This window comes from Pagrus major, chromosome 7, assembly GCF_040436345.1.
Source record: "Pagrus major chromosome 7, Pma_NU_1.0".
Lineage (NCBI taxonomy): Eukaryota > Metazoa > Chordata > Actinopteri > Spariformes > Sparidae > Pagrus > Pagrus major.
The window spans coordinates 25,140,871-25,212,959 of NC_133221.1; the positions used below are offsets into that span (position 1 = coordinate 25,140,871).

The 72,089-nt window shown below is 41.1% G+C and overlaps 3 protein-coding genes across 3 annotated transcripts; 1 reads left to right on the top strand and 2 right to left on the bottom strand.

Moving 5' to 3' along the window:
* Positions 1-12,578: 12,578 nt before the first annotated feature.
* On the top strand, positions 12,579-19,119 carry arhgef19 (Rho guanine nucleotide exchange factor (GEF) 19). Its single transcript, XM_073470747.1, has 15 exons — positions 12,579-13,257; positions 13,351-13,842; positions 15,248-15,380; positions 15,465-15,544; positions 15,636-15,892; positions 15,983-16,143; positions 16,253-16,405; positions 16,710-16,839; positions 17,028-17,102; positions 17,200-17,289; positions 17,377-17,540; positions 18,294-18,452; positions 18,529-18,608; positions 18,693-18,797; positions 18,965-19,119. Exons 1-15 carry the CDS (start codon positions 12,579-12,581, stop codon positions 19,117-19,119), a joined length of 2,913 nt encoding a protein of 970 aa, XP_073326848.1.
* A 2,868-nt stretch (positions 19,120-21,987) lies between these two features.
* Positions 21,988-32,823, bottom strand: LOC141000087 (probable pleckstrin homology domain-containing family N member 1). Its single transcript, XM_073470716.1, has 12 exons — positions 32,623-32,823; positions 32,030-32,231; positions 29,572-29,707; positions 28,671-28,817; positions 28,300-28,386; positions 26,408-26,495; positions 26,187-26,323; positions 25,934-26,080; positions 24,988-25,074; positions 24,640-24,715; positions 24,110-24,186; positions 21,988-22,500 (listed from the first exon to the last, which is right to left on the bottom strand). The coding sequence occupies exons 2-12, from the start codon at positions 32,122-32,124 to the stop codon at positions 22,369-22,371; spliced, it is 1,209 nt and encodes a 402-aa protein (XP_073326817.1). The 5' UTR covers positions 32,125-32,231; positions 32,623-32,823; the 3' UTR covers positions 21,988-22,368.
* Positions 32,824-33,261: 438 nt separating this feature from the next.
* Positions 33,262-43,619, bottom strand: ttll10 (tubulin tyrosine ligase-like family, member 10). The gene is made up of 11 exons (XM_073470220.1): positions 43,220-43,619; positions 42,809-42,959; positions 42,447-42,565; positions 42,168-42,288; positions 39,867-39,952; positions 37,705-37,891; positions 37,176-37,347; positions 35,767-35,907; positions 34,299-34,415; positions 34,111-34,204; positions 33,262-33,920 (listed from the first exon to the last, which is right to left on the bottom strand). The coding sequence occupies exons 1-11, from the start codon at positions 43,617-43,619 to the stop codon at positions 33,262-33,264; spliced, it is 2,247 nt and encodes a 748-aa protein (XP_073326321.1).
* Between the last annotated feature and the right edge of the window lie 28,470 nt (positions 43,620-72,089).

The following is a 72,089-nucleotide window of genomic DNA, read 5'->3' on the forward strand; positions in this document are numbered from 1 at the left end:
ACTCAAACAACGTGTCACCTGAGGCTCCGGGTGAAGATAGATCCTCAGGTTGTTAGAGTTTACATGGATCTGTGTGTGTGCTCTTAAAATGTGTTTCCCAGAAGCAGCACACAGTGGTTTGAGTTTTATTTCACTCGTGAGGGATGAACATCACAATTTATAATATTTAATTCTGGTGAAGCTGCTCCCTTCTTCTTCTCGTGACCCACACCTTCCAGACTCCATCAGGCTGAGATGACGGCTGCCTTCACTGTCTGCCGTCCTGATGACTAAGGGTATTGTCATGTGTGTTGACTGCTTCTCCTGTGTGTCTGGATTGTCTGGACTGGAGGTACATATTTTGGCTGGAGCACAAATAGATAGCTGTGGGTGTTTTCTGGATTATCTGATTTACTACGGTATGTCTGACTCGAACGCACCACCTGCACGTTGGGCAGACGTATACCAGCACAAGGCATAAATCAGGACCTTGAACTGTTTTACTGCACTTTATTACAGGCTGGAGATCCCCTGTCTCATGTCAGACTTGTGATAACAATATTGTTTTTTGAGCAGCCGTCACATTGGGGGGGGGGGGAAGGAAGATTTAGGACTGATTTCCTTTAGCGCTGATTGAGTTTCGAGCCTATAAGCGCATTACTGTACATTTGATTTCCCTCTGCATGCCTGCTCATATCACACACGGATTTATAACTCACCACAGGGCCCCTCCCTCTTCCTACTTCCTCCCTCCCCCCCATATGTCTGGAGAGCACCTGCCCCATCACCTGCCACTCAGACAGTGGCTGTCTGAGCATGTGTGTGTGCGCTGTGTGGAAGAGATCCAGAATGCCACACCTCACCCTCCGTCTATACCTCCCTCACCCCCCTCCCCCCAGCTAACCTTGCATACAAATGCTACCTGTGCTCCTTTACATTCACACACTCAGGTGCTCACCAGAACATGACTGCCTTTGTTCTGACCCGTTCCTCTTAAAAGTAGGCTAAAATCATTAGGCATCTTTGACTGAAGGCAGCCTGCCCTTTAAACATCACGGACACTGATATTTTCAGGAGGCCCTGTCACTTTCCTAGCCTTTTTGGCTCGTGGCCTAAATAGCAGCGGCCTTAATAGCCCATAATAGCAGTCCTTGCTCCTGCACGTGTATAGCTGAGTTTCTTTGTTTGTCTCCTGCCTCGGTTTACTGGTCAATTTCAGAGGAATGAGCTCGCAGAGTCATCCAGGGAATGTGGAAAAGTGTCTGTGTGTGTCAGAGGGTCTCATCTGGGGTTTGAGGCGCCTCTAAAAGTTGGACGTGAACTTCAAACCAGGACTATAAAACGGACCACCTACTGAGTTAAAAACCAGTGCATTCACTTAATAATAATATAGTAATGTGACGGATTTGACTTGTAAGTAGAAAAGCTGCTTTTCTAAGACAACCGGAGATCTCCTTGAAAGCACAAACCATTCACTTTTTACGCAGCGGTGCACAGACGCTGTCATTTATTAGTTAATCTGTGTGTCAGAGAGTATTTGGCCCGTACATGAAGGTTAAAACTCGAGCCCAGAGGCGATGTGTGCTGAGCTGCTGCACACCTGTCTAGCACTGTAGCCCTCAGGTTATTCCACATTGTGACTTGGCCAATACGACACGGTGTGTGTTTCACATGCGAGATAATACGTTTCTGGCTTCTTCTCTTCTCTAGTTTGTTTTTGTGCCTCTCTGCTCCTCCAGAGAAGAAAAACACAAACCAGGTGTTGCTCTCAAGTACAACAGCAGCAGCTCTTATTTTCTTTTTTCAGCGTCTTCAAGGGCGTTTAGCTCGTTTTCAATCCCTCACGTTAATCCTGATGACACTGCTGGTATTCAGAGGCTGGTTTCGAATAGTTTATAGCCTTAGCTCTGGGCTGAAGTGGAACAGTTTCTGGACGGTCAGCTCGTTAAAAGGTGTGTTCCACTTTTACCCTATTATGTTTCAAAACAACAAGCAGCCCAGTGGACGGCTTGTCCATGCCTGTCCAGATAATAAAAGCAGAAGTAGGGTTGGGGAGGGGGGGTGTGAGGAGAAACTGCTGGTGCTCAGCTGGGGAAAAGTGGAGCAGAGCGCTCGAAAACAGAGATGAAGAGAGCACGAGTGAACGCAGGAGAAGATGAATGCAAGAGATGCATCAGCAATTTGTTGTAAAGTAGGTCAGCCTCTTGAGAGCTCAGTGGCAAAGGATCAGATTGGAATCAAAGAGCTCTGATTGACAGTTTGAGTACAGCAAACGCAGCCTCCTCCTTTCTATTGAATTTAAAATGAATAAAAAAAACAGCCTAAAGCAAAACTACAGCAGATATGTGAATGGCACACCTTCATTAATGTTACTCAGTTGCTACAAAGCTTCTAGTGTTGTTATGACTGGTCCATCAACAGACAATTCATCACCACTGACTTTGAGAAAGGATTAAAGGATGAGGCTTGGCATTTTTGGTTGACAAAGGACTTAAACATTTAAAGGATAAGGCTGGTGATATTTTATATTTTCTTTTTGTTGACAAGTCTCATGAAAAGACCAAAACCAGCAATGCGTTAGTCCATCTGATCATTTCTGCCTCAGTCATGTTGACAGATTGTCATCAGCAGTGGTGGTTGTAAAACCATGAACTCCCATGATCCCATTCTTCTTACATCTATTGTTTTGTTTTCAAATTGAGGGACCAAAGGCAAAAATTGGACACTGAGTTTAAAAACAGGTCAATTTATACTATCAAGAGATTTAATCATTCCCTAAAACAGCTGGGAACTGTAGTTTTTCGTAAACATTAAACAAAAAGGAGACTTTATTGGGAACTACTTTGAGCTGCAGAGTAATCAAAAATGTAACGTTCTAGGTAGTATTTACAGCAGCAGGATGGTGTTCAGTATGTTGGGTTTCACTGAAAATAAACTGCAGTATGTTTGTTTATTGTAATGAAGGAACATGTCTCCCAGTGCAAGTGTGGCTCTCACAGTTTTTTGACAACAATGGAGCTCTGTGGCTCAGAGGAATAAGATATATCCGACTTTGGATACACAGACAATATTTGTTATGATACATTCTTTGTGGTTTTGGTATTTTTGTGGCATTAATTGACCACAAGAAAAATACAGGAATTATCTAGCGTCATCCTTCAAAGCTGTTTATCAAACTAAAGTACTTAAATGTTCCAGCTCCTTAAATGTGAGGATTTGCTGCTTTACATCTGTTGTCAGATGTTGTCACAGTTTCATTGTAAATTAAATATGTTTGGATTTTGGACTGTTGGTTTGAAATAAAAGGAACTTTGCAAACTTCACCCTGGGATTTAGGGTATTGTGATGAGTATTTACTGACATTTAAAAGCACAATTTTTCTAATGCATAGACTAATGATTAAAGTAATTTTCTGGTAACAATTGTACTGAGGTATCAAAAGCACCAGTAAAAGTAAATTATACATATATTTACATGTATGACCAATTATCAGATCAAACATTCAGCATTTTTCCGATTTTTGGAATCAATGTTATTTATATCCGAGTGCCGATCAAATAAATTAATTTAAAAACGTGCTACTTTTGCTCTGATGCTAAAGGTAATCTGCAAAGTAACTGAGAAGTAACTAAAAAAATGTAATGAGTAAAAAGTATAATATTTAGCTGCAAAATGTAGTGGAGTGGAAGAATAAAGTAAGAGAAAATGATAAAGTCCAAGTGCTTGAAAATTGTACAATACTTAAATAAATGTACTTAGTTACTTTCCATCATTGGACATAACCAAAAGTTGCAATGTTAAAAGTGTAAGCATGGGGCATCACTTTTATTCCACAGTGAGATATCTGTTAATAGAGAAATTGTTGTTAATAGTTGCATGAAACATAAATGGACTGTTGAGTCATTTGTAAAATTCACTTTTTTACAATGGAGTCTGGTGGGTTTTTGAACATACTGTATGTGAGCTAACAGTGTCTTGTCTTTTCTCTAAGTTGGATTTCTAATGTGTTGAATTTACCTTTTTCATATGACCTGCCAACACATCCTACATCAGCACTCCTTTTCTTAGAGTCTCTGCTCACATGCAGATAACCATCGTCTGTCAGAAGCTACTGATTATGAGATTTTCTGGATTTACTGCGTGTTGGATCCTTGGCCCTCCATCCACTTGCTAGCTTTTGCGACTTATGACAAAGCACCATAATTAGACCGGGTTATTTCCATAAGTTTTTCAATAGCTCCTTTGTGTCTTCACTGTCCTGGCTGTGTGTCTCTTGTGTGTCAGCTTATGTGCCCGCAGTCGTTATGGTGGCAGAGTGAAGTGGGGGGGAAGGGGAGGTTAAAGGTCCAAAAGTCTTGGCGTTTACGTGTGAGATGGTCGCCATTTTTTCAGGCTTTTAAATGAGAGATTACTGTTTGTCTGCATCTGTTAGCAGGAATCCCGCTGGGTGAGACAAGGTCAGGGGAGGCCTCTCTTCGTCTTGTCGCTTTCAATCAAAGGCACATCTCAGACGCACACTCACATTCAGGAGTGTGTTGTAGCTTTGTGTGATTGTAAGGCAGGTTGTCAGTATTCATCTTCGCAGTGTCTCAGGAGGTCGTGGGTACGTTGCCTGAGGCTGTAGAGGAGGATTAAGAGGACCCACACCATGTGTAAACATTTGGGTAACCCCCCCATCCGCCTCTTCTGTAGCCTCTGGGGTGCTCACCTGTCTCAGTGGGTGGAGGCTGGAAGAGGAACGAATACCAAGAAACTCCCTGACCTGAATTCACTCAACCGTTCTCGCACCATTCAGTCGTCTGATCCACAACAAAAAAATGCAGCTTAGCACGTCACCTTGACATCTGGTGTGCTTTCTCTGATTGGAATTTGAGTCTCGCTGAGGAGTTTGTTTTGATTGGGAGGTTTAGATGAAGCACATTAAAATACCAAGAAGATCGTGCCTTTTGGCTTTCCATTCAGGTATTTTAAGTATATTTACCTTTGAAATGTACAATTTTAAATAGAATTCAACGTACTTGCATTGCAGGATACATGGGAGATAAATACAACTGTTTCATTTAAACCTGCCTGCCTCAAACAAGCCGAAGAACGTGTTGCATAATGTCTAAATGTTATCAACAAGTTCCCAGTTGCCCTTAGTTGTTTTTATGTCAACACTTCATAATTTGCATTTGAATAAATGAGTGGAAAATCTGCACACAGGCCTCCTACGTCGGAAATTTTGAAAGTTATTGTAGTTCCACCATAACTACACAGTCTGCTCCATCAGTCAGTAAACACAAGCCATGTTCAGTTATTCTGCGCCAAAAAGACACATCCTTTATGACATCACATTGTTCAAACTTTATAATTCCAGTTCAACAGTTTTTAAAAAGTGTTTGTTGTTGTTGACTCATCACTATCTCTCCGTTGATAGAAAATGCAACAAAGAGCAGTTTCGCCCAGGAGGGTGGTTTTCTGAGAAGTGACGCCGAATGATGTCATGTCTTGTCTCGGCAGACAGTGCCGGGCTCTTTAGTCTACTGCTTGGCAATTAGTGGTCTGATGTGACCGAGTTAAACTGCGATCTCACACACACACACGAGCTGGTCGCACCACACTGTGAGGACACTCCGGTCTGTCTGACCAAACACACCGGACCTACGCTCGGGGAAGAAGCTGTATGTGGGGGTGGGAACAGACGGTGTCCTCAAAGTCTGATCGGTGTTAGACGAAATATTGGTGGGTTCATCGCCCAAACCCTCAACACTCTGATACTAAACGTTCCTCAAGTATGTTTCTTAGTGACTTTATCTGTGACCAGTAGGTACATCAACAACACAGCAAGCTCACAGTAACGCCAATAAAATGTCTTAATGCATTTAGCCTGACATCCTGTTCAGATGGAGGGTTATTTTGTTGTATTTTAACCAATCACCAGCAAGTGACGCATCCTCTCTGTGTCACCAGTTGCTCAGAGCAGTACCCTTAACTTTTAGAAAATGAACAGATGTTATTTGTTTATGTTGTATGTTTTTTCTCACTCTCATTGGCTTTAATTTGGAAGTTATCTACTCTGTGTATCACCATGCAAATTACTGGAAAAATAACTGCCCTGGTAGACTTTATAGACTTCAGGTGTTACCTAGTTGAAGCAACATTCATGTTTGAGCAGCTGAATTGTAAGTAGGAAGGTAAATGTCTCGAAACTCAAACAGGTTTGGTGTTTTTTGTTCTGTATCACACAAGAGGATGGGAAGTGTCTTTTAAGAGCATCTCTGTCTTGGCAAAGCCTGACTTAATCTCACAAGCTTAGTTGTTAGTCTGGAAAACATCCACTGAGAATCGCTGTGTCCAGATCAGCAGAATTTCAGCAAGTTTGTTCCAGAGAGCTGGTCCAAAGTAACAAAAAGCACCCTCAGCAGATCTTTGATGTCTTTATGGAGGAGACATCATAGGTCAGTAGTGGTCAACCCTGCTACCAAGCAGGACCACAACGTTTTTCATTTTTCACTTTACTCATTTCACCTTTATTGTACCAGGAGGTCTCACTGAGATAATGATGCCCTTTAATTCATCAATGGATATACATGTGGTATAGTATCCCCTGCTATGAGGCTGCAGTAGAAACACTCATAGTCACAAATTGGCGGGATTAAACGTCGACTTCTCCTTTCTGACTTCCTCCCCTCATCTGTGGCACTGAGCCCAAAGCCCACTGCATCAGACTGTAGACATACACTTTTAAATGTTCTCATTTTTTTAAAAAAAGGCTCATAGTTTCTTAAAACAGCTGGGCACTGTAGTTTTCAGCTCATGTTATTGAAACTGGAGTAAGTGTCATTTTTGGGGACTATTTTCAGCTGCGGATTAATACACATTTGGTGCTCTAGTGAGAATTTACAGCAGCAGGGTGGTGTAAGGAGTGACTTAAAATGAACTACAGTGCCCAGGTTCTTAGTTGGATGAATTCATTGCTGGTTTGAGTAATTTTCATGGAATTTGTTGACAATAAGAAAAATACAGAAGACTTATTTTTTTAAAGCAGGCTGTTCTGGACCTGATGATGTGAAAGGTGTGCTTTGATTTTAGTCAGTGCTTTTTAAATTATTGGCATAATTTTGAGATTTAATTTTGTAGTTTAGCTTTGTTTTTGTTTGTTTGCTTTTGTGTGGATGTTTTTTTGTTGTTGTTTAAAAATCAGATGCAAACTTGTGGTGTCATCAAGGAAAGTTGGATCTTGATGTTTGAATGATATGTTGACATCTGACCCAAGACAAAGTAGCTGACTGTGTTTATGCTAGGGGAGCTCATCAGACATCGGACACTTTGTTTAATTATTTATTGAAAATATTAGCTGATATTAGCTGGTACAGATATATAATGATTATTTTCCTCTCTGAAACATTAAGCGTCTTCATCCTGCCTTGTTCAGGGAGTGTTACTATCACACTCCCTCACGTTAGAAAAGCAAACAGTGCAGAAACATATTTCTTCACCTTCATGAACCACAAACAGCTTCAGCAGTGAATCCATTTGTCTTAACGCCCTCATCTCCCTCGTGGCAAACATCAAACAAACTTTAATTATGCAATTACACAACATTTGGCTCTGTCATGAAGCTGAATCAGCGGCAGATTTATGCTCATATTCATGCGATACGATGCATTAAAGGATTATTCCAAGACCCTCAAGATGAGAAATATGACAATTAAAAATGCTGCGCGTACGGCTGCTGGCATTAAAGGCATGCCAGAGTGTCATTCATTAGCCGCTGTATGCAGACATGGCGTCTTAGAGCAGCCTAGTGAAATTACAGGGGGGAAACACTGGCAGCAAAGTCCATAACAGTCACAAATAACAGCCTGCTATGACAAGGGAAATTACACGTCTTTGGAATTGAAGTTTTAATAGCGTGATATAATTGTATCAGCGTGAGGAATGTGGGGACGTGTAATCGGATGCTTTGATAAATGTGGTGGCGAGGCTTATTGTCAGTTTTGGGGATCTTCGAGGTTTCGTGATCAAATAGGCAGATAGCTAATTTTCTGCAAAGATTATGTTGATTTATGACGACTTGGCTGTTGGCAGAGGATAACTGTATGTGAAGAGTCATTTATTGGGATAATAGTGAAAGATGAGACGATGAAATAGATTTTTTTCCTTCTTGACAATACACAGTAGACGAGGAAAATATTCATATTTAATCTCACGTGACAGACTGTACAAAGTAAGACAGAGGTAAGTAAAGTTAAGGTTAAAACAGCAGGATTACACTATAACCAGCCAGTAATCACATCCAGACACCAATAAGCTTGTGTCATTATGCAGCAGTGGTCTGGATGTGTTTATATGGCTCAGTGGCTGCACTATATGAGTGGATCAGTATAAGCAGTTCCCACACCCTCTCAGGTGTCCTGTGCTCAGGGCAGCCTGGCCCAGGCACACACATAAAGGCTGCCTTTGTCTGCAGCGGGGAACAGGTAACCATTTGTGCCTGCTCTACTGTGTGTATGTGCACTTGTGTTTGTGTGTGTGCAAGCATACATGCATGCAAACGTATGTGTGTGTGTGAGTGAAAGAGAGAAACAGAGAGAGATAGGATTGACCGGGCTGCCTGCCGTTGCCTCCAGAACAGGTGTGGCCCTTCAGCAGCCTCATATTCACAGCATGCAGCACATGTGCGCTCACTAAAGAGAAGGTAAACTATGATTTCCAGTCTGTGATTCTCTGAGCAAACAAACACCTGATAAACAAAGTTATACTTTCAGGAAAAGCATTCATTTATGCTTTTATCCTGTTAAGAGACACTATGAGACGGCTACGCTCACCTAAATTACAGGTGTACAGTTTAATGTGATACTACTTAATGTCTTGTAAAATATACGCATGTCATTAAGTTTAATTATCAGTGTGATAAATTACAGATAAAAATGTGTTAATGGAGTGCATCATATCTGAGAATTATCCAAGCGTCTACAGTGTGTGTGTGTGTGTGTGTGTGTGTGTGTGTGTGTGTGTGTGTGTGTGTGTGTGTGTGTGTGTGTGTGTGTGTGTGTGTGTGTGTGGTTGTAAACAAATAGAAGAGATGAAAAAGTTAACAATTAACATTCACACACTGTGATCTTCTCTGTGCCACCGAATAAAACACTACACACACCACTGTATGCTAACTGTGTTTTGAGAGTATGCAGCAGGAAAAATGACCAACTTGGCAGGAAGGATGCTTAACTCAATAATTCCAGCATGCGGACTGAAAATACAAGATTTTTAAAAGTGGTTTGGTGATAGTATTGTCCCACAGTGCGACACAAAGAAAACGGGGGAGAAATGAATGCATTGTTCATTTTCAGTCACTATTTGTTAAGTTTCAAGGCAAAGTCACAGTTTTTTTTGATGATTCTAACAAAATATAAAACCATTTTCATAATGGCGAAAAACTCCTGAGCCGGAATAGACGAGAGGTTAAAAGTGCTCAGAAAAATGGAAATCTAAAAAAATGATAATTCCAGGACAAGTGGGTAAGAACAGCTGCTAAGTGGACTTTGTGCTGAGACCATTTAATTGACTACTGTTTCCAAGGTCTAGAGACAACTTTCAATCCCAACCTCAAACTTTCAAACTAGTGTAGGCTACTGTATGTCACATTGGGGCACAATAGAGAGGCAAAGCCCCATGGGACCATATTTTGGAGAAAAAAAATTGAACAGTAGACAACAGGGAGAGAATATTTTTTAAGTAATAATAATGTAATTTTGCAACTCTTTGTTGTAAAGTTTCGTGGAAAACAGCTCAGTGAAATACATCATCTTGCTAGAATGTATTTGTCTCTTGCCATCAACTACTGTACATATTTAAGTAAGGTCAGGAAATTCTGAAATTAAATAAAGCACTGGGCTGAGACACAAGAGCACAAAAGTTTATAGCTTATGCCAAGAAAATTGTCTGGAGAGGCACCATAGAGCAACTTCGTTTGTCACAAGGAATAAAAGAACTAATTAGATTTTTTTTAAATGGAACTGCACTTAAAATGGTCGAGTGACGACTAAATGTGACACAGTAGGCTAGCATACTTTTGTGTGTGACTGTGTGTGTGTGTGTGTGTTGGTTTTGTGTCTGCACCCTCTGAACAAATAGAAAAAAACACAGCTAACAACTGACAACCTCAACTTTGAAACTAGTTATTGTGGCTATGCTAGCAAGGCTAACTGATGGGCAAAATGCTACAGTTGATAGCTTAATGCTTTACTTAAAGGTGCAATGTGTAATAAAGAGTTTCAAATATTAACTAAAATTGACAACAGAATCTCAAGAATTAATAGTTTTGATGTCTTTGTATTGTGTTGAAAAGATATCTATTGAAGTTAACATGCTAACCAGCTAGCCGCTAGCCAGTTTGTACCTCAAGAGGTGATAGTCAGATAGTACACAACAACAACACTTCCCTGGTGCTCCGAGCTCCCAGTCTGGGCAGAGTCAGCTAATACGATGCTAGCTACATGGTTAACTTAGCTTACTAGCTAATAGCAGCTACATTTAGCAGCAGTTAGCAGTTACTCTGTTGATATACTGTTCGGAGTATGAATTAGACAGGTGGCTAATCTTCCATATTGCACCTTTAAATACAAAGGTTTAAAACATAGGACCCGAGAGAACAATAAGGCCGACTAAAGCTGCTTTACACTTTTTAATTGCAGCAAAATAATAAAACTTATTTTGGTTATGAAGTGCTGCTTTTTACAGTTATTTGAAAATAGAAGAACAAAATGCTGTGAGCCTGTAACTGTGGAGAGATGAGACTAAATAAAAAATATGAAACCGAGGTAGCTCTTCATACCTCTGTGCATACATACCAGACTGTGCGTGTTGTACGTTAGCACGTGTGCAGTTCCTGTTACCTGGTGTTTAAGTGAGAAGTTGAGGATTACCTGTTCAGGAAGCAGACAGAGCTCCACAAGTGTTGTTTTAACAGGCTGTCAGGAGAGCTAACTTTATGACCCGCTGCTGCGTTTCAACAGACGCTCACTGTAAATATTCAATCAGAGAAGGGGCCTGCTAGCTAACACAGGCCGACAGGAAGGTACAGGGACAACCAGAGTGATTGATGAGTATGGATCTCAGGTGAAAGGTGAGAGTGCTGAAGATGTGCTCGCTTCCTCTGTCTGTGTGTCTGTAATGGTATCCTGTCTGAAGCTGGTGTGTGTGTCTGTGTGTGTGTGTGTGCGCGTGTGTGTGTGTCTAGAGATGTTAAGTACAGGGGCTGAGTGCTGTGTGTGGAGAGGTCTTTAATTAGAGCAGGAAGACACGGCTCAGGAGACACACTACACCAGACTTAAGTGTGTGTGAGCGTGTGTCCATGCAGGTACGTGTGTGTGTGTGTGTGTGTGTGTGTGAAGACCATGACTGTGAAGCATCATGCACGCGTCAGTAGTTTGAGCGTCCATCTCGCTAATTCCAGGAGTGTCTGCTCAGGGTGTGTAAACATCTTATACTGAATCCCAAAAATGTGTTTAAGCCATTTTAGAAAGTTATTTCTCCACTAACTCCAACAACTAAACGTGCACACACTGTCTGAATGGTTTATGAACGTTACACAACACTGCTTACTCTTCATTAAAACTGAATAAAGTGTGTAACAGTCGGTCGAGCCGGTGGAGTCCTAAGTGGCGACACTAAGCCAATTTGTAAACAGTGAGTTGTGTCCAGTCAAATGTATTTGGTTGCTGGATTAATGTTTTGTAGATGAACATACTAGTTTATTTTTCTGAGGAAACATTCCAGTTTTCCAGCGTTTGCTCCTCTGTTTCTGTTTCACATGACGCGTGATCGCAACCCATTTTTCTACATGCAGTTTAAAAAAAGACATTGATTATATTTATTTATTGTATTATTCACAAATAGTCATCATTTTCTTATTGCAGACCAGAAATTGTACCCATATCCTTCACTTAGATAGATGATGGTAGATTCAAGTGTATAAGTAAGTAAATACAAGTGACATTAAAAACATGTCCTCCACCTGCATAGGGCCACTCCATCTGGACTTTCTGGTCGGGTCAGAAAAGTTCATTCTATTTAAATGAGGGCGGCCCAGAGCCAGGCCCATGGGCCACAGTTGGCCCACCACAAGACTTGATTAGGCCAGCCAGATGTTTCTAGCAACAACAACAACAAAAAAACCCACACTTTATAACAATTATAATATAAATCCCTGTTCGTGCTGTTTTACCTTTTGTGAGATAAAAATGCTCCACGTTCCAGCATATACTGAAGTAGATGAGGAGATAAAAAAACATAACGTTTTTTTGTTTGTTTTTTACATAAAACAACACTGTTTTGCTGTGAAGCTCAAGAAATGTTTTGTGCACTAGGAAACTTCAGCCAACTTTCCATCAGCATGGGGGTTAGTAGCTTAGTAGATAATGAATTTTCATGTTTGGTTGAACTTATCCTTTAACAAGTCAATAAAGTATAAGTTAGAATCAAGTAATAAACATTAAAAAAATCAGGAGGAGTACCAGTGGCCTCAGAAAAGACTATGGAACAGACATTTTTAAAACATACTAAGTCGTTCTCTTCCCCCTCTTCTCTTGCAGCTCCCATGTGTTCGTTCAGCCATGCTCCCTGGGTATGGATTCTCACCTTTTCCTGATTTCCAACCGCACCTTCACGCTTTTCGCTGTCGAGGAGAGAGTCCCAGCATGTGGATCCCTGGCTCCGGAGAGTCCCAGGCTCTGAGCGAGGCCCAGGAGGACAGGCCTCTCCTCCACCCGTGCCACCACAAGCACATCGCTGTGTGCCAGCAGGAAACGTTGGCTTTTATTGAGCTACAACCACCAGTGACTCCTAAAATAAATAGTCTCGCCTCTCCGAGGCCAGACTCACAATGCACAACACACTCCGTGACCCTGAACGGTTTCAGACACACACTCAATGAACTGAATGACATGCAGAACGGCTGCCACAGGACAGATAGTGAGCATGACTCTCAGTTTGATTTGAATTCGCACACATCTGCTGGTGACGGTGAGCTTGAATCCCGTAATGGCATCAGGACTTCTTTGCAGGAGCAGACTGAAAAACCTCGTACTGTCACAACAGTGTGTCGACCCCTCCACGCAGCTCTTAGCCTCCCTCTGTCGCTCCCTCTGTCCTCTCTATACACAAACAGAGACTCCTGGGAATCACAGTTACCTTGCTCCCCATCCTCACCTGAAGGTCCTGGGTTTCAGAGCCCGGACTCATGCCAGCCTCAGAGGAGGACATCACAGGGATCAGTGAAAGAGAAGTCCATACGTGAGTGTGCAGCTTAGCTGACATAATGAATTAGGTTTCAGAGACTCTTACCATACTTCCTTTTAACCTAACAAAGCTATTTTTTGTTTCCAGGGCGAAAGATGCAGGTTTACTCCCCTGAAAGCCTGAGCGATGACTCTCTCAGTAGCCCCATCCTGGACGCAGACTACATCTTCCCAGGACCTTTCGCGTCTTTCCTGGAGGAGGACCTGAGTGGATTATCTTCCCTGGAGGCCGCTTCGACTTCTTCATCCACAGACGGTGTTACAGACCTCCCAAACCTCAGTCACGACGATATATTTGATCTACCTGCAGAACCGCTGCACATTATAGAAGACTCAGTACCAGGGCTGGGGGAGTACGGCGGGAGTGTAGAGACGTCAAGTGCCACAGGGGGGAGCTTTTTGTCACGCAGCCGCCAAGGGGACCAAGAGCGGCGGCGCTTCTCAGCCTCAGAACTCATATCCAGACTGCAGCTGTCGCAGAGGAAGAACTCCTTCACCTTGAAGCTGGGGAAGTCTCTGTCTGCACGGGTCGCCTCCCGGGACAGACAGAGCTCCAACAGCCTCAGCCCCAACCCAGACTGTGAGTAGACAACAGAACCAACATCATGGTGGCATCTGATGGAAAGGTAGTCCAGAAACACTAACCCCAGACAATGAAAAGCAGAATAAAGGTCCATTACAAAACAATCGGCTTCCTGACCTTTTTAGAGTGAGGTCAACTTATAAAATGTACAGTGTAGAAGAACCACGGGGGCCACTAAAAACACACACAAAAGGCACTCTGTAGAGCTGGCGTTTGGTTTTGTCCATTCTGGGCTGCTGTACATTTTAAAAGTTGACTTTACTTTGAATAGAGTAAATATGAAAGGTTCCTTCTAAGGTATTATTCACTGATGAAAACACATCATGAATATTATATTATATAAATTATGAATGTTTATTCAAACTTCTGTCAATACATCCCCCTAAATCCTGCATACTGGACCTTTAACAGCTTCAGTGCTCAGTGCAATGGATGCTTCAAATCTCTGAACTCTCTGGGAATAAACACTATTCCTTCAAAAGATATATCCTCACCCCAATAATGGGCCATACAGTATATAACATAACTGCAAGATCCATGGTTGTGACAGGAAACCTTTGCTACGTGTCATACTCTGCTCTCTCCTCATGCTTTTCTACACTGTCGCCTCTCAAATTAAAGGCTAATGATGTGGACGATGGTCATTTTTTTCCACTATTATAATTGATCGTTTGAACGGACCTACTGTATGCAACTAATATATTTGCTGTATGATATCAATAAGGACAATATAATTAATTATTGTTTAACGTGATAACTTTGCAATATGCCGTATGTGAGTCAAGAGGCGCGATCAGCCCTGATAAAATGGAGCAAGTGTTTATGTAAACGGAGATGGTGGTGGTGCGTCGAACACGGTTGTGTGATGCAAGTGCACTGACTTTTATTGCGGCATGGTTTGAACACGTCGCTGCAGATTGTGTATCCTCCAGCGCTGACACAGCACTGTAGAGATAGGTCTGGCTACATAAGACTACTGATTGGGAAACACTTCTGATAAACCCAGCAAACAAGGAAAAGTGTACCTCGAAGCCCATCGCAGACTGTCTAACACCACTTCGAGGAAACATGTTGTTCAACCCTGAAACCCTAGCAAGATGATATACACCACTGTCATACTGAACATACCACAGTTCTGGACCTTGGCTTCATGTCATTTTCCTCTCTCTTTCTTTATTTTACTGTCACCTCTCATTTGTGTATTATCTAATAAAGGCGTAAATGTCTGAAAACATACTAGAGAGAACAGGTAACAGATGAACCTTGGTCTGAGCAGCTGACGGTGTCATGAAGCTGTAACTTAACAAACTGACAGTATCACATCATGAACCTGGATTACAAAAAGTCTCTTCCTTCTTCTCTGGACCTCACACCTGCACTCTCTGCTTCTTCTCCTATTTAGATAAGGCCAACTCTAAGCAACGCAGCTCAGGAGGGTCGAGTGATAGCGCTCCCCACAGTCCTGTAGGACCTGCTCCTGCTCTACCCAGCAGTGACAACAGCATGCCTTTGCACCGCTGGAGCACAAAACTCGGGTAAATACGGACTTGAAATATTTCAACACAAAAACTGCAAAGATGGAAGGACACGTGTTGATGTCCAGCACATTTTCTTCACAGAATGCGAAAGAAGTCCATAGAGGAGGACATACTTCCATCTGTTGCCAGTTCAAATCGCTTGTCACGGTTTTTGCCAAGCTGTAAGTTACCCTAATCCATTTCTTTTCCTTGACTGAAGACTTGGTTGCATTTTCCTTTAAAATCCTCTTTTTATTTCAATATTTCCTGCAGCGATTCTGTACCAGGAATACAGTGACGTCGCCATCAACAGAGAGATCCAGAGGCAGCAGGGGAAGGAGCCGGGCACAGAGGAGGACGGGCTCAGGGACGAGGGCTCAGACGGGACCCCGTCTCCCTCTAATCTCTCTCCATCCAGCTCCTTTCGCTCATCACGAGGCTCCGCCTTTGCACTGTGGCAGGACATCCCTGATGTTCGAACCAGTGGCCAGCTTGACAACTTCAGCAATGAGGAAAGGAAATTACAGGAGGTGATGAGACATTTCAGATTTCTCTCCAGCTGTTTTCCAGTTTGTGTACTGTAGAAGTTTGTCTGACATACTGTGTCTTCCTCAACTCAGGCAAAGTTTGAGCTGGTGACATCAGAGGCGTCGTACATCCGTAGTTTGACCATCGCGGTGGACCACTTCATGCTGTCTCAGGAGCTCGCAGAGTGTCTCGGAGCTCAGGACAAGCAGTGGCTCTTCTCCAAGCTGCCTGAAGTCAAAGATGTCAGTGAAAGGTGAAGTGATGCTGCTGATTGCCTCTGTCGCCCTCAAGTCTTTGTTTTAGCATCTCAGTCATCAGGTCTCCTCCTCTGAGTGTATCCTCTGCTCACTGGTCACCTGCAGGTTTCTTCAGGACCTGGAGCACCGGCTGGAGGAGGACATTCTGCGTTTTGATGTGTGCGACATCGTCCTGGACCACTGCCCGGCTCTGAGGAGAGTTTATTTACCTTATGTGACGAACCAGGCCTACCAGGAGCAGACGTACCAGCGTTTGCTGTGAGTTACTACTTTCACTGTGTGTATAATAAATCATTGGTTGGAGCTCCGAACATATTTGTACATGTGCAGCATCTCTCTGTGAACATTCATGGCTGCAGTGCATAAAGTCCAAATGTTTCCTGCTGGGTGTCCATTATTTCCTCTGAGGCTGTTCAGGTGTTATTTTACACCTGCATGACTTAACTTGCAGATGGTTCATCCAGACAAAGCTGAACATTTTTTCTCTTTGCTGGAATTTACACCAGCTTTCACCAAAACTCATTAAAGTGTTTCTCTAAATTTACCCGTCCTGTCCTCTCAGGCACGAGAACCCTCGTTTCCCCGGCATCCTGGCTCGTTTGGAGGAGGACCCCGTCTGCCAAAGACTTCCTCTGACCTCTTTTCTAATCCTCCCATTTCAGAGGATCACACGGCTTAAAATGCTAGTGGAGGTACACGATTAAACATTCACTGCAGAATTCATGTTCACACTTGAAACCCAATTACGCACAGAACTGTAAATGGGGTTATATTTGGACCTGCTGGGCATTTCACCACAGCGGGGTTTTTCCTCCAGCAGTGAATAACAAGAGTATTGTTTACTTTTTGGCGTGTCTTCAAAATCGTCTTTATTTTTCAGAATATCTTAAAGAGGACGACTCCAGGCTCCCGAGATGAGGACACTGCCACAAAAGCTTTCAATGAGCTAAAAAAGGTGGTGATTACCAACCCTAATAGCCAGTTGCATGAGCAGCAGTATTATCGCTGGTGAGGCACAACAGTAATAACCACGTTGGTATGTGTCTTCTTAGATCATCAAAGAATGTAACTCCAGCGTGCAGTCCATGAAGAGGATGGAGGAACTTATTCACCTCAACAAGAAGATTCATTTTGAGGGAAAGGTGACTGATGTGTTTTCAGTTTGTCTTGTTGGGCCGTGTTGGGCCAGAGTGAACTTCTTAATTAACATTTATTTCCTCTCTTTGCAGATCTTCCCTCTGATCTCTCAGTCGCGCTGGCTGGTGAAGCACGGTGAGCTCCTGGAGGTGGACACTCTGACGATGAGTATTTCCGGGTCAAAGCTGAAGTTACCCACCAAGCCTGTGTACCTCCACCTGTTCAACGACTGCCTGCTGCTGTCCAGGAGGAAGGAGTGAGTGATAAGCATCCATACAAAGAACTACAATACTGCACTCATAAATGACTCACTGTATGCAACAAGGACATTTTACAGAATATTTTAAATGTTAGTTAAAAAATAGGTTACATTTTTAAGTCTATTTGATTATTCTTGTAAAGGAATAATTTTGGAGAATATGGTAATATGGTATCATGTGGTATTTAGTGTATGTTAAATATTAGGCTAATGTTAGGAGACAGTTAGCCTAGTTTAGCGTAAAGACCAGGGTGGGGAAAGCACCTGTAAGGTTCAGCCATTAACACATTGTTTATTTATAAAAGGATTTAGGTTTTACATCAGGTTTACGTATTGGACTATTTCTTTCTGAGCATAGTGATTTCCTGGAGTCTCGCCCCTGTGACCAGTGCAGACTCCAACTATACAATGTTAACTGCAAGAGTGGTATTTAGGTTGTCATTTAACTCTCAGCAAGATGTCAAACTGTTTCCTGAAGAGAGAACCTACACATTAAAGCAACAATCTGTGGGATTTAAACATTTCTACCTGATCCAGGGACACTGAGATTAATGGAAACAACACTTAGACTTCACCAAACTTCACAGGATGATCCCACTTTTCTACAGACATACACATATACCATCAGAATAATTTTGAAAGATGCTATAATCACCTAAAAAATCTGTCATCTGATTATTAATTTTGAGAAAATTACACATACACTGTCTGCTGGTGATCTTGCTGGTACATTGACTCTTTTTGTTGTAGTACATGGAAGTTCATGGTGTTCGTACACGCTAAGATAGGAGAGCTGAAAGTGAAGGATCTCAGTCAGAAGCTGCAGGGCATCTCGGGCTTCATCTTCCACCTGCAGCTGTGTGAAGGCCAGCAGCTCAAACACCAGATCCTGCTCAAATCACACACTGAGTGAGTGACAGCACTTTGTCCAAAAGTGGATGCTTTAGCACACGATGCTCTAACTGCCCTTTTTGTGTCTACGAAGGAGCGGGAAGCAGAGATGGATCACAGCGATGTTTCCATCTGATCCACTCGAAGACATCGAGCAAGCCAGCGAGAACATTGGTCAGTGGAGAGCTTTAGCCGCACTATGAATCAGCGTAAACCTTTAATTCCTCTTATTCATCTTTATGTCTTCTATCCTCTCAGATATTTCCCAGGTTCAGTGCATCAAAAGCTATCAGGCCCAAGAGCACGATGAGTTAACGCTGGAAAAGGCCGACATTCTTCATGCTAAGACCATCACAAGTGATGGTAAGAATGTGGATTAAGTCCCTTTATGATAAACTGCATTCCAACTTCAACCTGGCCCTAGATTGCTGTAACTTCTGGCCATAAAAGTGAGGTTTCTGTGTGTCCAAGCAGTAGATGAATATGTGTAGCAGCGTGTTTGATGTGCAATGGTTGTTATCTTTCATCAGGCTGGGTGGAAGGCATCAGACTGTCTGACGGGGAACGGGGCTGGTTCCCCAAAACCTACGTGGAGGAAATCACGAGTCGCAGCGCGCGCCTCCGCAACCTCAGAGAAAACATCCGCATCAAATGTGTCACACAGAAACTGGAGGGGGAAGACTGACCATCTTTACTGCAACGTGTCGTGTGTCAAAGGTTCATCTCAGTTGTTAATTGTTAAGCTTCTGGATAATTTTTTTCATTTTTAGATGGATGGTGGGGCCTACATTTTGTATGCAGGTGCCACAATGAGTCATGTTTGACTGCTCTTCACGTGGATGCTAAAGTGTGTGTCAGCCATTTCCATTAATATGCTAGCTGAAAGTGCAAAGCTTGAATTGCTCCTTTAATTTTGTAGTTTCAAAGGCTTTTATAAAATAAGAGCCAAAAGTTCACATCAGGACATTTCGAACAGTTTCATAGGAAAAATCACTTCATACATGCTTTCTGTGAATGCATTTAAAGCATCTCTGTGGTAAACGTGGTGTACAAGGGATGCACATTTACCAGCACAGGTAGTAAATGTAAACATACTCAAAGGTGTATGTGCACAATTCTCAGTTCAAGTCAGTGGAGAAAAGTAGAACGAGGCTAACTCAAGTAGTGTTGCTGCATTTGTCTTCTGTCATGTGTGGCAGGAATCCCTCTTTTCACTGCCTTGTGCATTCAGCTGAGCTCCGTATCATTAGAGCAGAGAACAGCTGGAGGCAGATCCTGCTGCTGAGCTGCACCCGGACACATCAGGCCGTTTATTTTTCGTCTGTTCACACTGAACCTGTTTCAACACAAATTTACATTAGCTACGAGAGGAAATTATAGCCTGATGTGTATTTCTTGTAAGTCCATACAATATCTGATACACTGCGGTGTGTCAGTGTGCAACAGTTCAGATCTCCATTCTTGTATTAAAAGATGTGGATTGTTCAAAGATCCTTTTATTAAATTAGCCCCCTCCTGTATATTCTATAAATACCCATTAACAGTTTCTACTGCGTGAACTCTGATGGTTGACCAGACAAGGCGACTACAGAATGATGGTTTCATTTCCTTTTTTCTTCAGACGATTTTCACAATTCTACTGTAACTGTAATTAATGAAGGACAGACTATCCTCTTTACAAAGCTAGATTACACAAATACCTTTATTTTCTGACTATATTCTGTATTTTTATTACTTTCAACAAAGCTTATGAACAGACCAAAACGTACAAAGAATTGATCCTACTGACAAGTATTGTATATGCATTCAAAGCCACAAATACTGAATATATACCACAATATAGCTTATTACAATATTCCATAGAGTTCCCTTAGCTGGTTTTTGTATACATTTTTTTTATACACATGTGGAAGTATAGCATTAATGGTTCACGGAGACGCCGTGATTTGAAAAAACGCACCCAAAAAAATGGTTAATGACCTTAATGATAGATGGAAAACACTGCCTTTAACTCAGGACAGATGAACTGTTTCTGCACCGAGAGAAGGAGAAGAAGAAGCTGTGTCTGCTGTTGCCATCTTCCTGGATATAAAGATTCCCTTTACCATATTAATTCCCCCATTCCCTTTTGGATGGCCAAGGCGACTGCATTTATTTCTTCTTCTTCTTCTTCTTCTTCTTCTTCTTCTTCTTCTTCTTCTTCTTCTTCTTCGTCTTCGTCTTCGTCTTCTTCTTCTTGCAGCAATGCATAACGTAGACTATACCACTATTTGCATAGCCTAGTTTAGTCGAGCCAAACCAGCAGATAGAAACATGACTCATTTGCATCTTCTTCTGTCTTTTTGACATTTCAGTTAAATGAAAACACAGCTCATGTTTTCCAAAAACTTTCAGAAACACATCATTCAGCCCCACTGACGGGTGACATGTTACTATTAACACACACACTGTAGTCTATGTTAAGTCAATCACATAAACATCATTCTGCTCATGTAAATCCTGACTACAGCACCAAATGTGTATTAATCCGCAGCTGAAAATAGTCCCCAACAAATGCACTATTTATTCCTGTTAAAGTAATGTTTACTAGAAACTACAGTGCCCAGCTTTTTAAAGGAAACATTTAGCCTCATTCAAAAATGAAACCACATATTTGTGACTTATTTAAAAGATTTACGTTTTCAGTAGGAACAAGTTGGATTTGGGATTGAGTGGCACAGACAGAGTGGGAAGGTTGGACATGTAAGTTTTGGTCTTTTTATTACATTTGTTGATAGTAAAAATAAATATATGGTAAACACCAGCCCTGTCCTTTAAAAACAAGTGGGGAGGAAATGAACATATACCAAATTCACCTTGATGCATTTACATGGACAGTCTGTGTGGTAAATGTGCAGGTTTATCTTCACATGTGCTCATAATAAAACTTTAGCTCGTCCCACTGGAAAAAAAGCTAGACATTATTGTATAACACTAATCATAAAAGATCTAGTAATACTGTCACACACGAAGCACTGAATGACGTTTAGGCCTTAATCATCCACATCGTTCCCCTGATTAAGTGTAAACATCCCCAAATGACCGACAGCGCAGTGTGACTGAGCCGAGGCCTTTTGCTAATGAACCACTATAATCAACATTCAGATGTAAACTCTTCCAGTGGCACATGACATGTTTATAACCCTTTTCCCCCTTATATCTGCGTTGTTAGTTGTAATTTAAGTGGTTGCTGTTGCAGCGTGTGTATTTATACTCCTCTAGCTGGTCGTTCTCTAAGGAGATTCTGATGTAAATGTACTTTACTGTAGATGGCTTCATGTATAAAGAGTAGAAAATGGTTCATTTACTTTTATGAGTGTAATTTATATGAACAAATATTACCACATTCAATAACTCTGAACTTTCCAGTTTGATTCATTTCTAATACCACGATAAATTGAAATACTGTAACACACTGGATGTTTACTGGATCTGTGCTCACTACTGTAAATGTTTAACCATTGAAATAAATACAGATACTTCCAGTTTATGTTGTGTTGAATGAATGACTCGGTTATTATTTTAGAGTTTATTGTGAAAAAGTCAAACACTGTGTATTTTATGGTAAAGACATCAAAGCTACATATGTACAGATTTGTCAGTTCTGTCTTCTCTACAGTTTCTACAGCTAACATTTCTTCAGCTGTGGTCTGAATTTAAACTGGGTCATGACCTTGTTTCTGTTTGTCCCCACATGAAAGTGAACTATAAGCGTCCTCTCAGTCCCTCAGAGTCAAAATTAAAATCACCCAGATATGTCAAAATGAGGGTGAGAGCACTTCAGAGAACATCTTCACTCCATTTTGTGGCACAGTTAGACATGAAAGTAATATGTACACACTATCTACATGTTGGATTTATAATTACAGTGAACTTTCAGGCTTTTTCTGTTGAGTCAGCTGCGTCCGTTGATGTGACACTTGTTGCTTGTTATCATCGGCTCCTGGGACTCCTTCCTGCTCCTCTGCAGCTTTGGCATGATCGGAGGTGCAGGGTGACTCACAGTAACGTGGCTGCTTCTGTCTGGCTGCAGATCAAACAGAAAAGCGTGTTGATGCAAACACTTTATGACGGCAAAAAGTATTTTTTGAGAATCAAGGAAACCATGACCGGCTATACGAAAGAAGAGTTTGTCCCATAACTTCTTGTATCTGCTATATAATCCCAAGGAAGCTCAAAATAATCTGTACTTTTGATCTCAAACAAGTCTGTACAAGTAGATTTTCATACCAAACTAAGATAGGAAAGTTGTGAACAGAACTAATAAACACTGCAGCATGTAGTATAATATGGTTAGCATCAATAGGCTGGAAACAGTGGCTGGGATCCTCTTTAATAGACAGTTGCTAATTGACACATCCTGCAGATATGGAGCAACATAAACATTTATGTGGAGTGATGTAAGTCAAATGATCACTGTCCTTTTAGCTCTGCTTTGGTCTGCAGGAAGTGTCTGGTTCTTTAGCCGCTAAATGCTCCACTGTGTTCACTAGCTGTGTGTCATTTTGTCCTGGGCAGGTAGTGTACAGTAGGTTATTGGAGCTTATTTGCTGAAAATGATCGCCTGCTGCATTTGGAGACATTCTAATCATCATTACACATATTCATTTGATGCACTGTGAATACAAAAATATCAATTATAGCAGCCTAAGTCTTTGCTATTTTCCTGAAAAATGCTGAATAGTTGTCTGATGTCTCCCTCCAACCTCTAAAAACTAGTCAAATGGATAATCTGAGAGGCAAATTACAGACATTGACCTGCTCTCAGCACATAACCCACATATCACTGGGCTGAAACATGCAACACCACCAGTATGGTCCTTTATATTATATCGCCCAGTATATACAATTATAAACCAGGCTTCAGGTAGGATTCATATTTGGGTGAGTTGATTAATAATAAAAACTGTAAAGGTGCAATATGTATGAAATGTAGTTTGAAACATTATCAACAGTTACCAGTTAGCAAAAGCCCATTCCTGTCCAACATTCCTGTGCTAGTGGTGCTTCAAGATCCCAGTTTGAACCACTAAATACATGGCTAATAGAGCTAACTAGCTAATAGCAGCTTCAGTTAGCAGCATTTAGCAGTTACTCATGGTGAATTCGACAAGAGGCCAATTCTTACATATTGCGCTTTTAAATCTGTATTACAGCCGTATATATTTTTTCTTACTTAATAATAGATCAAGTTATTAAGTGTAAATGAATCACATACAGTCATACAATGTACAATGTAGTGAAACTTGTTCTCTGCATTCAACACAACCCTGAGAAGCAGTAGGCAGCCAACGTACAGCAGCCAGGGACCAGCTAAAGGTCAGAGGTCAGGCCTTGGTCAAAGGCACCGACTGGAGAATATACATGTGTTGATGGCGGGGAAACCAGAGCACCCAGACGAAACCCAAGTAAGTAAAATGTAAACTCCACACAGAAAGGCCCTACACCAGCTGGGATACTGTGCCACCGTGCTGCCCATATATTCACCACCTCTTCAGTTCCCCTGAGCTCTTCTCAGCTCTTTTAGCCTCTTTTAGCATTGTGTTAAGGTCCATGAATTATCCTTCACCAACTTCTTATTCATTCATTATTCATACTTTGTACTTTAAGATGTCACACAGCACTGACAGTCTAACCTGCTGTAGTTGAAAGATCCAGTTCCAATAATCCTCCTGACAGACACAAGAGATCAGCAGCGGCTCCATCAGCTCACCTGAAACACAACAGAGATCATATCAAACCAAAGTATTCCTCACTGCACTGAGTCTCGCTTTAAAGGTGCAATATGTAAGAACTGGCCACATGTTGAGTATGTTGTTCATACAAATAGGGGGCAGTGTACCAACTGTCACTGCTGTTAGCTAATTAGCTCAGTTAGCAATGCACCTAGCAGTCCAAATGGGAGCTTGGAGCACTTGGGAGGTGACAGTGTTTACTCTGCTGGCACAGGAGTTTTGGACCAGGTCAAGCCGTCGCTAGCTGGTTAGCATGCTAAACATGCTTTGCAACACATAGCACGTCATAAACTTCAAAAATGTTATTCCTTCACATTCTGTTGATAATGTTGGTTAAGTGTTGGATGTTTTCAACAAACATTTTTTCCATATTGCACCTTTAATCCAATGCAATGTTTAGAAAAAAAGGTATTGATGTCACATGTTCATACCTATCAGCTCAAACTCCAGCCGTCCAGGCAGGGCTGACCTCTCCACTGCTTTGATGCTGTGTCGGGGCAACCTGCCCTGTTACAAAGGATATGGGGGAAAAATAAATTATTTAAGAAGTTGAACCATGATTGTACAACAAGAACCTCATTTTCTTCCTTTCTTCTGACTCAGATCCACTGAGTGATGTTGTGGGCGGCAGGTGTGAGTTACAAAATGTTCCACCCATGTTATATGTCATCGTGTCAAAAGAACAAGCACGGTGTAAAGATTAGCGGGACACGTAGCCTTGCCACAGTGGTGGACGAGGTATTATTATGGATTTTTCCCATAGAGTCATTTTACACTACCTCATATCTTATATTCAGACGCTTGTTGTCGACTGACAGCAGCAGGACGTCTTGAGGGAAGAGAACCATCAGTCTCTCCTGGAGTCCCTGTGAGAACAAAGCCAACAATGTCTCTATTATTGTTGTAAACTGTCAGATACAGATAATACAACTGACAAAATACTGTGACACAGAAAATAATCTCTCTATAATATTGTATGGATTGGATATTTACCATATTCACATGTGCCACAAGTTGCATTTTAAAGAATTATTGCAGTTTATTTCAACTTGTGTCACATTTTTGAGATATACTAATGTGGTTACGTTGTACTTGTTTAAGTGTTGCCGCCTGTGTGTCTCCCTTCATTATAACAAACTACAGTAATTCTTGTGTTAATGTCACCATGTTCCCAGGGATCAGCACTAAACATTGTGATTACAATGTTAATAAACCAGATTTATCATTTATCATATATACATATTTTCTCTGTTAATTTGAGAAAATATTACAGTTTCTGTTAAATAAATGTCACCATCCTTGAGAGCGATGTCAGCCGCTACAGTGAATGACACATTGTATGCCAGCAGGTCAAATTTAACATGAAACCTGACTTACTTAAAATTACGTTTTATGATACAAAAGAAAAAACGGTGCAAACTGGTGAAAAGCCACATTTGTTTTGCTATTCTAACAAAACAAGCTTGATGTGATGACATTCTTCCATCATTTCAACACACGAGTTGTGTAGCTGTGCCATCAAATAATTGTTTAGCACGTGTAAAATAGAATTTTTTTTTGATTCCAGGAAAACAAAACTTCTAATGTCAAGATTTTGTGATCATCATGAGACTATAAAACATACAAAAAGAATAACACACAAGTCATCTCTGGTCTTCTATATGTGTTTGACTGGCAAACACTGACATGTTGTAGTTATTAATACAGTGTGAGAGTATTTATTACCTGTCTCTGTGTGTTGATGATATGGACCATCGATATGCAGCCCGGCTGACCCATGTGCTGTATTGGCGAGCCCTCCCACTGCCATATCGGGGCTTGTAGTAAGTAATTTTTCAGTTCTTCTCTTTTCCAGTGCTCATCGCAGGGTAACTAGGGGAGAAATATTGCATTCAATCATTTTACCACCAAAAACATTGAAAGCTTTTATGCTTTTTCATGCACAGTTGTAACCAGATAAACAACAGTTAGTCATTACTAGATAGGAGAGAGCGCAGTGGGAGGGACTCATGGGTTGTGTCATAGACTTGCATCTCCTCTCTTCTATGTGTTTTATCCACTTCTGTAAGTCTGCAGCACTGGAACATACGAAGACCTTGGAATCCATCATTGGACCTGGAAGAAAAACATAACTCATGCTCAGTGCTTTACACTGCATCCCCATGTCTTAGCTGAACTTGGTAATTTCCACTGACTCACTGCTGATCTCAAACATGTGTGGTGAATGCGACGTGTCAGGGTCCACGGAGACGGCTTGTAAGGAAAGTCCAGAGAGGGGAAGGATGCCCTGCGAGACAAGAGAAGGCAAAACTTAAAAATCATGTCTGTCATTGTGCTTCAGCGTTTTTAAAGAGACTATTATGCAGGAAAACAACACAAACATCAACACGGGTTGTCATTATTCTGCAGTATTAGTACTTGTTACATCAAATGAGATGTGTCAGTTCATGTCACGTCTACATGTTAAACCATCTCTTACATGCGTAAATTAAAAAATGTCAAATTCACTGCATTGGCTTGATGGTGATGCTATGTTTTAAATTCTAGAGAAAAATGTGTATGTGAACTTGGGCCTAAGACAACGCAGTGCAAATTAATAATCCATCCACATACAGTACATGGAAACATTTTAAAGTTAAAATTCCCTATTAATGACGCAATATAAGATACCGTCCAATGACAAAGTCTGATCTCCAGTCAAATAATGTTGCCCTCCATTCAGAATTGCCACCCAGCGGTGCGGGTTAAGGTCGGTAGATGACACACGTCAATAGGAATCAGACTTCAACATGACACCGGATAAAATACGTCAGATAATTGAAGAAAACGTGCCATTTAACTCCCTTGTTCTATCAGTTCTGATTACTTTTTTACATGTAAATATTTAATCATACACATTTTACAGTAACTTCAAACTTAAGTACAAAATTGAAAGTTAAACGCACAAAGCAGAGTGTAGAAGTCAGTGGTTTTGGAGCTTGACATATACCAGGAACTAAAAGTCATGATTCTGGTCAGTTTTGATTTGACGAATATACTGACAGTTGCATTATTACTCAGCTTTTTCAGGTGAATTGGGTACTGTCTAAAAAAAGCCAGTCTACTGAGTACTCTTAACATAAATGCCACCTTTTAGTTTTTAGCACATACATACACACGTTCATGAGCTAACAGTATTTTATTCTGACAAAATTTTCAAATGTAATTAGGCTTTATACAGTTTTTTGATTATGAGAGCCAGTCGAAGAATGTATCTTTAAAGATGTTTCCTACAAGGCATATAACACATTTGTTGGCTTTTGATGAAACTTTATAAAAATCCACCATCTTAAAAATCTTGAAGTGTTCAATAGGAAACACCTTTGTTTCATAAAAAACAAATGGTCTCATATTCAATGATTCTGCCACTTGGGGGCAGCAGAACAAGGCGTAAACGCCTCACTGACATACAGCATTATCACGTTAAAGCTGTGATGGCTGCTGAATTAGACAACATTTGTAATTTACACATCCAGAAGATACAGAGGAACATTAGCGTTGTAATCGAGAATGCATGTCCACTTTTCACTCAACTTTTTTGTAGTTCACTGTGGAGCTGCCGAGGGAAATATCTGTCTCTCTCGCGGCCTAATGCTCCATTATGGTCAAAAGGTAGTTGCTAACTTTCTTCTGTCCTCTGTTTGGTGCTGAGCACGTAGTTTACAGTGACCTTATCAGAATAACATTTTGAAAACAGCTGCCTGTTGCTGCTGAAGATGAAATCAATGAGTACTATAAACAAAAACGTTATTTAGAGCTGAGGACAACTGCATAGCTGAGTCACAGTGATGACACCTTTCACTGTCATAGTCATTTGATCTGTGTTGTGGTTAAAGATTACCAGACAGCTTACAAACATCTTTCAGCTGACCAAGTATAAATATAACTTAATCAGTTGTTTGGTTTCATGTCCTGTGTTCATTTTCGGGGACCTCTGTTTTGAGACTACTAGCGTTGGTTTGTCTGTAACTTGTTTGAAATGTATCCACTCATAACCACTGTATTACATTTTGGGGTAATTGTCTTTTTAAAGCGAAATTTACAAAGAATACCTCATAAATGAAGTCTTGTCGAGAGTGGTCCAGGGAGAGGATCAGCAGGTGGAAAGAGAACAACACCAGGAAGTGTTCACTGGATCCCTGAAGGACCAAACAAAGACGTGGCACAGATTTAACACCAGAAAAGCTAAACATAATGCAGCACACTGACTCCTGATCATTAATTCATCGTGTTCAGTTCTCAGACAGTTTGATCAGAGGCTCCATCAACTGTATGCTCATGTCTTATGTTAAGAACAAGAAAAGGTGTAGCTTTAAAGACAGAAGTTAGTCTTTTAATCAGTTTGGGGTATTGTATTGATGAAGCACTGATGGAGCCACACCTCATAACTCCCAGCTGACTCCCGTGGGTGGTGCCATGTTACCTGTGTGTAGCTGTTGTAGAGGGACACCAGGGAGGAGTGGATGATCTCTCCATACATGTGGGGAGGTTGGCCCTCCCATTCCCTGATTGGCTGCTTGGAGTAAATCCTGTGGTGCAACTCTTCTCTGCTCCTGCCCCATAGCACCACCTACAGACACAAAACTGCATCAGCACATGTCTCTTGATTATAATATGTAGTTTTGAATATTTTGTTGCTCTTCTAGTGGGCGGCCATTTTCCCTAATTTCTTATAAACCTTGTATGTTGCTGTAATTACCGTGCATGCTGTGTGTGTTTTGTTTTACACGCACCACACCAGTATTTATATGTGGCCACATGTGATGAGTCATGCATTGCTCAGCAAATTGGAGATTGTTTCACTGTAGCAAGCGTCTAGTGTTTGTTGTTTGGGCAAGATGTTGCACAATTCAGGGGAATTTGATATCTAAAATTAAAATACCGTCTGTTCTTCTAGACATAAATGCATGAGGACCGTGTTGTTTTGTTCTCTAGGAGTTTGGCTGCTCATTCAAGTGGAAAGAAGTGTAAAAACTCCAGTTTGTGCTGCAGTGTTTCCTCCTCCTTTGTTTCCCGTAAAGTTTGAATCACACCAAACAGAGGATGCAGAATCTCTCAGTTCTGTCATGGAAATTCATACAGTGTGTTTACAGCGTGTCTGGCCTCAACACAAATAACAGCACTGACTGGAAACTGTTGATATTCATGTGTGGCACATCTCGCCACACTCTGCTTGTGCACAAAAAAGTGTCAAAGTGTTTGCCATAATGAGCCACACGTTGTGTTCTGACTGTGAACACTGCACCATGAAGTTTCCGCTTGTCTTTTTTCAATGTCCTGCACACCACACACTCATCACACACTCATCACACACACATAGTGACCTCTTGTTCCAGGTGTCGTACTGAAGGGTAGCGTGGTGGTGGTGGTGGTGGTGGCAGCGGCGGTGGTAGTGGCTTCTGCTCGTCCCTGCTGTTCCTCACTGACAGCTGAAGCCTGGTTTCTCCCAGACTCCACACCCTGAATACACACACATGTTAACACAGTTAATCAGTGAGGACTGTCACGTAGCAGCAGTCAATGCTGAGGCCACAGTGGCTCAGTGGTTAGCTCGGTGGCCTCATTGTAGCGCGGATGTGGGTTCAGCTACTGGTCCTTGTTGTACAGTGTGAATATTTGAGTTTACGTTCTGTTTGGTCCAAAAACGTGTGTGTCAGGCAGACAGGAAGCTAAACTGTCCATGATTGTGAGCTCCTGTTTGTATGTGTTTCATGATGGTGAGCCTAAAAGAAGATATACTGTATAGAGACTGATGAGCAATAGGACATATCACAATTTAAATGACTTGTCTTGACCCCCCTGCAGCCCAGCAGCAGCCAGACATAATCAGATTACAGACGTCAGAGCAGAGACAGTCCCGCCTGCTGACCCTTCACCAATATATTTTGCAGCCTTTGTCCATCACAGACATAAGACCATACATTAGTTTGTACCACATATTAACTTTAAACTGGTTTTGATGATAGACAGATGATGTGCAGCTATCATCTTAACATTTAGATTGGGAAGCAGATAAGCCATATTAAATACACTAACTTTTGATCATTTCATTACATTGCCAGTATCAAACCCATCCATAAATGTCTGAATACGCAGCTGAGTGACACCTCGCTCTTGTTCGGTGCCCTTTGGTAAAGCCTCTGTAACACTTTATAATAACCATCATTAATAAATGGGAGGTTTATAGTTAATTAAACTTTAGTTAATAGTTAATTAAACTTGAGTTAATAGTTACTGTAATTCAATGAAATACCTTATAAACCATTTATTAAGAATTGTTAATTGTAAAATTCCAACTGATGTTTGTAATACTTTGTAAATGGTTAATAAATACTGTGTAGTTCATCTGTAAACATAATTTGGATGGCCATTATAAAATTGCAACTGATGTTTCTAAACCTTTACAGTTGTTTAATAAATGGTTTATAAACATTAACATTTCAAGTTTAATTAGCTATACATTTACCATGTAATAATGATGGCTATTATAGAGTGTTATACTCAAGTTTAAGTATCAGCCATGTAGTTGTGAATGGTGTCATGAATTGTATTGTTTTGTGCTGTTTTGTATTCATTCTACAGGCCCATCTATGGACTACCTCCATGATATTTACTTGCCTCTATTAAAACATTAAGTAAATGAAATAATAACAATAAACGCACTTAATCTTTGGAGATATCTTTCATTCTCTGTGTAAATTTACTGTTTGGTGCACACATTGCGTCAATGCCTGGAAGCGCAGGTACGTACATTTCTTGTACATTCACAGCCAAAATCCTCTCACCATAAATATTAGTGAGCAGTTTTATACTTTAAACAATTACTATATTTGGAATTTGGACACAGCTCTTGATTTGTGTGTACATTTCTATCATAAAACATACCTGCTGCATTGCGTGTGTATCTACGTACAAGTGTGCATCTTTACAACAGTCAAACCCGAGTGACCTGCAACTATAAGCAGTAATTATCAAACAGCCGCACATAAGGACGAGTAGCTACTGTTATGATTAGTCTGTGCTAATCCCTCAGCCTCAGAACGAGCAGGGATTTGTCCCGCCCTGACTCTGTATTATTATTAAACCCCGCCATGCTTCAGCCATTGTCTTATAGTAATCTGCTAATCACATCAGTGCAGCTTCACTGAGTCCCACAAGTTCATGTTGAGTAAATAGGAGCCAATTATTTCTCCTGCCTTGTTGTTGTGCTGGGTGCTGATGGCTGGAAATCATCTGGATGTAATATGTTGTTCTGCAGGTGTTTTCATTGTAATTTAAAGGGTTTATAACAGAACCTTTTCTGTGTAGAGGTTTTCTATGTAAAGCATATCCTGTTACTCACATAGAGTGTACATCCTGGAAATAGCACTCTTTCATAAAGGTTAAGCAGGAGGCTGACTTCTCTGCTGTTTTGCATTCTCAACTCCAGAACGTGATGCACGACATGCCAAATAAAACCACAGAGGTTGAAAAAAAAAGTGCTCTTTTCAGTTCAGAGACTGTCACCACTTCCTCCTCCTGAACATGCCGATACACAAAAGAACCACATTTAAACAAACCTAAAAGACACTCTCTCTTAAGCTGTGAAGATAAGCACATTAAAGATAATTAAATTCACATTTATCCTGAGGTACTGCTGCTTTCTCTGTAGCTCTTATTTCCTCTGTGATACTTTGTTCCTGGATGCAAGTACAGTCATGATTGTGTGAATCCCCCACCATGGTGTTTCTATTTCTGAACACTTACTTTGCTTTAATCTGTGAACTTGTATTTGTCTCTTACCCTAAATTGTCTCCAGAGAGTTCCAGCAGCTCGATCTCATCAGGGCCCACCTCGTCCACTCCAGTATGCCTCTGGGTCACACTGCAGCATCCCATGACGGACGGGGAGTCTGTCCCTCTTTGCCTCGTCTCAGCTTCTAGTCCACACACTGAGCACCATCTGCCCAGACGATCATCCCCACTGTGTACGTGTGTGTGCCACACTAAAACCAAAGAGATAAAATGAAAAAAAAAAAAAAAAAACGGGGGCTGGTTGGGTCCAAAAGAGGATATAGTGTGCTGGAGGGAGGGAGGGGGTTGCTGCTAAGCTCTAGTTCCCCCTTCTCGCCAACATGTAGTGTAAATTTCCATAGAATCTCGAGAACGAAAGGTGTCAATGCTTTTGAAGAGGAATTGAAGATAAAAGTGGCAAGAAGTTATCTTCAAGTGTAATAGTTCTTCCTTCCTTCCTGTCAGTTGGCTGTCTGTCTGTAGAGAAGTGAGCAGCTTCCTCCGTTTGTTTTTTTGCACTCTTAACTCAGACTGGGAACCTGCTGACACAAACGCACGAGAAAATGAAAACTGGTACTACTGTCACTCAAAAGGCGAGCTTACCGTCAGCAGCTTTTACAGATATGGCACCTCTTCATGTTGATAACTTGGACTCTGATGTTCTTCAGAAGCATGTGGATGAAGCAAGCATCCTGTTGGGAAAGATGAGAACCAATGCCCTCCTGTGTTTACATGCACCCGGCCTGAATATGGATAGGCAAGTGAGATAATTATGAGTTATGAAATAGAGAGGTAAAGGGCTGTAGTCAAAACAACAAGCCACAACAACTGTAGAGTGGAGCCCTGTGTTGATCTTCCTGGTTAGAATTACAGTAAGATGGTGGGAGGGCTGCTACACAATCACGCCTGAGTGTTTCAGGCTCTCCACAGCACAAGAGTTGCTCTCTTGTTTCTGTGAAGTGATGTAAGATGACTGATGGATATATTTTCCATTTGCCACAGCTGTGGATTTGTGCTTTGATTCCAGTTAACAAGTCTAACATTATAGGAAAGCCTGTTTTTAAATCAAATCACAGGACTTTTTCCTCACAAAACATCAGTAAAATGCCCAGTTATCACTCTTCATGGTCACATTAAACATTTATTATCATTTCTTTGAGAGTAAAACAGCATCATGAGTCCAAAGCGTGGAACTTTTTTCGCCAAAGCTCTCAAGGTCAAAGTTGTTTTGCATATAAAGCGTCACAATTCCTCTTTCATCTCAGAAACTACACTCTTTGTGTCGTCTTTGAGCTCTTCTTCACTGGGATCCTCTGCTCTTTGTGTGCTCTCACACAAAGGAGGTGGAGCATGAGGAGGGAATCGTGTCATTGTCCCAGAGGACCCATGGATGGAGATCCCTTCACTTAGCGCTGGTGATGACAGCGACAGGATGATCCTCGTCTTCTGCTGAGTCTTAGAGTGCCCCCCGTCACCTGCAGCCTTCAAATGATGATGCAAAGTACATTTGCTCAGCTTGAGTTCGACTCGAGGCCTGGGGTTCTTATTCCTGACAGTCTGTACTGACGGAGCGTTTGGATGGAGAGGTGAGGTGGTGGGACAGTGGACAGACTTTAAACCACCCCTTCCTTCACAGCTCGCTGAGACATTCACAGAACTATCAGGGGACGCTGACGGCACAATTCTACCCTCGATCCCTGACTTACATCTTCTGGGTTCAGTCTTTTGTGTCTTTTTGGGGCTTTTCTGGTTGAGTTCAGTGCTTGTGTTGCTCCTGCTGCAGGCCAGCACTGAATCAGGAGGATAAACTCCGTTGTACAGCAGCACAAACTCCCTCTGGCTGGCCAAAGGGAGAATCCTCTGCCTGAGACGGCACTTGTTGAAGATCTCAAGAGTTAAATCTATAGGAGTGACAGCACATAAAAACACATTGGGTGGTATCACACTTCAGCCCGTTGAGCCATTGAGTAAACTGACATATCAAATAAAGGGAACTTTGACTGCACCATGCACACAGTGAAATGAAGTGAGAACATTTTTGTTTTGTGGTTAATTTAGTTTATCAACATTTACTGAAAAAAGTACGCTCACCCAGTGCCTCCACAACAGTTCTGGGTATGACCTCCTTCAGCACTTCACAGTTTGTATGGAGAGCTGGATTACAGTTCATCTCCAACAGCCACACCTGTTAACAGCACATAAAGACATCCAAAACATGCATATTATTACACATGTTGAATGCCGGCCACCGCCTAGATATTTCACAAAGTCTCGCCCACCTTGAAGTCCTCGTCAACCATGAAGTCGCAGCCAATCAAGTCAAAGAAGCCCAGTCGGCGGTCTAACTTGGATTTGACTGCTAAGAAACACTGCGTCATGATCTGCTGCATGCGCCTCTGATGTATGGAGAACAGAAAAACAATCAGTCAGTCAAGCCATCATCCATCAGGCCTCAGAGTGACGTAGAATATTAGCACTGCCTTTCTCTTAGCAACAATATTTGAGAAGACGTGTTTGAATTTGTTCAAGATTGTTCAAAGATGATTTATTCATCTTCTCTATTTATGTCAGTTGTTGATCTCTTCACTTGTGACCGGGTTTGTGTTTGTTGTTGTGGTAAATGTATTAGTAAATAGCTGCTAGTTACACATCAAGTAGACATGCAGAAATGTTATCATCCATTTGGAGGCCACCTGGTGAATATAGCCGTCTGCCTGTCTATTTGGTGCTGGCAGATCAGTCCTTTTTAGCTGAAATGAGCCAGCTGCTGTTGCTGAAAACAAGGCAAATGAGAGACAAATCCGTTGGCCGGAAAACCAAAATGATGCTAAGATAAGAAGCTAGTAGATAAGCATATTGTTTAGCGCAGCTTTAAGCTTATCACTGTATCTCACTAACCTTAGCATCTTAACAGCGAAAACACTGCCTGACATAAAAGTTTAGTAATTTCAAGAGAGAAACTGAGGAGAAACTAAGCTACACTAGCAGCAGTAACAGTGCTAGTACAGTAATATAGTTTATAATATCAATGTGAAGACACTTCTATAACATGCCAGTAGATAGTACTTCAGTGGTGGTATTGCACTTCCAGTTGTTGGGGATATTGTGAGAGGCAGATTTTAAAAGAATGGAAATTATCGATGCAGAAGAGTTCCAGATACCCCCACCTTCAGTCCGAGGTATGATTTAAACTTTAAAAACCTAAATCCTGCACTTCCCATAATGCAACTGATAGCATCTTGATGGCAGGGTGTAATACAGGTGATATTTTGTCAAGTCTGATCAATTGCTCAGAGAATACTCAGCAGCTTTCACAAGCACTATAGAAAAGTTCACCATCTGTACACTTAACAGTGTGTACAGACAGTTTGACTTGTATACAGACTTACGTTGGGAACACAAGGCAGGTTTCTATTGAACCAAAAGGCCACATTGTGGTTTTTTGTGTGTACTTAAAGTGTGTGTCACTATAAATGTTTGAGGTTTCTCTCTAACTGGTGCAGCCACTGATAAAACTGATTAAAATATATGCACCGTGCACTGCTTGTAGTACTGTAAGGTACCATGGATAAAAACAACCACCAAAACAGCAAGTGTGATAATTCCTTTCAGTAATAACATGATATTTCCTCAGACAGGAGTGAGCTCATCAGAGCCTAACCACAATCTCAATTAGCTGCGAGCGCCAACAACCATCATTATAATGGTAATTGGTCCCCGAGAGCCATGACCCACAGCAGCACTCACTGCAAAGGTGCCCAGCACCCAGTCCCTGGGCAGACCCTTGGCAACCCGAAACCTGTCGTTGACGTATGTGTTGAAGCTCTCCATGGACCACACAGTGTCCTCCTTCAGCTGGCTGTACAGAGGGTTCTTCTTCTGCATGTACTGGAGACAGACAGCAGGGGGACCAGAGACACATGAAGCAGAGAGACAGTGCCACAGCCAGCGCTTCCTCTATTCAACCAAAGACTGATGGGACGCAAATATCTCTTCTGTATTAATATAAAAGATTTTGTCCTTTTTTTCCCTTTTAAGATTAAATGGGAGTTTACATGGTTATTTTTAGGCCTTAAACAAGTTAAGCAGTTAACATTAATTAACAGTGATGTCTCCAGTGGGCTGGAGAACTTATAAGAGTTTTTACTCATGGAGAGAATGAAGAATACGTTGGGTGGCAATACAAGCAAACTAAAAAGACATGGCAACCATTTCTGACATACTACATGTATACGAAAATATTTTTTAAAGCTGCATATTGATTCTTATTGAAACCAAATCACATGGTGGATTGCCTCAGGTGAATCTTTTATTTTGTTGTTTTAATTGATTGTGATTTGATCATTGATTGACATTAAAGACAATTTTCTTCAGACTTCCTTGAGACAAAATCCTCTCAAATTGGGGTCTCTGGTCTACTGTGCATTTATTCTGTTGCTCCTTGACATGAAAACGTTTGGGAACCCATGATTTACTGTGTTTGATGTGATATTTCTACTTTTCTTTTTTATTATTATCATTTTTTATTTTAGTTTTGAACAATTTGTCTTTCTGTCTTTCTGGGGCAGATAAAAGTGGCCAACTGGAAAATCTTCGTACTTTTGTATGTTACACTGAATATATTACAAAGTTCTTATGTTATTGAAAAAAGTAAAATAAAATCCCTACAGCAGTATCTCAGTCAAAATATTGTACAGTATAACGAAAAGAAACTGCTTTATTCAATGTTGGCACTCTGGTAAATGACAGCACGTTGACCCCTTCTGTAGTCGCAAATGTGTTAACCAGAATCGAAAGAATTAGACTGACAAGCAGCGTGGCAGAATTATTTTGTTTTTCAGTGAAATATTACCCAACAACTGCAAAGAAGTAAAACATATCTGCCTGACAGTAACACAAAGGTCATACATCGCGTGATAGAGTCTATTCAGACCACATGCTTAGCAAGTATTAGTCATTTCCTAATCTCTTTTGACAGGATGTATCAAGGAGAGGTTTCTATGACTGCCTGATGTCCAAATATAGACTCACCATAGATAATCTAAAACCTGTGTGGGAGTTCTGTCTTTAAAGGATAGTTACACAACTTCAGAGGAAAAACTTGTTTCAGTCATTTAAAGACAGTTTAAAGACTATGTTGTGGTATTAAGGTGTACCTGATTGGTCAGGTGGGCTGAGAGGTTTTTGGAGCTGGGGTCGTAGAGGTCACAGGTCAGTCGCACGTATCCATGGCAAAAGAAGACCATGTAAGGTGCAGTGCAGGCGATCAGGAGGTACGAGCGCACATCAAACTTTTTCCCCTTCAGGAGCAGCGGACGCTGGATGTAACTGAGGGAAAAATGTCAGTTTGCTTTGTAATAATTTCACCAGCTACATCAACATGTGTCATTTTTTATTTATCAACAAGAAGACGTTTGAAAGTACGACAATTGCCCAGACAAAATGGTCTAAATATTCAGTGAAAATTTGTATACACAGTAGTTTCAGATGGTCAAATCTTCTCTACTGTGTGTTGTTCTCAGTATTCAGTGTTGAGGTAAAAACCTTGTAGCTGCAGTTTTGGAGATTTGTACGTTTTCCAAACACACTGAAAACTTAGAACAAATGTTACCCTTTAGGGGTAGACGTGATTAAAGTGACATGACATTCACTTTAATGACCCAGTCACTGAGTATGTTCACTCACTGTTGGACAATGCGAGCCTGAGGCTGGTGTTGGTGCATCTTGCTGCTGGCCCCTCTGTCCTCCATGTGCTGCAGCTTCAGTCTGAAGGCGGCAACTTCCTCCTGACACTTCAGCAGAAAGATCCCTCTGCCCTGGTTCAGACCCGTTGGCTTACAGATCCACATTTGTCTCTCGTTGTTACTCACACCTGGAAACAGTTGTTAAGTTACATCAGGTGAAACAACACACTTACGAAAGTTTTGGAATAGACTAAAACTTTGTTCAGAGATGTTGTCACTGACTGTCAGGTCTCTGTTCTATATTTTCTGTGGTATCCTGTTGCTGCTAAGGTATTTCTTTCTGTTCTGTTTTTCTGTAATATTATCATCTTTATTCTATGAATAAATGTGACTTAAGCTGTGTCTGACATCATATTTAGTCTTTATAACACTATGTGTATTTTTTGCCACTTTATTTGAGTGTTCAAATCTGAAAAGTGTAAAAAAAAAAGTATGTTCTTGATCCTGTAAGGCAATTCTTCACCTTTGCCTGATGTGTACATTAAGATTATAAAGTAGTAGTTTGTACTTAACGTGAGTATTTACATTGCCATGTTTCTACAGTAGCCGAGAACAGACAAATTACATACTGACTCTAGAAAGGGCCTAACAACCTCTCCATAAACGAATGGCACAACACAGGAGGGCCAACTCCTCAGGTCAAGACTCTGCTGTCCACTCACATCTGAAGGAGACAAATCATTCCTTTGAGGACAACAATGTAAACACCTTGGCCAGAGAAGACAGATGGTTTGAAAGAGGAGTAAAAGAATCCATCTATGGCAAACTGGAACGACAGTCATTGAACAGAGGAGGTGGCCTAAGACATCACTTATCACCCACCTACAGACAGTACTGAGTTCTCTCCCCAGACAGCTTAACAACCATTCACACCTGGGCTCACCTAGCCCTAGCAACCCACATGAAGGCCAGTCGGGTCAACAACCCACAAGTGTCCTTAATGACTCTGTAAGGACACTCCCACACAGAGTGTAAAAGCCTGCAAACTCCAGTTCTGAAAGTTAGTTACAACTGAAGAAGCCTCTTGGATGAGACGTGAGACATCTTCAAGAAACTGAAACACGTCCAGTTGCCTACGATACAGTACCTTTACCATGACCTGGATGACTGAGAATCTTCATCAACATATCCAACAGTAGATAAAGTGGTTAAAATTATAGTCATTAAGCTACATCATTAAAATGCTGCTTACATGTTGATGCATCTGTAATAATAACCCTAGAATATAATTTAAAAGTCTGATGGGGGCTAATCTACAGTGAAATAAGTATTCTCACATTGATTAGTATTGCAACTTTTACTAAGTCTCAATGTTTCCTGCAACACTGACATGTGACACTAAAAGTGTCGATGTACTTCTCAGTACAGAGTGAAATATTGAGTGTTTGCTCTGTGGTGAACAGTGAATGGGTGAATAAAGGAGAGATTTCAGACACAGCGTTGTCAGCTTTTTAATCTCCTGTTACTCTGTTCTTTGGTCTGTTTTGTACATTTCTCATCTGCCTTTCTACAGATTCATCCATCACCCAGAGATCTAAACCAGCTGTCTGTCTCTTTTCCTGTTTACTTAGTGATAACCATGTTTGTTATAACCTGTACACCGCTTATCATAACGCTGCAAGTCTGCATCTCTGCAAGCGATACAGGAACCAGTGGGTCATTTCATCTCCAGTCCTTAAAATGAAGAAAAATGAGTTTGATATTTAATATTAAATGTATTCAGTCGTGTTTATGCTGCCGCAGCTTTACATCCTGTGGAGCGCCTTGTGTTTGTGCCTCAGCCCTGCCCTCTGCTGACTCATCTCTATGGCAACAGCATGTTCCCCTGGTGATTTTATCAGGGCCTTATGGGAGGTGAAGTGCATTATTTTCCAACGTCCAACTCAACCTCTTGATTAAACAATCACCATGGCAACTGTTGTCTTAACACTGGCTAAGACAAACTATTCTGTTTCTTTTCATTGTTGGATGCGTGACAGGTCGATTTATCTAATTTTAAAGCAGGGCCGACTAACCAAACACAAATCCAGTTGGACCAGTGTTGTGTTGTTGTTGCATCAGTAAAGAAACACATTAGAGGTTGAGATGTATGGTGCGTTTTACCCTCCTGCTGGGCAAAGAAAGCCTCCCTCTCTTCCCTCACATCCATGCGGAAGGTAGTGGGAATGAACTCTTCCATTTTCAGCCTCCTGTGAGGAACAACACAACACGGTGGGACAGGGATCCCTCCTCTGTGGCTCTTTCTGAGGTTTCTTCCATCTTTTTTTCCCTGTTAAAAGGTTTTGTATTTATTTTTTATATGGCAAGTTTGTTCTCACTTGAATCGAGGGTCTAAGGACAGAGGATGTCACTCACTGTACAGATTGTAAAGCCCATTGAGGCAATGTGATTGTGATTTTGGGCTATATAAATGAAACTGATTTGATTTTGAGTTGAAGGTGGTAGCCCAATTCAATGGCCTTGTGCTCAGCTACTCAGATAAGAAAAAAAGTGTCATAAATATAATATGAAAATCGAAACTGCCTGAAGAAGTTATTTTAGATAAATAAAACATGTACTTTAAGTTAAAACTACACAATTATGAGGCGCTAAAAGGATTTTTTCCCCAAAAATGAATCATACTCTAGATTACTACTGAGCATTTTTCAAAGTATGCTGTAGAGTTGTAAATGTACCTTTCAGACAGCCATGTTTTCTTATTAATGTATTTAAGTGTGTTGATCCACTACAGTGACCATCATATTTGCTTTTAATGTTTGCACAGTAACTTGAGTGGGAAAATATTTGTACCGTGACTACTGATTGATTTAAAATAATAATATTCACCTTGATGAATTGACTCAATAAAGTTTTACATCTCTGAAAATTAATTTTGAATGGAGGACTGTGGCTGCCTGGAATTGTAAGTGAAACATTTTCAGAAATTAAAAATACTACAATATGTTTTGGGAAAATAGCAGAAAATAATGTTAAATATGTTGGATTTGTTGTGAATGGGCATTATTATTACTAGTTTGGTCCATTATAAGTATCGCATATCTTCAAAGTATTCAACATGATTCAGTTTGTCAGCTTCAGTTCAAGTTTAGTTGACGCAGGTGCATCTGTAGTGATCATGTGTAAGTCAATGTTCAGATATATTACCATTTTCAGCTTAGCAGTACTACTGTTGCAGTAGCTTTATTAATTATTTTAATTATAATTATAATAATTATTCTAAAACTAGTTAAACCTTTCTGTGAGAGACCTGTCTGTGTATAATTAACTACTGGTCATTTGATACATTTGTCTTACTACACGTGCATGATGGGACTTTGCAGGTTGTTTCTATTAGACTGTGCTGTATGTAATTATTAGTCTGAACTTTGGACATTTTATTCCGTCAAAGCAGTTCTTTTTATATTTAAGACTTATTTCTATTCACCAGACATTTAACACATTAAAACAAATCAGATTGTAAAACTTGGAAAGTTCATCCCAAAATCAAAAATACATCCATCTAGATTGTTTTGGTGTGAGGCCAGGCTTTGGAGATATCGGCTATAGAGATGTCTGCCTTCTCTTCATAATGTATGTAACTAGAAGGGCCTCAGCTTGTGCTGCTTAAAGTGCCAAAAAAATATATATGACATTTTCTTTCTACCAAACTACTGTACACCCAACAACAGTATAACCGCAGATGGCAGCGTGCATTGACTCATAAACCTAGCTAACTAAACTAGCTTATGTTACAGCTCAGGAGGACCCTATTTATGTTAACATCCCAGCATGTTACTAGCACACGCCTCTCGTCCATGAAAAAGAAAGAAAATAGTCCCTACATGAAACTGCACACAACAAGGTCTGTGGTCATGATTTCTAGAAAGAGACATTACTGTTGAGTTTTTCAAATGATTTTTTTGGCACTTTGAGCACCACAAGCCGAGTGCCATCTAGTTCCATAATATGCAGGCAAGGCAGACATCTTTACGACCTTTACCTCAGAAATTTGCCAACTCACACCAGAACAATGAAAATAGATAAATGGTATTTTTGATTTTTTGGGTGAACTGTTCCTTTAACTGAATTAATTTACTTTTAATAATGAACCACTTATTTAGTTTACATAATTGACACACATAATGCTCAATACCGAGCTTGTGTGAGATGGGAGGCCTGATTTCTGATGATGCAATCTGGCCGTGTTCATTACATAGTATCACAGGCTGATACGTCTTTCGATCAGTATTTGCAGAGCCGGGCCTCTGTTGAATCTACATGAAGGTACCAGATGGTTGCTAGGAGATGTGTGAAACAACTATAAATAGTATAAAAGAAACAGACTGCTCTATCTGTATATGTGTTCAATAGACACAACCTGTCTGGATTAGAAATGAACAGCAGGAAGACAGCTGTACACTTCACCTCAGTCCTCGCCCGTGGTTGACCCTGCTGCAGACTCGCTCGTACTCCCGCAGGCTGCTGAGGAGGCCAATCTTAGTGGTGAGGACCTTGTTGTTGGGAATCTGGTACAGCAACTGTTCACCTGCGAACACATGAGGATGTCAAGTTTTCTTTCTGTGAATGGAAGGCAAAATTACACTTTTTTATTGGAAATTATAACAGAAATGAAAACATTTTCATTTTTGAGATTCAGATGTGCAATTATCTTTCATTTTCCTTGGTATTTATGGTGAACTGGACCTTCTTTGAAGTTACAGTAGTTGGCTGATGATTTGATCTCACACCACTTCAGTCTAAAATCCTCCCTATGCTTGTTGTAAATCCTCTTCCATCCCCTGCTCTCACAGTAGCTGCTCACTCTGAAAGAAAAGTCACAGAGGAAATCAATCTTACAACAAACCAGAGGTCATGGGTCACACGGAATACGAGGGCTGATTAGGGAAGCAAAACAAAAAATATTCATCAGGTGAATGATTTTCTGCTGCTTGCAAAAAATCCCCAAAAGCTTTATATCTTGAAATGTGATCAGACTTTATAAAGACCTAAAATCCAAATGCTTATTGATACTTTTCATTTCTTTTGTTTCATATTTCTCTACATACATTTCAGCCCCATTGGCTCCTCCAAAGAAGTAGAAAGGCCCGCCCCCCCGGGGCTCTCCTGCTTGCCGCTCCCTGTCCCTGTCCGGGTAGGAGCAAGTCGACAAACCCCCGGGGAAGGTCCTCCGGAGGTATCGCTCCGCCAGGCAGGCACCTGTTACACAAACAGAAATGATGCATGCACACATTCAAAAAACACATAGAGTAAGCTCTATCACTATGTGCATGTCAATTATTTTAATGAATTTTTACGTCAACTCTGGGAAGTGCTACCGTCAGCCTCAAAGACTATAAAAGAATGACTCTGAATGGAAATTGCCTTTTCATTTTATTATTGTTGAAATGTGCTGGATTGTGTTTTACTATGCTGCAGTAAAGGATCAACATATGGCATTTATTTTTCCCTCCACGCACCTGAGCCTCTATCCCGGTTTTCCTGTTTAACAGTCATGGGTGAAAGCCTTTCTCTCTTTCCTCGAGTCTGTGTCCCCTCCCTCTGGACCTGCCCCCGTCCACCTCCTGATATCACTTCCTGCATGCCACTATGGTCAGGTGATGAAGGCCGGTGTGCTCCTCCTGGCTCCTCCTCCTGCCTCGGGCTTCCTGCAGGTTGGCTGTCCCAACAGGGAACCTCCACTTCCTCCTTCTGTGCTTCTTCCTCTTGTTGGTTCTCCTGTCCAGTCTCCTCTGCCAGGCCCTCGCTGCAGGGCTCCACCCAGCACTCAGATGACATGACCTCCTGTTGTTGCAGATCGTTGGTAATGACTAGAAATATGCCAACATGGGAGGACAGGTGGAGCCTGTAATCAGACATTATGACCAGGAATGAGATGTTGCTTTTTATTGTGGGTCAAGTTACACTGCTGATTCGGTGGATAATGAGAGGAATAGAAGAGTTTCCCCTTCATTAATATTCATGTACATGATGGTACTGTCACATGAGATTGTTTTCATGAGCCACGCTTACACAATGGCTCATGAGATGGCTGTGTCAGTGTATTAGTCTGTCAGTTCATCACTTTAGTTCAGATTGAAATATCTCAACAATTGTTGTACGGGTTTCCAGGCATTGATGGTCCCTGCAGGATGAATCCTAATGACTTTGATAATTCCCAGAACTTTCTTTAGTGCCATTTTCCCTTATCAAGTGAATTATCTGAACATCTAGTGGGTGAATTATCACAAAATGTCTCAAAAGCTTTAATACCAAAATGTATGTCTCCCTCGGGATGAATTGCAATATTACAGACGTCTTCGACTATCCATCTAGCCTCATAATAAGGTCAAAGTTAGTTTGTTTCTTACTAAAAACTACCTGCAAAACTGTTGACAATAGAGTGCTGCAGGAATGACACCTAAAGCCTTGTTTGAATGGGTTTTTGGTTAAATACCTGAAACAAGGTCTGTGATAACACAAGATTGTTTTCCATTTTGTTCTACATCATAAAATATATCAGTAATTCCCCACCCATGAATTTTGAAGCTTTAAGGTTTCGTAACAAGTTGCTAAATTAAACATAAGTTGTTTGGGGCCATTAAACATCATCACGGCCAACACAGAAACTTGTCTAATCACTAATCCACCTTCACAGGCTGAAATTACTTACAAACTATTCTCACTTAAAATTCCCAACCTGTAGATCTATTTAAGTGTGTAGTAACGTAAGCAGCTCAGTGGTGGTGACGTTGAATACATCGGACCTACAGTAGGTGTAATTTGTTAGCTTTGATAGCCTAACATTTGCTTTTTGCTTCTGATGATTGCATTAAAATAAATAAAAGAAGTGTTTATTTGTGAAGATTGTCTTGGTGAACAAACGTGTACGTATCATAAACTTTTGTTTGCCATAGAGCTTGTATTTTGCGATAATCCAAAATCCAATGGAAAAATCCCAGTGGATGTTTGTCAGGTTGGCCTCAGGTTGGCCTACAAAAATACATCACCCTGCAGCACTTTATTGCAGCATCTTCAGCTGCATTTTGTGTTTTGGGCCGATAACCAAATGCAAACTGTTAAGTATTAGCATGTTAATATCACCATTGTGAACATGTTAGCATGCACCATGTGCCAAGGTACAGCCTCACATGGCCACGAGCGTGACTGTAGGCTTGTTTATTATTGTGAATTCTAAGCAGCTGGTCACACATTAAGGCCTAAGAATAGCAGATCAGTCAAGCTGTCTGTTATCTAACTGTGTGGCTCACAGAAAAAACAATATTCTAACTACTGGCTAGACTGTTATTTAAAATGGCATAGACGTATATTAAAGGTTTGGGTATTCATGCATTCAGAGCGTGATTCCTGGCGACAGATTTATGTCAGATCTTGCAAACGCAATGATTCCTAATGATTCTGGTGACCCCCTGACCTTTATCTGACACCAACTGTGTCAGACCATCACTTTGGCCTGTGGATATTTGTAGTCCCCGGAGTGTTGGCTCCTTTCCTACAGCAACAATATAGAACAGTCAGATTACAATGAAATTTGCGCCTTCATAGTCCCATAATGAACCAATTACCTTTCCTCTAGCGCCACCATCAGAGCAAAACTCACAGCTACGTCTCACAATAGTTTTGTTTGGTTTAATGAACATTTTAGCTTCATGGTGGTAGCTAGCACCTGCTAGCTGCTTATACTTTTAGCCTTGTTTTTGTCTGTATAGTTAACATGTAATAAAACATTTGGCATACCTCCAAACAAATGTAGTGTTTGGAAGTACGCCAAAGGTATGTAGATAGTAGCTCAACTATTACCTAGCTACATTTAGAGGCAAAGTGTTTTACCTGCAACTCCAGCGTCACACACATGGACAGCCAGACTCCATAGAAACCTACTCAGCCTGTTCCTCCTCTGCCATGTGCACTCAGCCTTGTAGTCCAACGGCAGGGCCCAGACAAACCCACAGACTGAGGGACAGACTCGACAGAGGTGAACTCACATGGTCTGTCAGCAGTTTAGCCATCTGAAATCAGCCATAGTCTGTCACACCGCAAGTAAGCAAACCCACTAGACCAGTGTAAACAATCAGCGGTTACTCTAGTAATGGGACCCTTAGCAACAGTTGCCTCTTATAGGTTGAATCTTAAAACAACAGCAGCAGCTCAAGACAAAACCAACTACTCAAGATTATGTATCCCACACCCACCCCACCTCTAAGTTCAGCCTCATTCAATATTAACTGCCTGTAAGCCTCTGTTGTGTGAACCCTATGGTAACATAAGAGCAGAGTGTCAATCAAAATGGATTTGCCAGTTTTCAGAGGTATTATATTCTGACACAAAAGGTAAGATAATATTTTCCACAGGCTCGGTGACATATGTTTTGCAAAGTGTCATAAAAAGAATAAAAATCTTTCCAGGTGTGCCAGGGGAAGAAAGAATTAGTAGCACAAAACATTACAACTTTCTGATCCAAAAAACATCAACCTAATGCCTCCAAACATGATTTAACTGTGAACATGAATTCATCCAGCTTCTTGGAATCATTATTTTTACGGCAGACATTATGATTAATCATATTGTCTAGTGCCAAATCCAGCGGCAGGCACACGGTTGAGCAACATAGCATTTGTCTGCTCGCATGGCAAGTCCACTTATCACCTTTCTGTCTCAGTGATTTGACTCAGGAGGAAACACCCAGGCACAGCCACAGTTGGCAATTATGCATAATCTCCTCTCTTCCTCCCAACAGTCTGATAATTGACAGGGGTGGGTGCCTCTTAGACCCAGCATCCATGCAACCGTATAATTACGCATACAGTAGGGTAACCAGGAGTGACACATACACGAAAGGAGTTAAAGCACGCATTCGCCTATAGCAGAAAGTGTTTAAAACACATTTAGAACAGGTTCATCAAGCTCTGTTATTTCAGATGACAACTGAAGTGTGTCACTAATGAATTTGGGAACAGCCCCCAAAAATGCCGGTTTATGGGTCTGGTAACAAATTTCATGATATATTTAGCTACTTCTTAATTGGAATAACAACCTGAAGTATATGATTCAAATTAGATTTAGCTCGATTGGTTGACAGGTGAAATAAATGTCCAATAACGAAGCTGCTTGTGAGTCCATGTGACAGTCTTACTTTAAAGGTGCATTATGTAGGAAAGACATTTTAATCATTGACTGATTTTGTTTATGCCTAAACAAACTAAATAAACAACACAACACAACACAACACAAGGACAACACAATTTATTATTGTTTTACATTGTTTATATGTGGCAGACCCTGCCACCTTTCTAGCTTCAAACAGGGTTCTGGAGACCTTATAAATATTTGAGTTTGTGTTATCACCTCATTAATATTGTAAATATAAAAAATTCTGAGTTTGAATTTCTTCTCCAAAACTACATAATGCCCCTTTAACAAACCTAACAAATAAAAAAAGTCACCTTTTTCTCCGTGGTTCATATCACAGAATTACAAACTGTAGGTGTCATATGCATTATTACACATTTCACGCCTGACTCAACTTACAAGAAGGAAGCAACAGTCACCAGACAATCTTGTCACTTCACTCATTAACACACACACAAAAGGCTGTAAATGTCCCATTAAGGCGCCTGAGTGCAAAATTGCAGCGATAAGAGCGAGCTGCTTAGCAGTGATGTGAGTCCAGCCACAGCACCCCAGTTATTAGAGGCCTGCTATATTCCTGTTTAACAGAGCTTTGTGTGGAGCCAGTGTCAGCCACACCTTGATAAAGAGCCGCCATCTGATAGACACACTGTGCAAAGTGCTGCGTAGGTGGACAAAGAGAACAGGCTTGTTTTACAGCCCTGTCGACCTCATGGTTCGCCATCTGCCAAGAGGCTGTGTGCGTGTGTGTGTGTCTGTCTGTTTGTATAGAGAATACGTGTGTGTGCTTGTGTATTTTGTGTGGTTATCTGTATGTTCCCTTTTTTTCTATTACATATTTCACAATTAAAATGTTAATTAATAACTTTCTTATTTGATTTTATTTCCATCTGTCAGTGGATCAGCGTGGGTTAAAGTGTGACACTTTTTACCTTTCTTTAACTTTCTTTTCCTTTTCTTTTCTTTATGTAAATTATGTTTGAGGCTCTACATGTGGTAAGGTAGATTACATCACATTCTGGGGAAAATGAATAAGAGATTTCACAAACAGGGTCTCTATATCCATTCATATGAAAAATGAAATGCATGAAAATGATTATAAATCATGAGGTGAGAACTATGTGTGAGTGTGCCTGTCTGTCTGTCTGTCTCGGGGCGGTGACACCATAAAGAGTGTGCGTCTCTGGAGACTCGCCCATTCCCATGTCATCCCAACTGCCTCCTGCACCAGGAAGTGCTCAGCAATTACAGGGATGCAGCCTGCAGCAGCGGTGTCCCTCCACAACCCATTATTTGGAGGGATTCTCCTTGTCAAGGTGTTATAGTGGAAGAAATGGAGTTAAGTTACGATGTAAAGAAAGGCTTGTCTCAATAGGGTCTCTCTCTCGCCCGCTATTCATGATTTCCTTACAGAATTACACAGTAAAGTATAGGGGGCTGCTGTAGTGGGGGGATACATTTTGTTCCCAGGGTCTGAATTCACTCATTCCCACTGGTGACAAGTGCAAGATGGAGACCTCGAGTTTCACTAGACTGACTTTAACATGGGACAATGTACATGCCACATGCACATTTTTGACTTTTGACATTTTAATACATGTTGTTCTGTTGATTGAAAATGGAAATGTAGCAACTCTGTGAGTGCTGTTAAGGGTTTGGTTTACGGTTGTGACATTTTCCAATCCGCTTTAATCAAACTGCAGTGATCAGCAATCACAAAGTTGCTTAAGATTGGGAAAGATAATTGATATGGTTCTTGAATAAAAACTTAATGTATCCATGCAGCTTTGTTATTTGACACTATAATCATAAAGTGATTGATGTCCCACCCAGCTGAGCATTTGCGGTCACTATGAATTCAAAGAAACATGCATGGTGCTTCTTCTCTGAACCTGATGTGTACAGATGGCAACCTCCTGGATTAACGTCATTCAGTCTGTTGGTTACACCCTCAAGAGCTATGAAAAAACACAGGAGGAATACCACTGGATTCTGAAGTGGAAAATGACTCACCGATAACAGACTGTGGCTAGTACACGGCAGAATAGGGAGAGCTGGTGGAGTGAGGGATGCTCCAGGTTTACAAAGCCTTAAAATACACTCACTAAAGAGGAAGTGCTAGAAGCAATGAGTGCTGGGGCCCCTTCACCTGTTAGTGCTTTAGAAATCAGTCGAGTCATTCAGGTAAAATTCATCTAGAATATCAGTACAGAGTTGGGAAGGAAGGCCAAATAACTGACACAGTATAGTAGGTATTCAAACAACTGGAGGCCTCAGTTAATGGGACATAAGCACCAGTGATACGTCACTGTGCTTAAATTCAAAATGAAATAGAAACAGGGAAACTTCTCTTACTTCTACTGACTTGCTGTTTAAAAACAAATGATATTTTCAGCTCTAATTCGAATGCATCCTTTAGCCTACCTGTATAACTAACTAACTACCTCAGTTGCAGGTATCTACAATCCTGTGCTTGACTTTTTGAGTTACCTGAGTGTCTGAGGGGAGTCTGTTCAGCTGCTATGGAAATTTACCAGCAGTTATGAAGAGACAGCAGCCAACTGTGCCAAGAGACATATTCAATATGAGATCTGGAGCATACTACAAATTTACTGGCAAGCGTGCTAATGCCTCAGATGTTCCTGGGTCTGTTTGTGTACATTAGCTAAGCCGTAGTGTCTGAGCCTGTCAGTCTACAAGTCTAATATCAACAAAAAGCCAACACACAGAGTTTTGCAGAAGGCTTAAGTCAAAATTACATTAGATGAGACTCGTCTAGGTGGTTTTCTTCCTGTCGCATTTGGCCCAGTGCTGTCTCATATAGCTAAAGTAAAGCAGGTATTAGCTGAAGTAGCTACCTGTTACAGAGTCACTTTGTTACAAGGAGAAGGAGTGAAAATCTACTCTAAAACTTACCAACAGCCAGCAGTCATTTCTTTTTCTGTGGTTTGGAAGGCTTGGTTGAAACAACAACTGCTAGCTAGCTAGCTACCGGTAAACAAGCTAATATTAGCAACAGTAAGAAGCAAATTAATATGTGTTTATTGTGAAAATTTGTGAAAACTTAAAAAAAAACTAATAAATATATTTTACGTCATTTTTGTCAGAGTTCAACCACATACAAGCCAACAGGCTAAGGCTGTTGAGGCTAAGCTAAGCTGAGGCTGTGAACTGCTGTGTTGTGTTCAGGCTACCGTTACACCTCATGTAACTACTACATAATTAATTATAAAATCTCACCCATTCAACGGCTGCTTTTCTTACTCATAGGTGGTGCACGTCAGACTGGTGCTTCAGGTCTGAAACTGGTGACACTGTAACACTGCTAGCATATTTTTATGACCTGGCAGACGGTGTGTTCTTCAAAAAATCTGTGTACCAAATACATAGATTCAACCAAGCTGGTGACTACTGGGCATATGGCAATTTCCGTATATGTCTCACTATTGCATTATTTGCTGTGGTCATGACATAAGCTGGTGTGGCTGCTAACAGTTGCTAATTAGCAGCCTAAATTTTCATTGCTTCAAATGACAATACAAGTCATGCACCTAATCCAAGTATGAACTTTAGCCTTCTTGTTTATTGGGGTCTTACCAGGAGGGAAAATGTAGCCAAATTGTTGCTAGATAACATATTATTTTTCAGATTTGTTAGCAATCCTGATGCAAGCCGTTAGTATGCTAAAATAGCCTTCCTTTCCAACTATGACAGGTAGAGGTAGGTGACGTTTAGAGAGTGACTTTTGACAGGAAAGCACATGTGGGTGGTCAAATATCTGAACAATTTACAATGTGGTGCTAGATATTGCAGAAAAAAGCTGGATAATAGTAAAACAGTTAGGCCCGGCATTAAACTCAAGCTTGATGTGGTGTCGGCAATAATGATGGCACACTCTTATCTCAGAGGATAGAAAAAATCAAGAGGAGGCAGGAAGAGAAGCAGAAGGCTGACAACTCTCTGAAGTGCCAGATATTTCTCTGTGACTAAAAACCATCCTGTGTAATTTGGTTATCTGCTATAGACTGATTTGCCATGTCCACACTGATGTGTGTGATATGTTCATCACAGCTCATTTTAATTTATTTTAATTTTGGATTAAATAACCTCCTGGCAAAATATCAGACCAGTTTTGAGTTAGAGTAAAGGGTGGAGTGTGTTGAGTAGGCCTTCTCTTTTGCACTGAAAGCAACAGCTGGTTGATTTAATAATAATCTTTATGAATATATCTGACAGTTGCCAAATAGATTATATTCTTCGGAGTAAATATTTAAACGTACATTTCTAATTTGTGTATCATGTCTTGAGCAGTGAAGTGACTTAGCATTTTTTCAGCACTGGTGTTTCTTTGTATGCAATACATACAAATGTGTGACTGTTGGGAGCACAGCATGTACTGAACCACTGGTAATTTGTTGTTAAGATGGGGACAACACGGTGCAGAATTTAATTTTCCCACAGTGATTAATACAGTCAAACTCTAACTGTTGCAAAGCATCTGCCCCAACCTATAATCAATACCACTCCACCATGACTTTAACAGTTAAAGGAGTTCCCTGCATACATGAGTGTGTGACAGCTCCTCACTTTTATTGTATGTCACTACACTTGCAGGTATGTCACAGCCATTTATCCTCATTTGAGCTCCTGTTCCAGCCCAGTGGCAAACCTAGCCTCCTCATCCACAGCCGGCAGTAACGCAGGAATCTGGTCTGACTGCACCAAGCATGCACAGACCAGCGCAGGAATCCTCTACAGGCTCGCTGCCAGTCAGGAATGTGATTCAGTGGTGTGACGTCACCAAGGGGGGAAGTAACTAATAACAGTTACCTCCTGTTACTGTACTGGAGAGTTTTTGAAGTATGGTGAATTTTACTGACACGTGTTTTAACTTACTGGCCGTCTTTGCTTCAATGTAAAACCATGTATAGATCACACAGATACAGCTACTGGTTCACAACGTGCTGAGAAACAAACAAGGTCATTTATTGAAAATGAAAAGTATTTTTGTTAAAAAGGCAATTTTAGAGTGTTGAAATGTAACTAAGTACATTTACTTCTATTCCACTAAAATATTGATCTTGTTACTCCAGTATAATTATTTGGCAACTATAGTTACTAGTTACTTTACAATTATGTTTTGAGATGCAAACCATATGATGTTCATGAGCTTAAACAAGGGGTCCATTAATTGATTTGTGAAAATAAAAAAATATCCATACAATATTTATAAATAACATACATATACACACACACATATATACATATATATATATTTCCCTGGATTGAGTACTTTTACTTGTGGTAGTTTAAGTACATTTTCCTGCTTTTACTTAATTAACATTTTCAAATTAAGGCTTTTACTTGCAGACAAGTATTTTTCCCCCAGTGGTACTGGTACTTTTAGTTTAAATGAAATGAATACTTCCTCCACTGCTGTTTTAAGTCAGATTTTTGCAATTTTGTTTTTTTAATCATAGCTAAAATAGTTGAAGGGTTGATAACACTGGAACATTTACAGTGATGCTGATCTGTAATGTTGTTGAACAAAGTAAAGTAAAGTGATGTGCTTATGTTTGTGCTTATGCTTATGTCCCATTAACTGAGGCCTCCAGTTGTTTGAACACCTACTATACTGTGCCACCTGAATGACTCGACTGATTTCTAAAGCACTAACAGGTGAAGGGGCCCCCGCAGCACTTCCTCTTTAGTTAGTGTATTTTAAGTCTTTGTAAAAACCAGTCACTAATGCCAGTTAAGTAAAATAAGCAATGCAGCTATAGGTCTATGTTAATAGTGACACTGAATAATTCAATTCAATTCAATTCAAAAAACTTTATTTGTCCCCGGGGGGCAATTCAAGGCAAGGCACGTGGAGCAGTTATACACAACACAACACAACACTTAACAGATATACTACACAACACAGAACAGTCAGTCAGACAGGTTAAAATTTAAAAAATAAAATTAAAAATAAGATTAAAATAGTGGAATGCAGGTTGTTTACTTTTTCATCATACATTATATAAGGACATACATCTTATCTTACGTATTAGAAGCTCACATAAAAATGTAAAATTATTTAATACAACATTTTAACCCCGCTCATTCTTCTTGGGTTGGATTTTTGGTGCTCTTTTCACACAGAGATAAGATGGCTGCCCACCTGTTGTTTGTGTCCCAAAAATCTTACACTGAAACTGAACTAATTCAAAACTGTACAACGCAAAATAGGACTGCGCAGCATTTCTGCTCCACTTTCTGGTTTGAATTATGCACGTCTACAGGCCTGTTCATAGCAGACATTTGAACCTGTCATAAGCACAGGTGTGACTAATAACATGAACGATGGCTCTGGTCTGTTCAAGTATCCTGATAAGCCTTGACAGTGAACCAGGATCCTGATCCTATTCATTCAATGTGTGTTTTTTTCCTAGTTTAGTATTGTTACTTAAAAACAAACACTAATGACTGAACATTACTGAGGCCTACACAGAATGACTCTCTTAAATAGATGCCATTTCGTGTCTTTTGATCACAGCCTGTGAAAGGTGACTCTGGTGAATGCTAAACAGAGATCAATGATTAAATTGGCTTTTGTCTTCTTCTAAGGATTTGATTCTTTGTTTGTATAAGCAGTTATAGTAAAGGCATACTTAATCATCCACGAATCAGAGAGTTACTGATGATTAAAAAATCAGAAGGAGAAATCAGACTTCTACAACTTCAGGTCAGGATGTTTAACTTCATTGTTTCACTTTTTCTTAGACATCCTTTTCTACACTCATCTTACAATATGCAAGTTTTTTATGTGAGCAAGAATGAAATTAGCTAACAACACCATAAAATATTTCATGTAGCTAAACAACAGATAAAATATAAAATAAAATAAATAAATCGGACACACTAAAATAGGATAGTGTTGAAAGTGATCTAACATTTTTTGGAACTGACAAACTCTCCAGGCTCCCAGCGTGGGAGATCAATGAGGCCTGGGGTCTGTTATGTAAAACAGCTAAATGGTTTTTGTGTTTGTGTTCCAACTGATAAAATCAGAGCTGCGTTTAACCAGTCAACTGAAGCTCTGAGCTAACAGGCCTAATTAAACACCATAGACATGCTATTGGCTGTGTGTGTGTGTGTGTGTGTGTGTGTGTGTGTGTGTGTGTGTGTGTGTGTGTGTGTGTGTGTGTGTGTGTGTGTGTGTGGCAGATAAAGGGAAAGAACAGTGCTCACATTAAAAAAAAAAACCTTGCTCTATACGTCTACAAATGTAACCAGTGACCATATAGACTGGAGTGTATAGTGTATAGATTACAGCCTACTGTAAGTGGCTCTGGACCTGGCAGTGAAAACCCGCCTTGTGCTTGTCGGTTTATCAAACTAGCCCACTGTGTGCTGCCATAGACTGGGACACAATGAGGGCTAAGCTGATGGGGGGGACCTCATGGGTAAATTGAGGCATTTAAAAAGGAGCTCTGTTCAGCGGTAACCTGATCCACACCTGACTGGGGCTCGGCATTCCGGTCCGGCCGAGGGAAGAGTTCACAATGACCAGAGAAACTGCTACAAAGGACCAGCGCACAGGAGAACAGAATAAAATGTCTTTAAAAACCTGATTCTGGTTAACCGGTTTGGAAAGATGAAAAAAGAACAAGAGAGGCATTTCAACTTTTATCCCATTTTATTTAATCTTTTCTTGTACCTTTTATAACATCATATCACGGTCAATACAGTTAAAATTATGTACAGAGTGTGTCATAGATAATGAAGGCTCAAAAACTGCTTTGTTCAACTGTACCTGGAAATAAGCCAAGTCCCCAGAAGGAATTCAGTTATTGCGGTAAGAGGAAGAGAGCAGATCGTTCAACAGATAAAACTCATTTTCTATAAAACTATTTTTTTTACATGGCATTCACATTAACATTCTCGCTAGAAACTAATTTACCTCACAGCATTCATCAAGAAAAGAAGAAAGTCTTCTCCTGGACTGCTGCTCAAAAGGTGAAACTCTGACTCAAGACACGTGGAAGAAACCCCAACAAATCAATCAATCTTCCAGTGCGAGGATCATAGTTCCATAGTCGTCATCATTCAGCCCCATCTGCCACTAGTATAAATATGTTGATGTGCTTCCCTGGACTGCCCTTTGTCAAGACACTGTCAGATTCACAAGAGCAAGACAGGGGGAAGCAAGAGAGCAGAAGGTAATGCCATTTAATGGACGGCATTACCAGACAGTATTAGACACCAATAATTACATCTAACCATGTCTGGTAAGACGCCTATCAACAGGCTGGAGAGTGACGTCTGAGCTTTCACCTGTGCAAAGAGGAAGAAGAAAGAGAGCCGCAGGGAAACAGAACAGTGTAGCAGAAACAGGTCGAAATGAGCAGTTCCTCTTTTGTTGCACAGACTCTGTACAGGCTTCTGCACAGCACTTGATTCATTTGTACCTTACAATTGGCCCAGCATGCAGAGAAAGCCATGAATAAACAGACCAAGGAAAGAAGCAATGTAAGCTCGGTGACCTATTTTTGTTCAGATCTTTCTACATTATCTATATTATCACATTAATACACCGATATGGGCCAACACAAAGGAAAGGGACAACTAGAGGGGGGGGGGGCAATTTCATGTTTTTGAGGCTTGGATAATGAAGCTGGGAGGGCAAATAAAGGTGCGGCTCAATATTTGCGGGGTAATTCTCCCTCCTTAAACAAACACTAGCTTTCTGCTCGCTCAGTGTCTATTATTTGCCTTTGTTTCTCGTATCTGTTTGAAGGCTTTGCCCATTAAATTCACATTTCAGTCCAGACACTGATGAAAACTGTTCACTGTATTCAGATCAGGAACACTGAAACTCTATTGTTTTAAATCAAAAGAGCAAGTCATCTGTGAAGGTTTAACATTTTAACACACCTAAAGTGGCCCATTTTTGCTGTAGAGACTCCATTTTGTGTCTACTTAAGGTCAAATTTGATTGTCATTTTGTGGATAAAAGCTTGAAAAGCTGGGAGCAGGCCAAAGCGTCTATAGCTCAGGTTTTTTTTTTCTAAGGCACACTCAGGTGAGCTCATGTGTCAGTTCCAGGATGTGCCACGCAGGTAGGGCTAGTCGGACCAATCATTGCCACATAACACAAAGACCAATGCTGTTCAGGGGAGGGAACAAGGAAATGAGGCCCTGCAGGACCGGTGGAACCATCAACCAACTGCTGTTCTGTAACTTGGGTGGGGTTGTCATAAAAGCTACACAAAAAAAAAGAAAGAAAAAAAAGACAAGGAAGTAAAGTAAAAAACATAAACACTGACCTTTTGGACCATTAGTGCATAAAAGATCTGCTCACGTCACTGCACCAGACGTAAACGTCGGTGTATTTTTTACATTTTTACAAGTCCTGTCATCACCCTGGCCGCTCTTCCTTTTTAGTTTTGACTGATTGACATGCAGCCTTGGGCTTCTATAAAAGCAAGTGTAAACAAAAGACAGCTAGACTTGTCTTTGAATTCACTTCAGAGTAAAAAGTAGGACACAACAAATATTTGCAGTCGTTCTACCGCAGACAGACTTCAACAGTTATTACCATTTTTTTTGACGGACAGCTATCAGACCGGAGACCACAGAGTCACCCAGGAAACATCGTTACCAGACAGTGTTAGAACAACAGTTGTACAATCCAGCACTGTCAGGTAAGATGGATCCTGAGAGCCATTTCTGTCGCTGCTGCTTCAAATATTCGAGCTCGATCCGGAGCCCAGGGCTGCTAGCGCTGCTAAAGCGGTTTGTCTGGTTGGAGTCCGTAGATGACAATCATCATCATTACCAGGCAGTATTAGAGAAAGTGATGATATCCAATGCTGCCTCGTAAGATGGGGATAATCACCCAAAAGTCTCATTACTACAACACTTACTGATACAAAAGTTTGGATATTTTTGGTTGTAGAGCACAATGTGACATTAGCGCCAGCTATTGAATGAATGAATGTGACATCTAGTGAGGCAGATTTGGGAGTGAGCAGTTCACCTCACCTTAAATACCTTTGTCTGAATGAAAAAAAGGGAACTCACCTTATTCCTAAAATATGCAGCTTTTCCTCTCCACTAATCTAGTTCAGTTATGTAATTTAACGGTGGCGAGTTAACTTGCCCGAGCCATGTAATGCCCCAAAACAGCATAGTGAATAGGAGAGGGGAAGTCCATATTTGGAGACCACCTCTCTATAGTATGACTGCTGAGCCCTTGTTGTGGTTTGCAGCTTAAACTCGCTGTCACAGAAGACTGGGCCACAGTAGTTGTTAATGATTGCCCAAACCTGTTCCGACTAGTCTAAATCTATGGCACGGCGAGGCTGAGAGGCCTGCTTTTCCACACAATACACAGCAGTTACTAATTTCAAACGCGGCAAGTCGCGCACATCCACTGAAAGTCAAAAGCACATCCGCCTGTTGGAGCTCTTTCACATCTCATCCTGGCTGATGTGTTTTTTTAATGTTGCGACACACTGTTCGGCCTCTAATAAAGCAGCGTTGTCAAGTCTGTTTCAACAGATGTTTTATGGAATGGAAGAAAGGAAAAGCCAATTTTTCTCTTTTTTTTCTGTTTTCCGTTGGTGGACCTCTCCGGCCGTTGTCTTTGTGTTTGCTGAGTGATGAAAGGCTGATGGAATGCTGCTCGGCCCGACCTGAGCCGGCGCTGTGTGTGCAGAAGGTCACTGAAACAGCCCTCGTTTACTGAATAACGTGGATCATTCACAGGTACACCGCGTGAAATCCTCACACCTCAGACTCACATTTTCATCTACATTATCGTACATTAAAGCGTTTTTTTAACCATTAAGTAGTCATTTTGCATTGCGTATTAACCATAGGCTTAAATATACTCTGTTAAATAGCATTAATACTAGAGAGTTCGCTACATTTTTGTTTAAAGCAATGAAATTTAGTCCTCTCTTTGTAACATCTTTAACAAGGCGACCACAATGAAAGAGAAACCCACATGAAAAGAAGAGACATGATTGTGTCCTTTCAGAAAGAAAAGGTTTACAGTCATCCTGCAAGCAAGGCAAAAGTAGAGCACGAGAGAGAGAGAGCGAGGGGGAGGGAGGGAGAAGGAGAGAGAAAGAAAAGAGAGTCTAAGGGAGGGAAAAGTTCAGGAAAAGAAGGTGGAGAAGGAAAATGGAGAATGCACCTGTAACCTTACCGTCATGAAAGGTACCCCAAGGAAAGAATGTAACAAAACCAGAGTAAAGTGAGTACGTTTTGGAGAGAGGTGGGGGGGGCGGAGAAAAAAAAGAAAAAGAGAAAAAAGATCTTGAATTTCCAGCCCGCTGCCTGAGAACGCTCCGTCTTCCTCTCGGTCAGTCAGGCCCCATGAAATGAGAAAGCCAAGCAGACCTGCTCTCCCAGACTCTATTTAGTTAATCATCAGCATTATAAACCAGTGCTGCAGGCCCTCTGAGGAAGAAAAGAGGGAGAGAGAGAAAGAGTGAAAAAAGATTAGCCCAGAAAATTCAAGCTGGTAGAGACAAGCTGTGGAAAAAAAAAGAAAAGTAGAGCATGTCTTGTGTTACCTTTTGAGATATCTAACCAACAAAATGTTTCCTCCATTAGTCCAGATACTTCCTCCTCTGCTCCTCTCGTGGTTATATACAGCAAAATGTGTCCCATTGTTGCACATGGCGCTCTGCAGTGGGAGTCTCAGCCGCTTACGGCTGCCCACGCTTTTTGCCTGTTGGAAGTGAGGCGTGATCAGGTAACTCTGCCCTCTGTGCTGGAATGTGACTCTACCGTGAAGTCAACAACCCGATAGGTAAACTGGCCTGGCCCTTAATCAATAGTCGCTGTCTTTGTGAGAAAACAATGGCAGGGAAACCCAAAACCTTATTTAACTCGGGGACCTTATCTCTGCGCAACCTAATTGGCCCTTCAGACTACTGAGGAGCAGCCTGGTGAGCGTGATATTCAGGCCGTGATGCTGCTTATCATCCAGCTACTAGGATGTGTTTCTATATGTATACCTGGTAGATTTACATTTGTAATTTTATAGCTAGTAGCTCCTCCCCCTGTCCTTTCACCTTGCTGTTTTGAATATTTCAAATCAAGGACTAAAATATTCAACAAATTTGAATATCAAAACTATCCATCCCTGCCCCTCACTGACAGGTTCCTCTTTTGCACTTTGGTCCTGACTTTAAAAAAAAAAAAAAAAAAAACTGTAAGAAATTTGAAAATTAAAATTATTAATACTACTATAAATAACTTTATATCCATGTTGACATCTCCCCAGAGGATGTAACATCTGTTAAAGTTAATCAAGCCATAAAAAGGAAGTTATTGAAGTAGAATATATGTTGACTCACATTACCTAATCCCCATGGCCTCTTAATGATAAAAGTCAACAGTTAAAACGTTAGCATAGCATTAACTTAAAATGGCCCTGGCCCATAATGCACTGTCATTCACCCTATCAGCTGAATCAAACCGCAGCTTTAACTTAACCTCTCACCCCATCAGGTGATAAGACCTACAGTCCTCTTTCATTTCCAGCCTGTGACTCAAACACGAGCAAACAACATAAAATGAGTCCACCATTAAATCCTTCTTTCTGTTGAAATTCTACTCCCGCCCTGTTTCCATACACTGGCCGAGCGACCAGCACTCATGTGACTCGCAGCTATTCAGGTGTATGAAAGAAATGAACAAATGTTGCTCTTTCCACCAATCACAACCTTCCACCTCGCTCTGCAGTCGCCGCTGTACAGTAACACGGTCGACATTTTCCCTCCATTTTCCCTTCTCGTTTCCAGACTGAAACAACCCTTGTCTGCTAAAAAGAAAATATCTAAAGAGCAACAGAGAAAACTTAACACTGTTTCCCGTCTATCTGGTTGAAATTCTCTGCTATGATAAGTCCAACGCTGCTGCCGTCTGTCCTAACATGCAGCCAAAGCTCAGAGGCGAGGAAAACGGATGAGCAGACATTTTAGGTCAGACACACATCCCCTTCATAACAGACTTCCCTTTTTCTCTTTTTCATGTCAAAAGCACATTCAATTATTCTTTCAAATCTCTACAGCAAAAGCCAAAAACCAAAATGAGCAACAGCTAATTTGTGGAAATAAAAACTCGAGAATATCTTTACAGTTCAACAGGTTGTAGAGAAAAGTTGCAAAATGAGTTCTGAAAACTCTTTAACATACTGTTAAACTAATAAAGGTATAACTAGTATATTGTTGGTAATTGGTAAAGCTGTTTCATACCGTGGATGTCTCCTTCGAAAGTACATTTAACGCTCTAAAAGAAGGAGTCAGCCTCCGTCTTCATATCCTTTGACAAGTCTGGCAGTTTGCCTTTACCTGCCCCAACTGGTCTATCCAGTTTAGGAATGAGCGTTGGCTTCTATTGTTTCCTCTTCTTTCTCTCTTGTTAAAAGGAGCTGGAATTCGATACACATTATTTTCACTTCCCATCGAAACTACCTCGACCCTCCTATACAATCACACGATCGCGGAGGGCTTGGCGCGATGACCTAATTTGTCTAGTCGCACATTTCCTGATCTTAGCCGATGAGCAAACGTCCGTAAAGTTTTAACTCTAGCGTCGCTGAGCAACAGGTTATGACGACAGCTCGAAGCCTTAAAGATGGAGAATGAAGACAAAGAAGGTATCGCGTTTGTGAATTTACCCCAGTCTTTCCCAGGTGTGGTCACCGAGCCAGAAACCCAAGACAAGAGGCATCATTGTATGAGGGGCTCTTGACGCCCCGTTGGCTAGTCTTCCTCTTTCCTGCTCCTGCTGAAGGACGGTCGACCTCTGGAGTGGCGGTTTGGAAGAGAAAAAAAAAGCCGTCCCTTTCAGGTAGATGCAGCCGTAGAGCCAAACCCCCGGAACAAAACCAACCAGTTTGAAGCGCGTCAGCTCTCTTCCTTCCTGCCGCTCGAGCAGAACTTGTTTTTTTCCAGGAGCTCTCGTCTCGTCGCCGGTGTTAGACGGTTAAGCTCCTTGAGAAGACAGAGGCTGAATTTGTAAAGGGCTTGGTTTACATGTAGCCTGACCCCCCCACCTCCCCTTCTTCCCCCACAGGTGTAATTTTCAGGTCGCAGCCAATCTCCTTAGCCTCTGGCGCTCACAGGTGTGTCCCCCGCGCCGTCTTTAGCCAATGGTGTTTGAGACGAAACCTCCCCCTCCCTACCCTCCGACTCCCACCTCACCGGTTCGCTCACCTCTACGCCCCCCCTTCTCCCTCATCAGCCCCCAGGTACCTTGTTGTGTGTTTTTTATGATGTCAGCTCAGGCTTCTGTGGGAACGACCTCCTCTGTTCCTATTACAACACAGACAACAGCTATACCACCATCATCCTCAACTGCCAAACACACCCATCCTGTCCAAGCAGAGAAAATTCATCATGAGGCCGAAACAAGCATTCAAAAACATATATCTGAGAGGTATTACCACCTGCATAAACCTTTGCCTACTTCTGTGCTGTATAAGCCCGCCTTAACCTGAAATACCTGCCCTTTGCTCCTCATGCCTTCCCTCTTTGTGTCCACACACCTCTTTTTGTCCTCACAATAACCCGGCTAGGTTACAGCGAGAGCGGCAGGTGAACAAAGTGCAGGTGAGTAAAACTTGAGAAAGACACACCAGCAGTTTGAGGTCAGTTTGAGTAGCTGGAGATGGGGGGGAGCAGTGACAAGGGGGTCATAGGGGCTCTCGGCCCCCAAGGGCAAACAGGGGGGCCTAAAGAAAGCCTGGATGGGGTTTGGCTGGATGCTGGGCGAGGCAGCCACTTTCGGTCTCGAGGTGTAATTGTCGGGATTAGTCTCTCAACAATGAGCACAATGCCAGAACCGTATCCTGTTTCAGCAGGGGCGTGGCGCAGGTTGCTGAAGAACTACGTTGGCAAAGATGGAAGAAAGCGATTGTTTGAATCTATAAGCTGTGAAGCAAACAGAAGTCTGTGAAATATTGACCCAAACTGCAGAAAAATCATTTATCAAACCCCAGTCGAACAGTTTTACCTTTACATTCTAGGATAGTTATTAAAATAAAGCTCGATGTTCAGCCTCAGGTCCCTTTGCACTGAGGATAATGAGCTGATTCAGGCTGCGTGGTTATCTCTCCTCACAGGCCTGCAGCACCTGTTTCCCAAAAAATCCAAAAATTAAAACAAGCTGAAAATCTTTCCTGTATTATATTTAAGCCTACAGTTCAAGAAAATCCTTCTAGATAAACATTTATACTTAAGATTAATGAGCTGTAGGAGACATAGTTTACTCTCCCAGACCACCAGACTGAGGCCTGTTCACAGTGACAGAAAGTCTGTGTTTGAGCATAAAACGTAACCTATAATGTTTTTTTGCCCACCCTGAGTGAAGCTCCTGCTCTTCAAAGGAAGCAGTTAGTAAATTGCTCCGCTCTGAAAGGTTTGCTTTGTGTTGCCTTTTCATTTGCATACCAAATGAGGTTCGGAGTGAAGCGCAGGGGCCTGACCTGAACTTATTTGGGTACTGATGGCTATCTGGCTGGCCTGGTCACGCAAGGCAGGATGTAAGGACATCCATCAGAGGCACTGACCCAACAGCCTCAGACTACGAAACTACCAGAAGGAAATACATCTGCTTGCATACACATGCTCAGACTCCCCAGCTGCTAACACGAGGGCGCTTGAAGGCATTTGAAAGAATCAACAACCAAGTAAATTTACAGAGCCAGTGTCATGGAGGGAAAAAAAACTTCTTTCAACAATTTAGTAACTTCATGTCATATTCTTGTATTACATCGTCTTCGCTCTGACTATGGTTTGCTTGGCTTGATTATGGTTTAATTTAACAATGTGTTTGAGATCCCTTGAAAGTGTTGTACAAGATAACAGACTGAAGTGTCATAAAAACTTTTTACACAATTGTCCTCCACTCCATATAAACATTTTAGTTTAAAAATTAACTAAAATTAACAACAGAATGTGAATTCATAACAGAGTAAACTGTTGAGTCAAAGATATCTATGTGTTTTGTCGCAGAAATATCTACTGAAGTTAGCATGCTAACCAGCTAGCCCTTTTCTCCAAGCGGTCCAAAGCTGTAAACACCAACACTCCCCCGGTAGTCCGGCTAGCTGTATGGCTAAATGAGCTAACAAGCTAACAATAGCTACAGTCATGGATGTATAAACCATGGACATAATGAAACCTGGATACAGTGTTGGAGACTGAGCCCCATTCATTCCTATGAAAGCTGCTCAGTGGCGCATGAAGCCAAAAAGATCGACTTCCCGGTATGAAAATACTCTGATCCTCCGTGCTGTGTAGCCCGTAGACCGTGCACACTAGAGATTTCAGCCGACCGAGCCGGCGAACTTCTGGTTTAGCGCCCAGCTAACTTGGATGGGAATAAAATAATTTAATCTTGCAGCTCTTCTAGACTTTCCAAATTTTATTGGACCAAATGGTTCAAACTGTGATTGTGAAATGAGTCATTTTGATGGGTTGCTCAAATAAATTTGGACACTGTTTTACAGATGCTTCCTTCACAATGTTAGCTTATGACAAAAAGTCTTTTTGGGCAACAGCGTACCACAGGATGATGTAATTAGACAGTTTGGCCACTATGAAAACTGGCTGAAAGCCTGGCGCTCTTCCTGGGGGCTAATACAGTTAGCGGCAGTTAGCATTTACTCTGGTAAAAGGCTGCCCCTGTTTGTTGGGGGTACTAATTCAATTCTTGGCCAACTCTTACATATTAGACCTTTACACTTTTAGCTGACTGAATGTATGGGCCCCATTATAAATGTTCTCTTATTCCATTATTAAACACAACATTTTGCACAATTATGCACAAATAGATTTCCTTTTTTTCCATGTCATCTGGCAGCCTCCATATAAAACAGACAAAGAGTCCTTTTTTCTTTGAAGCATACTTATTATCTTCCAGTTTTGTAATTTGGCCTGTGATTTATGATGCACTTATCCCTGACTCACCTCCCACAGCTTCAGTTCTTGGTTTTATGTCTTCACTGATACACTGTAATCCTGACTGGGTCTGTGTACTAGATGGATCTACAGTCCCAGATATCCTGAGGATTAAAAGATGAGATGGGGCACACCATGCTCACAAGTTAACAAGAGACTGCCCAGCAGGGTTTATATACATGCATCTGCCTTTACAGTAACCTGACAGCAGACGTGTGGATCACGGTCTGGAACCATGCCACAGCTTGTCAACGGAGAAAAGGAAAACAATGACTCATGTTTGTTTTATCTCTCACCATGTGCTGTTGCAGAACATTTCCATGTAGCCCTTCACTTACTGCATTCAGTATCCAAGGTGACCAGTAAAGCTTGATGTGTGTCTTCCCTCAGGCCTTTAACTGAAGCCATGATGTCGTTTTTTATGGTGCTTAGCCAACTGAGAATCTCAACGCACACAAGAGGTGACCTTGGAGGACACTCTAAGCCAGGGGTCTGCAACCTGTGGCTCTGGAGCCGCATGCGGCTCTTTTGCCCCTCTGCAGTGGCTCCCTGTGGCTTTGACATTTTACATGGAAATGAATAATTTTTTTTTTTTTTATCATCATCACATTTTTAGGCCTTACATTCTCCGACAGTAAAAATGCGTAGCCTACACACAGAATTGTATCTGTTCTATCAAGTTGTGATTAATTGAATGATCCTGAGTTAATATGATTGTGTTTTATGCTCAAGCCCGAGGGTTGATTGCTGTATGTGGCTGAGGATAAAAAAAGAAGGATTAACTGAAATGGACTAAAATAAATTTAAACTGTCCTGTGTTTTCAAATCTAGGCTGCCGCTATGTGTTTTATTTATTATCAAATGAGGCTACCTTTTATTTTGTACATTTTCACAAACACAGGGAGGACTTAAGTAGGTCTGCATATATAGCTCTGTATTGCTACTCTATTTCTATTTATTGTAGGCTAGTTCTTTTATTTCATAAATGCACCAAAACATGGCATCATTGAAATGGAAATGCAAAGTTCAAGTACCTTATACTGTGAGCATAACTAGCCCACTGCAGAGTTGCCACATGATGTGAAAATATGAATGAATGCTCACTTAGGCCTATTAATAATCTTCTTAGGCTAATTTAGACTTTCTAGACTTTCTACCTTCATCATAAGGCACAAATATGTTTTGAGGCTCCAGACAGATTTTTTTGGCGAGGGACGGCTAAAATGGCTCTTTTGATAGTAAAGGTTGCTGACCCCTGCTCTAAGCCATCCTAAACACAAGAGAGTCTAAGTGAGTAGTGTTGGCCCATAAAACACATCCAAAAACTATGACTTAATCATTTAACTGGATCTCTGAGCACACTGTGTCTGTGTGTAAAAGCATGACTATCAAACACTATGAAACATCATCACCCAGAGCTTTGATATGCACCTACCACTGAGTCTATGAATGTTCTCTATAGTGTGTATCAAGTCTGTGTGAGCTGATTTTCATACGCTACTAAAACACACTGAAACCAGGTGCAACACGGAAAGAAGGAAGCACATTCAAATATGTAAAACTTTGTGGTACCATTTGTAAAATTGGTTGGTAGTGATGTAAAGCAGTCAGTCAGTCAGCTTGTGGTAATTTAGCACTAGCTAATTAGCACTAAACACAAAGTCTATAAAGGTTATAAAGGTTATAAAATACATGTTTGCAAAGAATTTCATAGCAGTCCATCCAATAGCTGTTCAGATATTTATGACCAAAGTAGGTGACCAACAGAAAGACAAAACCAACATTGCCATCCCTATAGCCCTGCTGCTAGCATGGCTAAAAATGTGATTAAAATGTGATTACAGCTCCGAGGTGAAAAGTATACTGTAGGCTACCTCACTAGTGGACAGGGTGCAGGGGCAACCCCAAAAAATGAAAGTGCTCTCTTGGATGCCCCTATGGTAGATACAACATGATAAAGTGCCCTCTAGGGTGCCCTTTCAGTAGACAAAACATGGTGAAGTCCCCTGTCTTCCCTATAAACATATCACGCTGGTGCCGCACCACACACAGCTGGTGCCCTTTTTATTTTTTCACTCCTGCCCTCAAACATCTTCAGTCTGCCACTGGGCTACCTAATTAACTATGACAGTGTGACATCTATCTACATCTATGTATAAAATTACATGTCTAAAATGTGGATTGTTACATGACAAAAAGCACTGTGGAAAATAAGCATTACACCTACACCTATAAATGACACAGGACAGTGCAAGTGATATTAGAGAAACGTCTGAGTCATAACACCCAGAAGAGTCAAGTGTAAGTCACAACTCCGAGAAGATAAGTCTCAAAACTAACAAAAAAGTCAGACCAAGACAAGTCTGAGTCACAGCAGCACCAAGAGACAAGTTGGAGTCATAGCAACCATATGACCGAGACAAGTCCGAATTGCAAAACCAACAAGACACATCAACAAGTCCATGTTGCGTAAATGTATTAAAAAAAAAGTCTGAGTCACAAACCCAGGAGACAAAGACAGATCCAAGTCACACCAACACCAACAAGAGACAAGCCTCATCCCATTTACAAGTTTTACCTCTACCCCTTGTTTTCAAGGGAATCACCTGCCCCTCAGAACAAAGACACAAAGGGCAGTGGTTGAAATTCAGAAATGGTGTTTATGGTACATTCTGACATTTCCAATGCAGCGTCTTCAGCTGTGGTGATTTCTCTTGCATTACTGTGAAAATCCTGGTATTTTCAAAATGCCATTTGCCATTTATCTGATGGAGATAGAAAAGCACTGACGCTTGCAAATTCGTTCACAACTCCACGCTATCAGTCAAGTCATCACATAAAGAAGAGCACTGCTTTGTGTCTTGTTGTTAACTTTAGCAGTGCTTTATAGGATAACTTTAGCAACGCGTGCTCCTACCCTGCCAGCATGCACTGATATTAAAGGAGCTGTACCAACTGCAGCAACTTCACTGCTGGACTTTGATTACATTTCAGTCGTCATATGCCATCAAAAGGGGGAATGCAACATTGAAATAGGACAAAATGCACAAATCAGTAATAACAATGTATGATTAGTGAGCTAGTTAGTTAGCTACCGAGACAAACCAGCCAACACTTCACCCTACCCCTCTATCCCAACAAGAATCAGGACACCCAATCCCTAGACATGAACATGCAAAATGGAGGTGTAGGACTAAGTGACAGGGGTAAGGGGTTTATTTGGATTGGGCCCAAGTCACAGCAACCAGAATACCAAGACGAGACCTAATAACACTGCCCACAACAGACAAGTCCGGGCTGCAACACCCACATGACAGAAACAAATCAAAGATGATAGAAAAACTGTCTAAAGACTGGAATTGATCTGGAATAATACTGTTCAGTTCAGCTGCTGGGCAGGTGTAACCTGCATCAATCAACTTCTGCATCTTCATACAGTATGAGGAGTATTTTGGGTCCTCACATAAACACTGAGGATATTACATATCACATATTCAGAGACTGTCCATTAAAAAAACTTAGCCAGTGTGTTAAATGTATGAAGATGGAAAGAAATAGATAATAATTAAACTTGTAAATGTATAATGTAATGGATGGGGCAGGGCTGTATGATGATACTTTGCTTTGCATGTCTTGTAGTAAAGAGACACCTCGTACTGTAAACCAGACAGCCCATGAAACTGATCTGGAACAATATCCTGTGTGTTATAACATATTCATCAGTGATGAATAATGAATAACAATCTTTCCATGGTGAATGGTCATAGACAACAATGTAAAGCCATCTATATGAGCCGTTCTCATAGGTTTTCCCAAACTGGAGGCTTAATGACTCCATATGCAGCATCTGTCTGTTCCGTCCTTTCTGTTGTTTTATCCACCTGCCTCCTTGTTCTGCCCTTCTGCTCAGGTGACTATGGGATAATTACAGAGATTTACATTGTCTTAGAGGAAATTGGAGGACTTAGCCCAGGTGTGATGTTTAAAGGCCCCTCATTACACTGATCAGCACTCAACCACTGATTTCTACCAAGTCTCTCACCAATTAGCTCCCTGTCTGCCTCGCTGCCGGGGCAGTAAAGCCCCCTTACCACCTTATAGTAGATAAAGAAAGTGTAGAATACATCACTTTTTGCATGTTTTTCTACATTACAATATTTAGAATTGTATATTGAACTTTTGTCTTTGCTTGGTCGTGATGGGAAACAAGCCTCATGTCTTTTCACAAAGCCAGAGAATCACCAAGGGAGCAGCGTGCTCCGTCTAGCAGCCACAGCCGTGCTCTGACTTGCGGCCTGCCACCAGCAGCGAGTAATTGGCCCCAGAGGATTTAGGGCGGGCTGGTGTGTGCGGATGGCGCGGCCGTATCCCATAATCTCCAGTGGGGCAGTTGCCATAGAGAAACGAAGTGAGGCACACCAATTATTACTGCATCTTATTCCACAACACACCTGTTTGGCTCATCTGCTGGTTTAGAAACAAACTGCTGCCGTGATCAGAGACAATGGAATAACATACAGAGTGATCAAACATACCTGAAAATTTTTAATAGGAAACATCCCATTCTGTGTGAAATGACATTTATATGCATCTCTTTGAGCAAAAAACATTTCTGTTTGGATTATAATGAAAACCCATTTTAATTCAAGTAAAGATTAGCAACTAAACCAACTTCAATGACAACTAGTTTTAAACAGGATGTGATTCAGGATGCTGTTACTGAAGGCAAACATCACCACCCAGACCTTCACACGCTGCACTACGTGCATGTTACACTATTTTCTGTATGGCACAGAATATTTGAGCTGACTGTGACTCTAAATTATATTCAACAATTAAAAGTTATACATTCTTTGTCAGGAAATTCGTGCCATATTCTCCGGAAGTAAAGTAGTTTTTTGTTCACACTGGGTACATCCACCTGTTCTTATTGCATTTTCAACATGTGAAGAAAAATGCTTTAGTGTGTAATCCTGGTTTGGTTTGGACCTGTAGGTAGGTGGGGGGGTGGGGAGGTGTTTCCCTTCGTCTCTGTTTACATAAAAGTTTATGAATTAAAGGTGCAATATGTAAGATTTGGCCACCAGAGTAACCGCTAACTGTAGCTGCCGTAAGCTAGTAAGCTCAGTAAACTGTGCAGCTAGCACCCGTATTAGCTGATTCTGCCCATACCGAGAGCTCAGAGCACCGGGTGATTGTTGGTGTTGTTTACAATTGGACTATCACCTCTTGAGGTACAAAGTGGCTAAAGGCTAGCTGGTTAGCATGCTAACTCCAATAGATATCCCTCCAACAGAATACATACACCTCTGAGATAGTCCAACATATTGCACCTTTAAATAGAATAAATAAAAAAATATGACAATACGTGATAATTGCTTCTTCTATTATAGACAAAACATCCAACAAAACGAGTGGAGGTACCAGCATTGCATGTAACCATCAGTTCCCCCTTTAAGTCCAGACACAGGGCCTTACATGCATGTCACAACCTCTCTGTCGCCATATCAGCTGATTGATAAAAACACGGGAACATGAGGATCAGAAGAGACTCATTCTCTCATTTAAAAATAACTTAAATGGGAAGCAGCAATGAAATGTCACGGTGTGTCAGAGATAAGATTAGTCTCATCACGCGTGTCCTGTTGAATAAAGGTGGCACTGATTCACATTTTTTGTACCTAGTTTGACTGAGAAGATAAAGCCTATCATCTATGTAAAACTGGTCATAATTCATGTGAATATTAGTCACTACTCAGGTCAACACTGCAGTGACAAAGATGCATTGTTGCTGTCAGTGAGAGGCAAATCCTTTAAAAGTTTTTGTTGGTGAAGTTCAGCGTCTCTGAATGGATCCCTGTCTCATGTGCAGTCACTCACACACACACACACACACACACACACCTAAGTTTGACTCTGGTTGCCTGTCAAACACAGCTGCAGAGCTGCTGATCGGGTTCAAGTTTCAGTCATTCAAGGGCGAGACGTTAAAGTTTGTTTAGGAAATGAGCGTAAATGCTGACCTCGAGGTCATCGTTCATTGTGCCCCACTTTTAAATAGCGTGTCAGCCTCGCCTGCCTCACAGCCAGAATCGGCATTGTCGAGCTTTGAAGGGTTTGTGTGTGCTCAGTTTAAGGGCATTATGAGGCGCTATGATAGCGTACCGTCTCCAAACACACCTGCCTGTTTCATCCAAAAGACTTTCTATTTGGTCTGGTGTAATTAGCTCAATGTGTAATGTGTTTACGAAGGCATTAGTATGCAGGGAATGACAATGATTTTCAGGGGAAGAGCTATTTATGCTTCAGTCTGTGTTCATATTGAATCATCCTGTTGTGGAAAATGATGAATGGCACCAACAGAAGGTGAGTGCCCATTACACAGACCTTTTGAGTCCTCAGGCCAGAGATTATTTAAAGGGAAACATACTACTCTGAATTTGTACATTCGCTGATAATCAACAGTGACTTGTCTGTGTGAATTAACACTACAGCAGCAGAAAAAAACCCTTTTACCACTCCATTTAGGCCCATATCATCAGGATCTTAACTGGTTGAGAAAAGTGTAATGAAATCATAGCTTTATCATGACAAACATGCCGGAGATGGTTGCTTTGATGGTGACCAGGCTTGAAATAATGTCACTGCTGTTGATTTTGATTTTCAACGTCTGTCGAACTCAAAATTCATACATTTTTTGGTGGTAACTAGTATTTGTCAGTAGGATTTCTTTGCCCTGCGTTAGATGCTAGTGTGAACATCCTGTTATTTTTTGTAATTAAGTGTACAAGCAAATGACACCAGGAACTAAACAGTCCCTGAATGGAAGGCAGGAACTGAATCCTGTTTGTGTTTCCTCTAAATTTTAACGACCGTACAAAAGCTTTGTATGAGGCCTCAAGCTTCCCGTTGACAGACGTGCACCTGATGGGAATTTGAATGTCAATGAATACTACAAGAAACATCCTCCCCTAGTCCTAATATTGATACTACTGGCAGGAAGTATTTGCTGTCTAACTGTCTGGATAGATGCTGCTGTTGTTGTAGCAGCTTCAAAAGTTGTATTCAACCAGTCAGGGAAACTTCACCTGAGCTGTCTAAAGGTGCTACCTCTGGAAAAGGGACTTTCTAATTAGATGTAATAATCAGATTTTAGAACAAACTCCAACTGCAGCAGCTGTCATTCAAACACCTGAATCTCAGTATCTCAATAGCTTAAAATATTAGGCCACTTGAACACAGATTTTATTGGTAAGACAGGTCAAATTAATGTGAGTTTGCAGGGGCAGCAAGTTATTTTTCTACTTTGAATCCCAAACAACAAGAATATGGTATATATGGTATATATATACTTTTTTAATCTGTGACATTTTTTATTTTTTACTTTACTCATGTTCATTTTTCTCTTGGGGAAAGTATTCAGTCAAAACAATCACACTTTGGTTAAACTGATCACAACTACTGGACATACTTTGCAACCATGGACAAAAGGTGGAAGTAGACATTGTTTTATTTAAAGGGGACACAAACCGAGAAGATCAGGATCCACTACAACAGAGGATTTTCAAAGAAATTCAGTATTTACCAAGAAGAACTGGACCAACTGAGTCAGTAGGAACCGATCACTTTTAACATCAGTAATGTTATGAGACACTCCAGATATGTATATGAGCTCTATATACAGCATACACACCATTAATGACTTAATATATATTTATTCTAAGTTATGAAACTTGAACCAGATGCCCATCACAGATCTGAAGGGGTCATAAAGGGGTCATACAAATGTTTTTAGATTAAAGATTTTCACATATTATTTATTGAGTCTGACCTCTTTCTAATGCATGTATTATGTTTCTTTTACTGCTTGTTCTTCTTTGTAATGTTACAACCTTTCATGTGAAGCGCAGTCTTTACGTCTCACTGTTCGATATAAACACGTACAGTACATTGACTGTGTGCTGGGTAACGGCTGATCTCTCCCACAGAGTGTATCATGGGGTCTGGCTGCAGGGTAACAGCAGGTCCTGCTAATGATGCAAGACGTGTTTGTGATGTGGAGGCACTCTGGGGAGGCAGGGTTCAGGTGAAAGCACAGCCAGGAAGTGGCCCACTGGGACCAGTTACTAAGGTAGAAACACAGCACCCCCACCACCACCACCACCTCCTCCTCCTCCTCCTCCTCCTCCTCCACCCCTCACCTGTACTGTACCTCATCACTTCCTCT

Bases quoted from the DNA above. Each gene is read 5' to 3' on its own strand.
- arhgef19 (XM_073470747.1), top strand. From the start codon at position 12,579: ATGCTCCCTGGGTATGGATTCTCACCTTTTCCTGATTTCCAACCGCAC. The intron at 15,381-15,464 runs GTAAATACGGAC...TTTTCTTCACAG, and splicing joins CGCTGGAGCACAAAACTCGG to AATGCGAAAGAAGTCCATAG. The intron at 18,453-18,528 runs GTGAGTGACAGC...GTGTCTACGAAG, and splicing joins CTGCTCAAATCACACACTGA to GAGCGGGAAGCAGAGATGGA.
- LOC141000087 (XM_073470716.1), bottom strand. From the start codon at position 32,124: ATGGGATGCTGCAGTGTGACCCAGAGGCATACTGGAGTGGACGAGGTG. The intron at 26,081-26,186 runs GTAATGACTAAC...TTTCTCCCCTAG, and splicing joins ACTGCGCTCTCTCCTATCTA to TTACCCTGCGATGAGCACTG. The intron at 25,075-25,933 runs GTAATAAATACT...TTGTTCTCACAG, and splicing joins TCATCAACACACAGAGACAG to GGACTCCAGGAGAGACTGAT.
- ttll10 (XM_073470220.1), bottom strand. From the start codon at position 43,619: ATGTCTGATTACAGGCTCCACCTGTCCTCCCATGTTGGCATATTTCTA. The intron at 42,960-43,219 runs GTGCGTGGAGGG...TTTGTGTAACAG, and splicing joins AAACCGGGATAGAGGCTCAG to GTGCCTGCCTGGCGGAGCGA. The intron at 37,892-39,866 runs GTAAAACGCACC...AACTGTTTCCAG, and splicing joins TTTCTTTGCCCAGCAGGAGG to GTGTGAGTAACAACGAGAGA.